The sequence below is a fragment of the Protopterus annectens genome, chromosome 9.part0, assembly GCF_019279795.1.
Source record: "Protopterus annectens isolate FY-2018-M chromosome 9.part0, PAN1.0, whole genome shotgun sequence".
NCBI classification, from domain to species: domain Eukaryota; kingdom Metazoa; phylum Chordata; order Ceratodontiformes; family Protopteridae; genus Protopterus; species Protopterus annectens.
Genome location: NC_056743.1, coordinates 1066166280 through 1066238368, shown reverse-complemented (window position 1 = coordinate 1066238368; position 72089 = coordinate 1066166280).

Below are 72089 nucleotides of genomic sequence, written 5' to 3'. Positions count from 1 at the left end.
TATATCCATAGTCAGTATGGTGCAATATTAGACAAATAATTTAGGCACTGTTCAATCTGTAGTGTGTTTTTGTATTACTTTAAATGGGGTAGTTTATTTAACTTAGGGGAGGGTATTCTTTTCATTTTTGGGTGTTTACTAAATGTCTCTGCTCTTTCTTACATGTATTGGGAGTAGTACTGTATTTGTTAGTTATCTGTATTCCTCTACTTGCATGTGCTATTTTACTTTTTTGGTAATCTTAAGAATTGAGCTAATGCATGAAATTTTGTTTAGGCTACACGTGTGTTGTTCTAAATTACAATAAAGTTTACTTTGCCTTTTGACTTGACAGGCATGCGGTTTATAAATGATGCTGTGGGCAGTAGTTAGTTGCAGGTAGTGGGGTATTTCAAGCCAGTTCAGACTTTTAAGGATCTTGCAGTGATGTGTATAGTATTGTTTACTGGCAGAAAATTAGCAGCATTTATGTTTAGTTTTAAGAGATATCTGCAAATTGGTAGGGATAGGGGCACTATATAAGAGTGAAGGAAGTAGGTAAGTAGTTGCTAGGGCAGTTTTAGCACAGGTAGTAAGAAAGTTTTTATGACTATTAAGCATGCCAAGTTTCTGATGATTTTTTTTTTTTAATGTATGATTTTGAATGTTGTTGTTTTTCTTTCGGCTTTTCCCAGTTAGGGGTCGCTACAGTGGAACTCCAGTCCACTAATGATTGGCAGTAGATTTTTACGGTGCCAAGGTGCCAGCTCAACGCTCAACCTTCAACGAAGGCACGTCCATTCATGCATGTCTTTCGAACACTACTCGAGGACATGCAGACTCCACACAGAAGGTGTTCCAGCTGAGAATCGAATGGGAGAACCTGTTGCTGTGAGGCGACAATGCTACCGCTGTACCACCGTGGCTTAATGGGGAGCTCAAATCTGAGGTAGTCAACAGTTTTCTCACCAAGCAGTTTTGTATGGGATATAATTTCTCTCTCAGTTTGTTAAGTAAGAAGATGTTGAAGCTAGATTTGTCCTTCAGATGTGCTTTGGGGAGGATTAGGAGTAGTTTTTTTTGGGGGGTGAGTAATAATTGAGCATTGTGAAGCCAGCTTTCAAAAGAAGTGAAGGCTTTTCTGTAACTTTAAGAAGTGCCAAAGGGTCAGATGAGCATATTAGTGTTGAATCATCAGCATACTGTGTAAGAACTGATTGCCTAGAAGAGGCATAGAGGTCATTAATGAAAATGTTAAAGAGAAGTGGACTAAGAATTGAGGCTTGGGGTACACCAGTGGTAATGGAGAGGTAAGGAAAGAAAGCATGTTGCCATCTAATATTTTACTGTCTGTCAGATAGGTAGTTTTTAAACCACTAAAGTGAAGGAGTGGCAGGCTAAGACAGAGCAATTGTTGAAGAGGTTTGGCATGTAAGATGGTATCAAAGGCTTTGAACAGATCCAGAAATATGGAAGAGATACATTTGCCAGACTCCCTTTTCTTGTTTTTATTATCTAAAAAGGATAATACCGCAGTTGTTGTACTATAGCCAGGGTGGAATTCATACTGAGTACTGGTTAATAGCTATTCTGAGAGAAGATGGTGAAGATATTGAGCTAGGATACATTTTTCTAGGATTTTTGAGAGTGTGGAGAGAATTCCAGTGGGACAAAACTTAAGATACGTCTGTAGAGTTTCCTCCCTTGCACAGTGGGATGATATACAATCTTTTCCAAATAGCTGGGGCATAAGATTCCTGTATAGATCTATTGATTAAGATAGCTAGTGGGTATGATATGGCTTCTGCTGCCACCTTGAGATATTCAGGTGGGAGGTTCTGGCAGCTGTGGAGCAAGGTTTAAATTTAAGTAACATTTTTTATATTTGATATTGTTACAGGTTTTAAGGTAAAGTTGTTAGCATTTGTGACTAAAGATTGTTTGAATTCATATTTTTCAGAGGTTAAGTGGTAATGGAGGGGGCAGTTCGTAATATTTTATGAGTTTGTGTAGGGGAGGGTGATGTGCTCTTGGTGAGGGCAGCAATGCTGTCTTTTAGGTGTTTATTAAATGTAATTGCTGTTTCAAGGGGGAGCAGGTTTGAGAGGGATATGGATCTTTTTTTGAGCCAGGATTGTGTAGTGTGGGAATACAGCACCAGAATTTTCTGTATCATTTTTATGATTACGTTATAGTTGGTCATAGCATTGTTTCTTAATGCTGTATATTTGTTTATTAGCTTGATTATGTATACCTGTATCACTGAAAGTTTTTTTTTATATAGCCATTCCCTGCATGTCTTGTCTATAGTACACAATGTTTTTGGTAAGGGTGGATAGCTGGGGCTGGGTGGGTGGGTGTTGGGAGGGTAGTGTGCTACTTTTACTGTTTTTATATGTAGATGGTCAAGGTTATTTAGGGTGTTTAAAAAACGGTATTAAAAGTTGTAACTGCATCATCTAATGGAACAGTTTTTAATATAGACCAGTTGAAAGACCTAAGGATACTGTTGAATAAGTCTTTGTTACATTTAGTGAGATTCTTTGTTGGTTTAAGTTGGTGGGTGTTGGGGTGACGGGTGGTAAGTCTGTGTGTGTAAGCAGGGAGATGGTCACTTAGGAAGTTGGGATAGGTTCCTCTGATAGTATATTTATAGGGATCCGAGACTAAAATCCAATCAAGAATTGTGTCCTTATTGCTTTTGTACTCTCTAGTGGGTATTGTGATTAGTTGAGTCATACCAAATAGATTTCTGCAGGATAAGGGACTGTCAGAGGTTATATTTTTCCGGTGAATATTGAAATCATACAGAATGATATTTCCATAAGTAATAGTACTAGATACCTAGGAGAGAAATTCTTCAAGTATGGGTTTGTTGTTTCCAGGGGTAAGTGTAAAGAAAAATACAGAATGTTTTTAGAGTTTAGCTTTAAACATATTATGAGTGTTTTGGTTGAGTGAAATTTGGGGATGAAGTTGAAATAGGAGGTGTGGTTATAGGAGCTGGGGTACAGTAGGGTAACTCTGTCTCCTTTTTGTGGGGTTGATCAGTCCTCAATGTTATAGCCTGGAGGTAGTATTTCTTTAGCTTTCATTTTTGGACTTAAGCCATGTTTCAGTGATGGCTAGGATATATGGGAAGTAGATTGACATCCAGGTATGTACAGCTGTAATTTTCTTACAATTTCTTTGAAGATTGAATCCTACCAGACATATTTTTTCTGGACTTGTGCTTGACAGAGTGGGAGAATGGTATGTCTGTGAATGGGAAGTGGATTGGGTGGAAAATTTCTTTGTATAAGGAGTACATGATGCATTAAAGGAGATGGTGGTTTTGAGGTTTGGGTTTAAACTAATAGGGTCAGGGTTTGGGTGAATGTCCCAACACAAGTGAATATTTGAGTTTGTAAGCAAAAACTCAGAATAATTCTTAAGGGTGGGTATTAGAGGATGTTTTGTTTTGATACAGAGATGATCACAGTGGAGAATGTTGTACTTAAGACAGAGAATAGTGGAGACATTGATGAGGACAGGAGATACATTAGAATAATTATTATAATTGTCTAGGTTAAGTAGGAGGCTGGAGGTTGGGGTTGTGGTAATATAGTTTAATGGAAGTAATAGTATGGTAAGTGGGAGGTGAGTACTAGAACACGAGAGAATAATATAAGGAGCAGCATTTTGCTTGCAAGAGTTACTGATCAGGGGACAAGTGGTAGAGGGCTAGAGTTTAGGATAAAGTCTTTTAGATGGAAAAATGGATGGAAAAGTGAAGAACTGAGGCTTTAGAAAAGGACAGTAGTTGTCTTGAATGTACAGAAAGAGATTGAGATGATTAAGATACTAGGTAATATTTTGTGGGGGAGTTTTTAACTATCTTGCCATTGAGGGGGTCGAACCTGGCAGGCTTTGGTGGGATGAATGAAAGAGAGGCTGAGATAATGAAGAGATTGGGTAATTATGTTGTGAGGGTGAAGTTTTGTACAGTCTTGATGTTGAGTGGTCAAATATGTTAGGGGGTGGGGTATGGTGCAGAATAAATGTAGAGTAAGCAAGGTGGGTGGAAATTGAGGTAGGGTAGAGGAACAGTGTGGGCTACACCTGCTGCAAATGTTTTGAGATTCCAAAAGAAACAATCAGTGGATATTACCCAGATATTGTACACAGCTATAAGGATATAAATGTCCAAAGCATAGCAGATTTAAAGAGTACAGTGCTTACCAGTGTAGTGTAATATTCTTTGCTATTTTGTTTCTTTGAGGTAAGGATGTTGAACTTTCTGTTTGAGTGCAATGAGGATGGTAGAGGGTGGGGGGAGCTTAATGTTCAAATGGCAGCTATTAAAGGGTATGGTGCTTAACAGTATAGTATAATATTGTTAGCCAGAGTTTGTTCCTTTGAGTTAAGGATGTTTGAACTTTTCCTTTGAGTATGATGGGAAAAGTAGTGAATGAGTGGAAAAAGCTGAAGGATCAAATGACAGCTATTAAGACTATATTTAGCAAATAATGACTATTATGATTATGCTATTTTTGGTAAATGCTAAGTTATACATTTATACAGAATTATTGGACAGACTTTTTATGTTATATTAGGTAGGATAATTCTGACTTTGTCCTCTGTACATGTGCACACTGTTTGCATTTAAGAAGACACACTTATACAATGTGTAAATGGTAATAGTGCCTAGACATCTATTTTAGCAGTATATGTGAACAGATAGTGTAGTCTGTCCTTGCCTTGCTTCTCTCTGGAAATTCCTGTGGTCTTGTAGCTAGTTAGCAAGTGTGTGTAGAGTTCAAACATGCAGTTATGTAGGTTTGGAACAGTAAACCCAAGGATGCATTCAGAAACAGAAGTAGTGTCAGGGCACGGTCTACAGAGATAAGAGATGAAACAGGCAAAATATTAAGATGTGATAATTAAATCAACAAACAGCTTTACTGCAATGTGACTCATCCAAGGAATTAGCTTTGTTTGGAACATGTTATCCTTTGACTTAAGTGGTTTGTATACCAGAAGCTGTACGCCAATAGGAGGTTGTATGGATTTAGATGTGTTCCTGTATTATATATAACACACTGGATGCTGAGATTAAATAGGTCCAGTACCATTAGCTACATACATTATACACATTTGTCTAGTATGAAAATAACAGTAGCTAGATACATTATCCCTTGTAAGTAATTAAAACTAAGAACAAAACTGCAAAGGCTATTTCATACTAGCATAAACAGTGAAGGCAGTACTCCATTGTACCAAGTAAAGCTTAAGCAAATACTTAAGGCAGTATACAAGAATGTTAAACACATAATAGTATAAAAAGAAACTGCAAAGGTTATTTCAAACTAAATAAACATGTAGGTAGTACATTGCTGTATCAAGCATGCCTCTCAACTGTCCAGATTTGTGTGGAATGTCCAGATTTTTGCCTCATTTTTAATCTGTTCCTCAAAAAAATTGTGGTTTTCTGGCAAATCACTAAGGATTGAAGTCACTAAATAATGACATTTGAGTTTCAGACTTCATGTCCTTTAGAAAATACATGCTGATATAAATACTATTATTATAACACATTTCTAAGTTTATAAAAGCAATATTTAGAATCTGTCCCTATTTTTTGGCCTTTGTCCCTCCCATTAATTTAGGCTTTGTACAGATTTCTTGTGCTAAGAGGTTGAGAGCTATGGTACCAAGTAAATCTACTCAAGCCCAAACACCCTAGCCCAAAAGTTCCTGGAATTCATAAACTCAAATGCCATGGAACAACTACCATCACATCCCAGAAAAGAAAAGATCTCATCATCATCTCATCACGACATGGGGGGAGCACAATCAAACACCTCCAGTATACCCCTCACTCACTGAGAGATCAATCAAAACTAATCTAAGCTGGAGGTCTCATCCCACCCCAACCTGAAATAAAAAAGACCACAGTAAACTTCTCAAAACTTCACTTCTTCACACTCTAAAGTGTGGTAATTTAAGGCCCCCGGGAGGGCGGAAACGGCTGAATCAAGCTGCTGAATCCTTACAAAACACTTTCTACTGCTACCTGCAGGACAGCAGGACCAAGCAAATAAAACAAACCAAAGCAAAAACAAAGACTCTTTGAAAAGTCGTCCAGTCCCCAAGACTAAACACTACAAACAAAAAAGGAGGAAACTACAAGATAGAGCAAAATCCTTAAAAGACAAGATACCCTATATCCTTAAAAGTAAAAAATAAATATAATCAAAAAAAAAAAGCTAGAAAATAATCAAAAAAAAAAGAAAGCAAATTTAAAGAGAAAAAGAACAAAGACAAAAAGGAGGAATTATAAGATTTAGATTGAATATGAGGAAACTAGGGAGGAAATTCCAGATATACTCAAGAACTAGTGTGAAATGATGTGAAGATTACTGATCCTACAGACATTGCCTGACTGACAGGTTCAAAACTCTGCTCTCCCCCTCCCCCCCCAATCTAAGAAATAGAGCATCTCCACCCAGCCGCAGCCCCCAAAACATCCAACTTGCCCCAGTGAGAACTGCTCCATCACAGCATCCATGGCAATGTCCCAGCATACCTGTGTCCCCCCACCTGTGCTCTCCCTGAAGATAACAGCTAATTAAACCCGTTAGCCAGGAGTCTGGTTTGACATATAGTCTACAGTCTGGCGCACTGCAACTGTGTAGGCACTGCAAAAGTTTGGTCCTTCACCACTGACGTGGTGCGCCGACCGACCCTGGAAATTACCGGAATCTGCAGAGACCAATAATCATCTATCTGACCATGCAGAGGACTATAAGATGATCCCAACATGGCTGAAAGACTTTGGTTTCATGCAGATCATTGATGGTTTTCAGAAGTCCCAGCTCATCATGACTTCTAAACTTGGTAAACTTGCCATTACAGTCACCAGGCATCCATGAAGGCCTGACCCGATACTACCTCGATACTTTATACCTCGATCTGGCGACCTATACCCACAATACATCAGAAAAAAAAACTATCAGAAGCTAGGGGCAGCATGCTTAACTCAAACATCACTGGAACCATTGCACCACAGAACTGTGTCAGAACCCACAGGGCTGCCACTCAAGGTGCCACAACTAGTTCAAAGCCTGTCACACAGGGCCAGGCCACAGGGGCAGAGTCCTGGCGGCTGGCAAATAGTACAAACAAACAAAAACAGGACAGCCTGAGATAGTGGGTCTGTAACGAGATGACTGCAGACCATAGCAAACACAGCGTCCACCAAAAACCAGGTCTATGATAGAAGTCCAGAACAAAAAACAAGCCCATGGTAACTACCTAAATGCCAAAAACAAAAATGCAAATAGTAATAAATTCGGAAAACAGGTTCACCCAAACCAAGATTTACCCCTATAAAGCAATCCACTGAAGAAGAAGTTAGTTGTTAGGAAGAGGGACCCAGACCTGATAGTTTTCTCATGTATTTAAGATCAGATATATCATTTAGAGGATCCTCACTACATTTAAAGAGTGACATCAGACAGGATTCTCATCTAGATCAAGGGAGGTCATAGTCTCCCCTACTCATCACTCATCAAGAGTTAGTCTCCCTAACAAATGCCCTCATCAGACCAATTGCTGAGACACTTGCAGCCGCAAAGGCCTATCTGAAGTCCAGGGTCAGCTCTATTCTGTCGCCATTCCATTCCTCAAGGAAAGGTTAAAGCCTACACTGAGGGCTATACCACAGTCGCTTCTATGCCTAAGCTTCACAGCAGGGAAACATATAGATATGCAGAAAACCCACATCCGAACACGGGCCACGTCATCAAAAATAGGGGACACTCAATGCCACACCTCAAAAAATCTACAACCGTCAGAGCTGTGCTCCGGATTACACTTGGAATAGATACCACGGCTGGGAATAGGAAAAGCTGGAGATATGATAGATGGAGAGTGTAAATGATCAAAGGAGGGGGCACCTCAGATATAATAGCTGAGCAGAGCACAGCAGGCTGGCGGATATACTCAGGAGATCTGGCCAACAGATGGCCTCAACAGAGCACCAGGCAATAATGGGTATAATTCCCTGGTAAATTAAAGGCACAGCAAATAAATGGGTACCTATAAGCAATTATATAAGGCAGTATGCAAGAATGTTAAACACATACTAGTTCTGTGCAAGGCTCATTGTAACCATTCAATGCTGAAATAAGCAGTCAGAAAAGAAAACACTTCAATAGAATAAACCTAACCAGCTACTTGATGCTTACAGTAAAAGTAGCAAAAGGTGCAGATAAACTATTAAACAACATTTCATAACGTACATTATACAGCTTCTCACTGTTTCAGTAACACAGCAAAGGCAATAAAAAGTAAGATAAGCAGTCAAAGCAGTAAATGCTTCAGTGACTAAACCTAGCCAACTCTTCACCGTTGTGAAGCACATACATATCCACTTTTTTAAACTGGTACATTGTTGATGTACCACATGACTGTGGTATTGCCTGTAACCACCTAAAGAGGCCCTAGGGACCAACGATGTTTCAGAGAGATGAGTACTGTGAACAGGGCAAGCATCTCTTTTATATTTATGTACTTGAACCTGTCCTTGGTGTCCTACACACCTTGCACTTTTATACCTCTTGAAACTGCTTCCCAGGCAAATTCCATGGTGTCTGTGGTGACTGACTACATTGGAGCAGGGAGGTAAAAGGGGAGAATTGGATTTAAGGATATCTGTTGTCTCTATCAAATAATTTCTCTTCTGAAAAAAAAAAACAGTACTAAGATTTGAAAAGATAAAGGGTGTTGGTGCTGGGATCAAGGAGATTTCAGATACCACGGTATATTTCTCATTTGGAGTCTTGCCAGGGGTGTCATGAGAGTTATAGATTCCATGAAACCCAAAATCCTGAGGTATTCTTCACAGTGACTGAAGTCTGAGTGGAAAACCTTAGAAACAGATCAAGATATAGATCTATTATTTTCTGTAGAAGAAAAGTTCTGTGAACTGAGGTGTCTAGCTGACATCCCAGGAACACACTTCTGTGTGGAATCAAAAAAGACTTTTGAATGTTCTCTTGGAATCTCAGCTTCTGTAAGAGATCTCACACCCAAACACTTTGAAAAGTACTCTGCAAAGATAAGCAAGTTGTCTAAATATGGAGAAAATGTGGCTACCTTCTTGCCTGCAATGAACTATAACTAGAGCTCGATACTTTGTGAACACTCTTTGTGCAGTGGATAGTGCAAAGGGTAAGGCAGAGAACTGATAATGTGATCCAGACACACAAAACCATATGAAATCTCTGAAGTCTGGATAAATAGGGATGCAATGGCAAGCATATTTTAAGTCTAGTGTTACCAGGAAACTTGAAAGGGGAAGAAGAGGTGACAGGTTGTGAAGTGGCAGATTTAGGAAAGAAAGTTCCAGAATTGGTCTCTAAGCATTTTCTTTCTTTGGCACAAAAAACTTCCTTGAATAAAAATCTCCCCCCAGGAAGGATGAACTAGTCCTATAACTCCTTGGAACAGCATGTGACGATGAACTAGAGGAAGCAAAAGAGTATGATTTGGAGGATGAGGGAAGACCCCATGGAAAGAAGGAATTTCCTCCCACTGCCATCTGCAACCTTGATGAATGATTTTCAGAAGTCATTTATCTGAAACTATCTCTTGCCAGAGAAAAACGATGATTCAGACTTTCTTGAAGAAAGAAGGGGCCAGGGTCAGACAGGGTTACAAGGTCTCTTCAACAGTCATTCAGACTTTTCCAACCACTTCTAGGACAGCAGATAGAAAACGCAAATACCACACGCAGCAAACCAGTAATCCAAAACTTTTTGTTTAATAAAATCCACAAAATTTCTCTAGCACCTCAGCTAAAAAAAAGCCTTTAACAGAGTACACTCACACATATTTCAGTTCATCCTTATATAATTCCTAAATTACTCAATCACAGTCATTTAGACTTGTTGGACTGTCCTTGGTTTTGGGAGGTTTGAGACTTCTTTATGGAACTCCCTTGACATTTTTTCTTAAATATCTGTTTACTTGTATTTTGTTGCGACTGTTTATTCTGCTTTTTACCAAAAGTGGATGAGGATATAGAAAATCCCTTTGAAAATTTGGAAAAGGAGGGCTGAAAAATCTTAAGAGATTCCCTGGATCATTTTGCCTCTTTCATCACACTTTTTGATTGCCTCTGCAGCACAGAGGCCAAATGCTAAATCTCTATTTAAGGCTGAATTTAAAATCACATCTTTAACATTATCTGGGAGATTATGAGAATGCAGTCATTCAAATCTCCTCAAAACAGTGTTAGTGGCCATAGCCCTGGAAGAAGTATCAACAAAGTCATACACACATTGTAAATAATGAGTAGTGATCGCTGCAATAGAAGAAACTAAATTATTTTAAAAAGATGTTTCTTCACAAGAAGAAACTGCAGATAAAGCTTTCCTTATACTTTGACAACTAGCCAGGACAAAAACTTTAACATGTGAGCCTGAGAATCCAAAATTTTGAATATCAGAGTTGCAGAAAATATATACTTTTTTGCATACTTTTAATACATTTACCATCCTTATCAAAAAGTGTAGGATTGATATTGACTACGTGCTTAGCAGTAGTGGGATTAACTAGAGCTATAGCTGCTGATTCAGGTTTGGGAATAGTGCATAAGTAATTAAAAGACCAAGCAGCTCTTTACATTCTGCCATTTTAAGTACAGGTGGCTGACTATCAGGAAAATTGTAGGCAGTAATATACACATTTTCTAAAACAGACAGAACAGGAGGAATGGATACAGGATCTGGAAAATCCTTCTGTAGCAACTCAAACAATTTTCTGAGGGACTGTGCAACCTTAGTGCTGTCCCACTGAAAACACTGGCACATTCTTGCAATAGTCTCAGAGGAAAAGAACCTCCATTGGCAGAATCAAACACTGAGCTCTCTTCTGGGTCTGAATCAGAAAGCTGAGCAAATAAAGTGTGTTGATCCCTGCATCTTCTTATTTAGATACAACATATTGAATCTTATTAGGAAAAAAGGTATCCCTTCTTTCTTTTACCAGAAACTACATTACAAGAAGAATCAATAACCCAAATTAAACCCTGAGTCAGACAAAGTAAACTACTCCTGTTTAAAGAAATGTGAGGAAGCATAGATACATGTTTGGTTTTCTGTTTCTTTTTTGACAGGAAAAAAGGAGCCAGCCATGATACTAATGGCAACAACAGCTTCTCCAGGGATGGGTATATCATTCTGGCAAAGCAGGGAAACCTTCCATGTTCTGTCTCCCTGGAGCGACAAGAGTGCCTCTCCCTTGCCCAGTGAAAGTAGACCAACAGCCTCAGAAGATGTGACTAACCCTGATCCTCTAGTGTCTGTAGGTGCTACACCAGAGGGATGCAGGGTGAAAGAGGAGTGGTCTGAGGTACAACATATGGCCACAGCAGAGTCACTCACCTGCAGCTGAGGCAAATTGCTAGCCTGCTGTGATGGTGAAGACTGTTTACTTAATATTTTTCTTTTTTGGCTGGATGTAAGACTGACTGGGATCAGTTGTCTGTTGCATGGTCAAGTGAAAATGATGCCTCTTTCCAGGAGAAAAAAAAACAGCAAATGCCAGTAAACACTGCTAGTCTAGAAAGTTCTTTTTTGTCAGGAAAAAACACAGTAAAAACACTTTAAAACACAATGCCAGCCCCCAAAAGTAAAATAAACACAGTTTCTCTACAAAAAAAAATGTTTTCAGTTACTTTACACCACACAAAGTGAAAGGAACACAAGTGTTCCATTTAAAACTATGTTACACTCTCAAGACAGTCCATTAAAACACAACACTCCTAGCTTTAACATAACTAAGAGAAAAGTGAAAAAAAAAAAAAAAACAGCAAAACAAATTAGAAAATGGAAGTTGTTTTTCTTCCCAAAGGTAACTTTTCCGTCCGCAAAGGAACAGCACAAGCTTACCACCGATCCTCGAAAGCCTTAAAATAGCATAGTCCTTAGTGGCAGTAAATCTCTGAAGGGCTTCAAGCCCAAACTTTTCTTTTATTCAGCTTAGCTTGAGCTGCCTGACAGCTTGGGCCCATGGAAGTTGCTCTGAAACTTTGAAAGATCGGCAGCTTTTATATTCTTGGCAGGCTATAACCCATATAGTTAAGGTTACTGCAGCAGTGATCAATATGAAGAACATCTGTTTGCTTTGATCCTAAAAAGGTTAGTTACTTTGATGTCTGTTGGTCAAATGAGCCAGAATCATGCCAATCAAATCTGTTTGGTGGCTAGTAGTGAATGGGTTAACAGGCATTCATTCAGCCATCTCATGCTCTACTTAAGCTTAAACTGAGTCCACGTCTCTTGCCATCCATCCATCCATCCATCCTCAACCCCTTTTCCCATTTTGCACATGCGGTCGGGGTGTCACTTCAGCAGTGACAATCATCTTGAGCCAAGGTTTACAATGCTGGGTGGCTAGCCCTGCCACGGTAGTTCATTTGTATCATTCACTCACATGCATACACACACCTATGGCCAGTTTAGAGTGTCCAATTCTCCTACTACATGTCTTTGGAATGTGGGAGGAATCTGGAGCACCCGGAAGAAACTCACGTGACTGCACGGAGGACATGCAGACTCTGCACAGAAGGCACCTCAGACAAGAATCGAACCGGAGAGAACCTCTTGTTGTGAGGTGACAACACCAACCACTGCATCACCACAATGCTAACCACTGCATCACCGTGGCCATTCACATCCAAATATACTTGTGATGTACATATCTAGCCCATAAATGGTCATATTTGGAAACCTTTTTCAAACTTAGTAGTTAGCAAATGAGGAAAGTGCTTCAGTATTACTTTTTAATAAAAGTGGAAAACTAGTGCAGCTGTTTTTGACTTCTCAGTTTATGCTAAATGTGATAGCAGTAATCATGCTCATATGCTGCACTATTGCATTTGTTAGTTATAAAGTCACTTTATGTTACGAAAACCATAAAATAACAATACTTTTACCATAATGCTGCAATTAAAGAACTTTATTAATTACTGGACATGTTAATTGCAGAGATCTGCTGTTATAGTCCATCTGTGACTCCTGAAAGGAGTACTGTATACACAGCTGGGATACCGACATAATTTCAGACGTGTGTCATTAAATGGTATTTTAGGGTTGCTGTGTAATCTGTATTAGATAGCTAGCAGCCTTTAGAATCATGATATTCACATCCTTACATTATAACATTACACAAATCATGTAGAAATCATCACAATGTTCCCACAGTTCTGCAATATTGATTCATTTTTTGAAATACTACATCCTGTACTTTGACTATCACCTTAATGTCAGAATTACACAATGCTCTTTAACCCCTTTTATACAATACTTTTCCAGATTCACTCTACAATTTACAGGGGTGTGGCATTGCTATTGTACCACTAAACTGCTCTGGGAAGTACTATACACCATAACATATGATATAGGACATGTTATCTGTGCCAGTCCCACTGTAATCATCATTAAAAGAGGATACAGGCTAACGGTGATAACGTTCTTGAATTCTATGACAGTGTACCTGTTGACTGATACCTTTTTATTATCTCTGCAGTTATCCAAATTAGGTATGAATGTTTTTAAATTTTGTGCAGAAGTATGGGAGATGGGATAAGTATTCTGCAGCACTGGGTTATGTTGAGTTATATTATGGTCCCTTTAAATAGTTGTGTTGATTCAAGTTTTCAGTTTTAAGGTTATGAGATCATGTACAGGGTAATGAATAAGTCCATTCAAGGAGAAAGACTTTCAAAAAGAAGTTGATCTTTGCTGGACTTAAATGCAGACAGAGTTCTATTTTGTAGCCTGTAAGCAAATAAGTGCAGTTCTACTGAGACAAGCTTTTCAAAGCAACTTAAATATCTCATACCTGTAATTCTTTTAGCAAAGCTTTTTTGGATAATTTCCAGTTGAGTTAAATGCTTGTTTAAATAAACTGTTTCTGGGGAACAGTGTATAAAAGTGACCCTACAAGGAAGAATATGAAAAAGGCAAAGTTCCTTATACTTGTTAGCTTTACTTTTAAATGCATAATGATGTAACATTTTTTTTAGTTAATGATGGTAGATGAAAATTAAGTTAATGGATTTCAGATACTGTCATATCCAGGTCCTTGCAGCCAGTTCAGTCTTTCAAAGAATGATCATTACTAAAGCATGTTTTTATTAAAATGGAATAAAACACTTTTTTGGGGGGGGGCAAAGTCACTAAAATTATTTAAGACCAAAAATTTAAGATATTAAGTGAACTAATCATTTTATCAATGTACATCTTATAGTAGAGTATTCCCCACAATTTTATAGCCACTGGTGAATTTACTTGTCTGGTGGCAATTGTAATCTTATCTGAAACATGACTTATTGGGAACATTCATATTAGTGTACTACTGCCAGAATTATAGAGATTCAGAATTTGGTTTGAAATTAAATGGTACAATTAATCATATGGTCTTGGACATTGCCGATGTGAAATTTTTACAATGTAGACACACAGCTGAGATTGTGGTCAACATTCTTACAAGAAAGTATGTATAAAGATTACAGACAGTTCAGGTTACAGGACAACTTATTACTCAGTACATATCATGTGTGTGAGTGCCAAAGGGGTATATATTATAATAATTATATAGTACTATGGTAAAAAAATTACTATCATGTATATGACAATCCACTGATAAATGTTTCCGTAACAATTAACCTTCTGACTCTGTAATGTCAGTACTGAACTCCTGTCTACAGGAATGTAGGACTGTCAGTACATTGTGCTGTAATTTCCCAATATGTTGGTAAATTTGGCTGTTGGTGTGCTGATCTCTCTAAATGTAGACTTGGCAAATTGGACATTAACAGGTAGAACTATATAGTTATATAAATAGAGTACATATTGGGATAAATAAAGCTGCATTTGTATAGTTAATATTTGGCACACAGCATAAATTAAACTGATTGCCTATGGAACACACAGCACCGTATTTTGTAAAGACAACTTCTTGCAGCTCAAATTCCAACCACATGGTTATGCTACTAGAATCCATGTTATGAGAGCAATAGCTTTCATCTATGTACACAGTGTGGCATCCATAGTACAGTTCAACAAAAGGCAGAATCTGGTGCACGACAGTCTGTAACAGTTTCTTCCCAGAGAGTCACTGATTTTTACCTTAGAAAAAAATATAAAAATCCTTCAAAAGTCGAGGTTTCTCTGCATATTTATTGACTCATTCACTATAAGATTAATATATTACTCTCTGGTAAATTGGTAACTTCTTGACATTTCTAGGGGACTAATGTGCCATCAATACATTACTTTCAGTTGAGATCATTTTGTCAGCTGGTAATACATTGAATTGTAAATTCCCTGGTTTACGCTAGATTTTTGTACATTACCCATTTCTTAACACACTAGAACACTACTTACACATTCTGTTACAGCAGGACTACATTATTCATGGAAAACTGACTTTAGTTTTTTGTAGTCAAGCTCTTATATGAACTATCTGATTAAGACAATGTACTTGCAGTGTTTTAACATACCACTTTTCTTTGAATAACATTTTGCAAAATGCTTTGTTGTTAAAATACCAGAAAGGCTTATTTCTATTTATTTAATCCATATTTGCTCATACATGCTGGTTCAAACTACCATTTGTTCACAGTTTCACTGCTCACTTCTTTGTACAGCAAGATTTTTATTACAGACTTGTGGGTGGTCCATTAGTGTACCTTGGAGAAAAAGCAAAACATGTGTTACATTGCCTGTAAGTGATTGTTCAGAGACATAGCAACCTCAATGTGAAAATAATAAAGTCAAGTGATTAGACGGTCTTGCTCCCCCAACCCAATAGAGGGTGCAGGTGAGGGCTTCATATCCTAAAAGGATACTTCCTTTTTATCACATTTGCTCATAGATTGGGCAGAAGCATTCAAAAAATATATCTGTAGTTTGCAAGCTCTTGTAATGAGAGAGGTGTGATATAAGCCTTTTGTTGTAAGGATGTGTAGATCCATCAGAAAATTGCTCTAATTCATACTCTGAATGCAGAAAATACTCAAGAAACAAAGTTCAGACACTACAGAATCCTAAAATAAAGAATACAGAGAAAAACTCAGAACTATGGTAGAAAAGGTTTAAGTGAAATATGGAAAACTTTAGGTGCAAATTAATGGTATAAAAAGGGGGCTTATGAGGTAGATTGCCCCCTGTATCACAACACTTTTGTTCCTTAGTCATTCCTATCCTATAGCTACAAAGCCACAGAAAAAAGGAAATATTTCTTGTTTTTAGAAAACCCAAACGTCATTTTCTCTGAGGTTATGCAGCCTCAAAGTAAGAAGAAGGGGGTGGAGTGTAGGGTTCCTCCTACAAAAAATACACTGGCTTTTAGTCTTTTTACTGATGTTATGCAATTTCTCCGTTGCACAGTATGGACCATACTTAATTCAGAAGTACTGGTGTGTCAATATGCTGAGCATTCAGTGTTTGGTTTGTGATATTTCCAATTGATGATTTGTCTTATGTGCTCTGTTATGAGTTTGGAATGAATCTCATTTATTTAAAACAGCTGCAGGTCCTATGTTATGTGCACTGAGATTTTCTCCTGAGCAATAACAGTGATTTCAAGACTTTCTGTCTGAGATATTTTGATTTGTGCATACATAGAGTTTGTACAACAGATACTTATACAACCTTTTTTTCTTTTCTACACAAGATATACACAAGACAGTGAGCATTTTGTTGAGCTAATTAGGGCACTCTCATTTCTGTATTAGTCATTTTCACAAACGTAGTCGCATTCATATAGTTTTGCAAGTGTGGATTTGAAGTTTACATAATTAAACTTGGTTCATAACTCTGTAGTGAATGTTTAGAGACAATTTTGTTGAAATCCTTTTCACCTGTGACTAACCCAAAGTGGCCTCTTTCCTGTATGGGGGCACCTAAATCGTATGAATAAAGTGCATATTTGCAGGATTTAATTGTAAGTTTCCAGGCTAGTGGTGGAGGAGGCAGTAACTAAGCTGCAGAGCTCATCCACACTGCTGTTTCCAGGGAGTTTGGCTTGAATCCAGTGCAATCCAAGCATAAGATAGGTACTTCTGGTAATTTTTGCACTTCTATTATTTATGACTAAGTGGTGCTATATTTTCATGTTGTTTGCTATATTTTGTTACACTGTATCATTGTTAAGTGTTTTTGCATTTTCACTGAACTCATTGCTAGTTGTTTATTAGAGTGTTTCCTGGTTTAATCCGTTCTCTGTACCTTAGCTTCTCACCTGTAGGCTTTGTCTTTGTGATTTTACATTAAAGAGACTCAAGGCTGCACTCTAATGGCAGTGACAGGTAGCCTGATCTGCTCTTTGCTGGGAATCTCTATGAAATAAGTTAAAGTATGACCCTCTCCGATTGGCATCAAACCTATTTTTGTGTGTTTATTTAGTTTTCTGGGCCTGTATAAAGTCAGCAGGTTTTAGCAGAGTTTTGTATTGGCAAAGAAACCTATAACTGACATTTTCTCTACAAAACTAACCTTATAACTGCTCCAGTTGAGCAAATAGAAACTAGTTTGTGCAATGACAGGTATTGCCCCTCGAGTTTTGTATTAGATATTCATGTTTTTTTTTCTTACTCTACATTCCTTCAGCAACCTTCTGATCAAGTGAAAAAACGTCCTTTAACCATGGAGATGAACTCTCCTGCTGTCACTGCAGCCAGCTTGGGGTAATATGGGCGTCTTAAGGCAATGTAGAAGTTGCCACATGTTTGCTGACAGCCAACTAATTCTTAAACAAACTATATTTACACAGTGTCTATTGGAGGCAAAGCTGTCATAATACCAACTGCTTAGTGATAATTATAGAACTATAGGGTGCATAAAAATATCTCTAAAGTCTAGGAAATCAAATATGCTGAAATCATTGTTTGTTAGTTACATTAGACCCAAACTTGAGTATGGACTAACAATATTGAAGCCTTATAAGAAAATGAGCATGAGTAAACTGGAAACTACAAAGGAAATATACACGAGAGGCATTCCTGGAATTAAAAATATTAAGTTATTAAAGACTAAAATATCTGAACTTGTATACTGTAACATATAGACATTTAAGAGGAGACATTATTCAGGTATATAGGGCATTTAGAGACAACTACATCTAGGAATGTTTGGGTTTATCAAAAAGTAGTAGAGAACCAATCGGACAACCTGTGTAGAAGTTTATATATGAATGAGAGGTGCACTCATTGCTTCTCCGAGACAGTAGCTGATTAATTGAATGGATTACCATATCATATTAAAGCAAGCACTAGTTTAGATCTAGTTTAGATATTTTAAGAACAATGTGGACACTTATTATGGGAATAAATGGTTTGTGATATTGGCAGTCTAGAAGGACATTATTGCCTATGTCTGAAATATTTGTGTGTATATATATATATATATATATATATATATATATATATATATATATATATAGTTGTCAGTAATGCACACACTAACCCACCACAGACAGGTATGGATCAGGCACATACATCCGCATATTTTGAGGCTCTTAAATGTAATTTTCCTAAACCCCAAAGGCCTCCCAGACATTTCACCACCAATAAATATCAGCAGCAGCCCCAAAACACTTCAGCAAAACAACGCATACAGCCATGCTGCGTGGAGCCTAATCTTCTAGGTCCATAAGGCAAGCCATCACACTACCCAATATTTTGGTCATAGAAGATTCCATTGTGAGACACACATATGTCCCACTCACCAGACTGAGTAAGGAGAAAGTCATGGTCATTTGCCTATCGGGGCCAGGATCCACCAGATCACACATGAACTGTAGGTACTGAAACACAAGTACTAGTATGACTCAATCATAGTCCATGTGGGTGTAAATGACCTGAAACATACCTGCCTGGAGTATATGAAGAGATTCACGATGAAGCTTTCATATTATGTGTCCCAGGCCAATACCATATTCATGGGTGACTTTAATTATCCCACTATTAACTGGAAATCCTATATGACACCAAATGTACATGCACAGAGATTTCTGGATTTTGTAAACACAAACTCCCAGGACCAGATAGTCAATACACCAACCACGGGTGCAACCATACTGAATCTGATCCTCACTAATATCGGAGAGTGCTGCACACCCACTACTGTAATGTCTTTCTTGGTAAGGTCAGACGACAAAATGGTCTCATTTGAAATAAAAATAAAACTTAGACCCCCAGCTAAACCTGGATATTCAGGAACTACTTTAAGGCTAACCTCTTGCTATTAAATGACAACCTGGCAAAATATCAAGCCCCCATAAACCATGAGAACATTGCTGCCTATGCAGAACTGTTCACAGAAATCCTGTTCAAGCATGTTAATAGCTGCATAGAGGCAGCTGTACCCAACAGGAAGAAGTACAGAACTAACTCAAAAAACAAGCCATCCTGGTGGAATCACAAAATCAAAAGGCTGTATAAATGAAGGAAAAAAACTCATGGCAAAAATTAGGAGGTGCACCACCCAGCAGGATAAAAGCACTGTCATCAAACTAAAAAATGCAACTCGGAGGACAAATAAAATCTACCAAAGCCAAACTTGAGGTAAGGTTGGCCTCCAAGTTCAAGTACAACCACAAAGCATTCTTTAGCTATGTCCGCAACCCGAAAGGCAATACACAGTTGTGTGCAAAGCTCATTGCAAATGGAGCCACCTATACTGAGTCAGAAGATATAGCAAACCTCCTGGCTGATAAATTCAGCTCCAACTGTACCCCTCTGTCCCCCTCAACTTTCCCTCAGGAAATGCCATCAAATATAACTCCCCTTACTATCACTAATAGAACAGGTCCTTAATGCTCTCTCTAAGACCAAGAACAGTGCATCAGTTGGGCCAGACAATATCCCAGAATGCTTTCCAATTAGCACAAAACATGACCTGTCAGGGCCTCTAGAATTTGTATTTAACCATAGCCTCCAAACAGACTTCATGCTGCATGAATGGAGAACAGCAACAGTCATCTCTCTGCACAAAGGTGGACCATCTACAGACCCTGAAAACTTCAGACCAATAAGTTTCACTAGTCTTATATGTAAAGCCATGGAAAGAATTATCATGGAGATGATCTTTAGAGATACAGTAAACCTCCAGACACTGGACCCAACCCAGTTTGGTTTTGTCAAGGGCAGATCATGGATACTCAATCTGGTGGACTTTTTTGAGAAGGTAACCAAAGCAATGGATGAGGGAAAATGGTTCACACTGCCTACCTTGACCTGGCCAAGGCATTTGACACAATACCCCACTTGGGAATTGTTGACAAACTCAAGAGGTTAGGTACAAACTGGTATGTCACCCATTGGATAGCCAACTGGCTCACAGATAGGACCCAAGAAGAAGAAGAAGGAGAAGAGTTGGAGAGTCCACCTCTACAAAGAGGCCAGCCACAAGTGGAGTCCCCCAGGGTCAGTCTTTGTATCGCTACTTTTTGGCATTTATTTCTCAGACATCATACCAATGTCAGTGGTGTCTGGCTGAATAAATTTGCATATGATTGCAAATTAGGAACTGTCATTGAATCCCACACTGACATACATGTTCTCCAGGAGGGGCTGACACAAACAACTGATGTCAGAACCATGGACTAAAACTAAATGCCAAGAAATGCATTATACTATCATTTGGAAAGTCATCCATCCCTGGTAACTATCATACTGACAACACAACCCTTAGAGATGACCCAGTAGTCAAGGACTTAGGGACACACATAGATAATGATTTAGCCTTTGACCATCACATGTCTACAGTAGTGAGGAAATCATTCTATGTTACTCAACTTATAAAGAAAGGTATGGCATCTAAGTCCAAGGCAGTCATTGTTCCACTGTATTAGGCATTCATCAGACAAGACTCTTTCCACAAAGGGCAAACGTCCAGTCTGGTGGACCCCAGCCATTAACAAACTTTACAATAAGAGGAGAAAGCTATTACATGATAGAACAAAATCCATAAAAGGGAAATCACCCCTGATCATTATTAATAAAAAAATACAAGCACTCATAAAATCAACTAAGGCCAATTTTGAGAGAAAAATTGCCATGGATTCAAAGGACAATCATAAGGCCTTTTTCAGCTATGTTAGGAACCTGGGTGGAAACTCCCAGATATGCTCAGAATTAGTCCAAAATGATACAAAAATCACTGAACCCACAGACATTGCCAACATACTGGCAGACAGGTTCAGTGCAAACTTCACCCCCCCCCCTAAAGGAGAGATAACTATCCCAGCGGAGTGTAGCCTCCCAGACAGCTCAAATGCGCAGGTGAAAGCTGCTCTCTCTAAAGCTAAAAACACAGCATCAATGGGACCAGATGGTGTCCCCGGCTGTGTGCTACACGAGCTAAATGAGGAATTAAACCGCACATAAGGCAGCTGTTTAATCTCAGCCTTACCACAGGATACGTGCCCAAGGAGTGGCGTACGGCAACTGTGGTCCCACTCCACAAAGGCGGTGCCTCTACGGACCCTGGTAATTACTGCCCCATAAGCTTAACAAGTCTAGTCTGCAAAGCTATGGAGAGGATCATAATGGAGCTCATAAACAAAGATATAGGGGACTTGCAGACATTGGACCCGACCCAGTTTGGCTTCGTCAAGGGCAGATCATGCCTTTTGAACTTGGTCGACTTCTTTGAAACAGTCACCAAGGCCATTGATGAGGGAAAGGCAGCCCATACAGCCTACCTTGACCTTGTAAAGGCTTTCAACACAATACCCCACTCAGGTATTGTAGAAAAACTTACCAGCTTAAATGTAAACCCATATGTCACAAGATGGGTTGCAAACTGGCTTAAGGACAGAACCCACAGGGTTAGAGTTGCTGGCGCTATGTCAGACTCCAAGCCGGTCACAAGTGGTGTCCCACAGGGCTCGGTCCTTGGCCCCCTATTGTTCGGCATCTACTTCTCAGAAGTACAGGCCAACATGGGAGGACTTTGGCTGACAAAGTTTGCAGATGACTGCAAACTGGGCGCCATAGTGGAAAGTGCATCGGACACGGATATCCTTCAGAAGGGACTCACGGAAACAGATAGCTGGTGCCAGAGCCATGGCCTGAAGTTAAACGCCAAAAAAATGTATAGTCATACCCTTCGGGAAAAACAAGGTAACTCCAAGCTACCATATAGGTGGCAATCCACTAAGCACAGAAGAGGTTATCAGGGACCTGGGGACCCAGGTTGACAGTGGCCTTTCTTTTGACACTCACGTTGCTAAAGTGGTTAGAAAGACCTTCTACATTGCCCACCTGATCATGAAGGGATTCACATCCAGATCTAGTGAGGTCATTGTTCCCCTGTACTCTTCACTTATCAGACCAATGATCGGGTACAATGCCCCATTCGGGATGTATCTCACCCGACATCTGCAGCAGTTGGAGAGACCCCAAAAGTTCCTCACCAAAAGGATAAAGGGACTCCAAAATCTGTCATATGCTGCCAGATTGAAGAAACTCCAGCTCTATTCAGTCGCATACCGTCTGCTCAGAGGTGACATGTGCCTGACATACAAGGCCATGTCCAACCCGGAATTAATGGACATGCTCCACCTCAAAAAATCCAAATCCAACAAAACCACTAGAGCAAGCGACTTAAACCTTAGCACGGATATAAATAGGATGTGCTAGAGGGATAGATTTATCACTCAGACTCCCTATGCTGTGGAATAAAATCCCGGTCCATGTGAGGCAGAGCACCTTGCTGGCTCTGTTCAAAAGAAATCTTGACCTGTGGATGGGAGATCGTAGGTTTACCCCGGGAATCATCTCTGTGTCACTGCTGGACAGAGGCACAACAAACTAATGGGTACAGTATTTTTTCATATAAGGGGTGGCGTAAGCCACAAACCTTTGGGCTAGGCTTATAAATGCCTTAGGGCAGATAGCCTAGTATAAACCTACGAACCTATGTCACTGAGTACAATGCCACCTTTGGTATGTACTTAACTAGTCATATCCAACAATTAGAATATCCACAGAAGTTCCTCATTAAATGAAGACAGGGTGTAAGTAAAACGTCCTGTGCAGACCACCTCATAGCCCTATCCCTGTATTCTATCTCCTACAGGCTTTTGAGAGGAGAACTATGCCTGGCATACAGGGCATTGTCAGAATCCACTCTGATGGACTTCCTGCATATCCACAAAACAACAAGCACCAGAATCACTGTTCTAAAGACTTAAACCTTACCTGTGATATAAATAGGACCTGCTTAAGAGATAGGTATGTATCCCAGAGACTACCCCATCTATGGAACAGGCTCCTCATCCATGTAAAGCAGAGTTCCTCCTTAATGCAATTCAAGTGCAACTTGGACAATTGGATGGGGAATCAGAAATTCATCCCTGGTTTGGCACATATGTCTCTAATGGATACAGTAACCTGTAAATGGTTCATCTCCCAGGCCCCTGCTTACACTTATCAAGGGTATCAGAATGTTTTTGAGATCTGGGATGCATGTTGAGGCTTAGAAAAGCCTTGTGGTCATTATTCTAGTAAAAACCTATGAACCTATGAAGCTAGCACCAAGCATCATTCTACCTTCAACGGGGATGATGCCACAATCTGAACAGAAGATGATTGGCTTTCATAATAATGGGCTTAGTCTTTAGTGTCACTCCAAGGGGTACAATATTTGTTGGCATTGAAGGATATGGTCAACAGACCACACTCCTTTTCCAGGAATGGTCTGCACCTCTCCCTTCTAAGGTTTCGAATATTGGCTAAAATATTGTCCTCCCCCATTGATCCTGTTTTGCACAATGCCAAACTAACAAACCTGCTGACATAGCAAAACCAACCCTAGAAAACCTAAAGGTCTATGTGCTCAATGCCAGGAGTCTAAACAAGAAACTCTACTCCTTCCAAGCTTTCCTTATCCTGGAGAATGCAAATATTTTTGCAGTTACTAAGACATAGTTTAAAGCTGTGCAGGGCTATAGTGGCTTTTACACATTTAAACCAACTACTGCACAGGCAGGGACTAAAGGCAGAGTTGTCTCAATTTACATAAAAAACAAACATACCTCAAAGAAGTTTAAACAGGATGATATTCCTGAGCTCCTCAACATCCAAACTACCACATGCATAGTCTCCTATCATATTCATGAAAGCTATAGGCCTCCCTGTATGACCTAGGAAACCCATAACACATGCATAGACTTACTGGAGGCACTCACCATTCAACCCAGTTCCATATTCATGGGTGACTTCAACTACCACACTATAAACTTTGAGTCATAAATGACACAGATGCCCACAGATTCCCAGATTTTGTTAATACAAACATTGTGGACCAGATAGTCCATATGCCCACTATGGGTGCAAACATACTGGATCTGGTCCTCACTAACATTGAAGAATGCTGCACTCCCATAGTCTATTTCCCTTTCTTGTAATATTGGACTATAAAGCTGTCTTATTTGAATTAAAAATAGAAACAGGAACCCCTGCTAACCATGGGATATTTAGGAACTATTCTAAGGAAATCTTCCTACTATTAAGTGATAACCTGGAAAAAATTAAAAGCCTTGCAAACTCTGAAAACACTGCTGCCTATATGGTATTGTCCACAGAAACACTGTACAGTCATGTCAATAGATGCATAGAGACAGCTATGCCTATCAGGAATAAGTGCAGAACAAACTCAAAATGCAAGCCACTCTGGTAGAATCCTAACATAAATAGGCTGTATAACAAAAGGAAGAAAGTCATGGCAAAAATTAGGTAGTGTAATACCCAGCAGGATAAAAAAAATCTCTTATCAATCTAACAAAGCAATTCAGAGGGCAAATCAAGTGTACCAAAACCAAATTTAAGGCCAGAATAGTCTCCCAGTCCAAGGACAACCATAAGAATTTCTTTAGCTGTGTCGACAACCTCAAAGGCAGTTCACAACAATGTACAGAGGTAATTGTAAACAAAGCCACACAAAGTGATCCGGAAGATAAAGCAAATCTACTGGCTTGCACATTCAGCTTCAGTTTTACCCCTCCTTCCACCATAGCTCAGGAAATTCCATCAAATATAATCCCTCGAACTATCACTAGCGAGCAGGTCCTTAATGCACTCTCAAAGGCCAGGAATAACACACTGATTGACCCTAATAATATCCCTGGATGTCTCCTAATTAGCATGAAGCATAACCTATCAGGACCACTAGATCCACTATATAATCATAGCATCCAGAGAGCCTTTGTGCCACACAAATGGAGAACTGCAGTGGTCATCCCTCTACAGAAGAGCAGATCATTTACAGACCCTGCTAACTATACACCTATAAGCATGACTAGTCTCATATACAAAGTCATGGAAAGAATTATCATGGAAATGATCAGCAGTAAGTTAAGAAATCTTCAGACACTGGATCTAACCCAGTTTGGTTTTGTTATGGGCAGATCATGTCCACTCAGTCTGGATGACTTATTTGAGAAGGTTACCAAAGAAATGGACGAGTGCAAAATGGCGCATATTACCTACCTTGACCTCGTCAGGGCATTTGATAATATTGCACTCAGGCATTGGAGAAAAACTCACAGAATTAAGTATAAATGTCTGTTCTACCCATAATACAGCTAAATGTCTCTCTTACAGGACCCAAGACGTTAGGATAGGGGAGTCCATCCCCACAAAGTGGCCAGTCACTCATGCACTCTCTCTAGGCTCTGTGCTGGGTCCACTCCTTTTTGGCATCTACTTCTCTAAATTAAGGCCAACATCAGGGGCATCGGGCCAACCAAATTTGCAGATGACTTCAAACTAAGTGAAGTCATAAAATCCTTCCAAGATATTAAGATCCTTCAAGAAGGGCTGACTCAGACAAATAACTGGTGCCATAGCCATGGTCTAAAAACTCAATAAAAAAAAATGTATAATAGTATCCTTTGTGAAGTCTGCTACCCCTGGAAACTACCTCATTGATTAAACACCCCTCAAGAGTAAATCGAGTAGTCACAAACTTGGGAATTCATGTAGACAGTAACCTGGCCTTTGACCATTATGTGTCTATAGTAGTAAGAAAATCATCAATGTTGTGCAACTTATAAGCAGGAGTATGGCATCTAGGTCTAAGGAAATCATTACACTATATTCAGCACTCATCAGTCCAATCATTGAGTGTAACTTTCATTTTCTACCTGACCAGGCACATGCAACTACTGGGACATCCGCAAAGGTTCCACACATAAAGGATACAGGGTGTAAGCATAATTCCCTATGTGGATTGTCTCAAAGTCCTATCCCTGCATTTGGTCTTCTACTGACTATTGAGGTGTGATCTATGCCTGGCTTACAAGGCATCTTTGGATCCCGCCCCGATGGACTTTCTGCATATCTCCAATACAAACAAGATCAGAGTTACCCAATCTGGAGACTTAAACTTTGCTTGAAACATAAACAGAACACATTGGAGGGGCAAGTATGTGTCTCATTGACTACCCCTTTTCTGAAACAGGCTTCCCATTCACGTGGAGCAGAGTTCTGTCCTAACCTAATTCAAGCGTAACTTGGACCAGTAGATAGGGAATCTGAAACTCATCCCTGCTCTGGCACCCATGTCTATAATAGACAGAGTCAGCCCCTGTAAATGATTGACCACCTAAGCTCTAGCCTACACATGCCTTGAAAATAATCTTAACATACCTAAACTTGTCAGATATATTTAGGATGCATGGCTAAGCTTAAAAAGGTCCCTTCTGTCATTAGCCTAGTTTACACCTATGAACCTATGAACATGAATGTGCAACCAATTACAGGAAGGCACATGCTGTGAGCGGGACCTAGATGGCTTACCTTGGAAAGACACAATTAACCTGAAAGCAAAATGAACCCTTTTATATTCTACATACAGGTGGCTGTAGGAAGAGAGTCTTATGCCTGGAATTTAGATTGCTACCATTAGAGTCTAGTATAGTTTGGGGTAAACAGACTAATTCCAGTGACTTTTCTGAACTCAGTGGCATGGAAACAAATCAAAGGCTTATTTTAACATATTAACAAAATCACAATTAAAACAAAAATGGGACATATACATTAACAGAAAAGAAGACAAACAATGATATTTCTCATTATTTTATGCAGTATACATAATACATATATTTTTCTTTTTAACAATTATCATTCATATGGCACCCAAGTGTGCCACAAAATCCAGAAGGTTTTGGAAGTATCTGCCTAGATATTTGTAAACCCTGAGCAGATGTCAGAGATATTTGTTTCTTCTTGTCAGTACTACTGGAGGTGTGATGGAAATGAGAGAGATAACTGAGAACTTTTTTGGGGGGAGTGTAATGTACTGGCAGATTTAAAAAACTCACTGCTGAGTACTTTGTCAGAAATTTTGGGAGGAGCAAATGATGGTTACTAAGGAAATTATTCTTTTTAACTGGGACACAGGATATGAATTGCTTAGACATGGTAAGATATTAAGTTTAATCCGATTGGCTTCCAAGAAAGTAATTACTATAAAACAGAAATCAAAATCCTGACCAACTCTAACTGAATTACTGACTATTGTAAAGGTGTTAAATCAAAGACTTTTAACCAAAATGTCTCACTTAAGAACTTTATCAACACACGATACTATGTGATAGTTGATGGAAAGTATAGGATTAAGCCAGAGATTTGCTTATTTTTAAGTTTGTACCCGACAGATATATATAATTGGCAGATCTTGCCACAAATGTGAAGCATTCCTGGGTCAGAAGAAGGAGATTGTATACTTTATGCACCTTCCCACAAACAGTGACCCCCACAGATAAAGAAAAAAATGCTCATCTCTTGGTAGTGTGATACAATCTATTATATTCTGATTGATTACTTCTTGGCCTATCTATATCTCCACTAAGCCAGTATGCCAACTTGTGGTCACCCTTTGGAGATTCCTCAGAGGCTTGAGCACTCACACCTCTCTTACTATCTCACTAATAGATACCTCTGGATCATCCAATTGTCTTGAGAGCACATTACGTTACTGAGTCTGCTGGTGCAGTTGTCTCAGGTCCTGCTGGTGTAGTTGTCTCATGTCCTCATGAACTGGTTAAACCTCCCACTCTATATTAGCTTCCACCTCCTGCAACTTGTCTGCCCAGCTACCTCTATCTTCCTATGTGATTTTAGCCATAGCTCATTCTTCCTCTTTTGAGATGAACAACATAAGTGAAATGACATAAACATGAATACCTGTCAAGAACAAGGTATATTACACATGTGGCAACCAAAGAAAAGCAAAAACAGTCACACACACTGCCAGGCAAGCCAAGCTCAGTAATGAAGTGTCAAATAGCAGGTATATGTTAGTGAATAATGTTGACATATGAGAGTTGTGATGTACCTTGCACACAATGTGGATATCTGCAAAACAACATTCACAAGTGCAACAAGAAGCCCAATTAGATATGTATGCATCCCCACAGCTGTGACAAAATACACAGCATAATGTATACAGCAGTCAAGCAATATAATAACAATGGTTCACTGCATCTATACCACTGTTTCACATCACTGTGGCTTCTGTCTGCTTGAACTGAATATAAAGGCAAAACACAAAAGTTGCAGATCGCACAGTATGTGCACCATCTACTATGTATGTGGCACAGCATAACATATACAAGTCTAAAAAAATGTTGTGTCATCCCACATTATCCACATGTGATAGGATTTGCTGTCTCACAGTGTCACATTTGTACCATAAAAATGAACCACAAATGCATATTTATGCATGCAGACCTGATCATGTGTTGAACCACAACACAAGAATTCCCAACACTGAAATCTATGTACCATGCAGTTACTATCCAGGTGAAATGTGATAGGACACCATGTCTGCAGTGTTAGAAGTGTCTACCTCATTAATCTGCAATGATTACATAGTAACACAGATATACTCACAACACACATATTTATGAAGTAAATCATCTCAGTAATAAGAAACAGACAACCACACAAAGAGCACACACTGCACAATACCCATGCATGATACAAATGACACCTAGTTACTTTAGGATTTAGGTGTCCATAGTGTGCCGAATCAATACAAAGACAAGGGTGTAATGGTGTCCTCTATGGTGCCTCCACATTGCAAACACTTGTAAATATTTTAAACATAGTGCTGCTGTCAAACACATTAGACAGGGTCAGGTCAGTGACAAAGAAGTGATTGCAAATCTGAATCACAATTGTTATGTTATGAGACACCAGCATACACACATTAATTACAGTCAGTACTGAGTGGCTTGTAAATCTGAATATAAATCCTTATGTTGTGCAGTGGATAGCTAAGTGGTTGTCTGGCAGAACCCATGTGGTTAGAGTTGTAGGTGTTAATTCAGAAAGTAAAAGAAAAGGTACCAGTGATGTACCACAAGGCTCATTGTTGGTCCTTCTGTTACTTGGCATCTATTTCTCAGACGTTCAGGCCAATACTTCTAGCCTATGCTTAAATAATTCTGCAGAGAACTGTAAATTGGGTGTTGTCACATGATCTTCTGCTGACTCTCAATTGCTTCAACATGGATTAGACCATGTTAACAATTTGTGAAAGGGCAATGGTCTCAAATTAAGGTAAAAATGAGGCATAGTTAATTTTTGTAAACAAAACATTTCACATACCATACAGGAAACATAGCCCTCCAATCAGACACTGTTGTAAGGGGTCTAGACACTCTTGTTGATAATTCTTTATTGTTTGACCATCTTGTCTCTACAGTAGTTCAGACAGCCATCTCACTGGGCATCAAATTTTCAAAGGCTTCTCCATTAGATCCAAAGAATTCTTAACTCCCCTTTACTCATATCTCATCAGACCCATTATTGAATATAATGCACATTTTGGCATGTATTTGTCTAAATATATCAATCAACTAGAGAGACCTCAGATAAAAAGATCAATAGGCTCAAAAATCTTACTTACTGGGACAGACTGGCAGTCCTCTCTCTGTATTCAGTCTCTTATAGACTCCTCCATGGAAATCTATGTCTATTCTTTCAATCCATGAAAGACCCAACCCTCTTTGACCTCCTATTCATTCACAGAACAAATGTTACCACAAATACTTGATTAAAGGAACTAAATTTCATCAGTAGATAAGACACAACACATTGTAGTGGTGTAACTAGAGTTTGTGCCGCCCTGGGCTGTCTTTGAATTTGCCACCCATCCCCCTCGCAAAATCTTGGTCAAATGGGCCACCCCATACACAACCCTCCCCCCACTGCAGCCATTCTAGTGTCCCATTACTTGGCTATTTCTCTCCATTTACTATAAACACTGTAATGTGCATACTGTTTTATGCTTTAGTTCTACAATGATTATTTGGATTTAATTTAAAACATCTGCTAAAAAAAGCAGTGCAGTTTCACAATGAAAACAGACTTAGCATTACAACTTCTCTACCCTTGAAACTCACATTCATTGAAACAGCATTGAAAGCCACATTCAAACAAAATGCATCTGGCCAGTGGCAGAAAAAGTTTACCTTTGGGGTGTTTTCAAATCATAGGCCCCTTGAACACATATTTAGGACCGTGCAAACATACATATGCTCTTTGATTCATCTTCTCGATTTTATTAAATTATATTCCTTGTATAATACAACAGTTGTTAGACCCTTTTTTAATTTATTGTTTTGGACATTTTTCCAGTAAGCAATGAAACAAAATGTATAAGTCAATAATGACAAAACTTCCCAATTTAGAACATTTCCATCATAAAAGTCTACTCAAACTTCTGTCATTGCAATCCACCAACATCAGTAAATATGCACAATCTCTGTAGGTGTAAGTGTCATCTAAATAATTCCACATTAAAGAGATTTGTAAACAGATCTGTAACTAATGAAGACGTTGCTGCTAACAACTTTATATTTCATTGTTTCATCTACAAATAAAGTGTCTGTTGCCCTTGAAGAATAAATTGCTTATGTTACATGTTACATTAAAAAATGATAAGCTGGTAATATTGCAATAGGGAATGGATAGCAAACTGATAACAGATTCATAGTTACTAGGCATCTCCTCCAAGGACGACTTTTTTAGGACTGCAGCAAATTAAACACGTACACCACAATACAGTATCAGCAATCCATCTACATACTGTGGGAGTAGAACCCACAGCCTTCTGCATCAAAAGTAAGTATACTACCTGTTGTGCTACTAACAATGCTTTTAAGTACTTTAGACAATAGTGATATCATTTGCTAAACAGCAGTTGCATGTTGCAAACAGACTTGGCATAAGCAGCGCTAAACTTCTCTTTCCCTGAAGCTCTCAGCTCCTTGTAACATACACTTGACACTCAACTATCTCTCTCAGCTTTGCAGCACAAGAAATCTGGAAAAATCCAAAATTTATTTGGGGGGGGGGGGGAGTTGCAAGAATAAAATGCTTTGTGTTACCATGCATTTCCTGAAAGACTGAAACATAAAATGGCTGTCATTATTTAGTGAATTCAGTACTCACTGATTTTAAGAGGAACAGACCAAAAGTATGAGCCAAAACTTCCAGACATTCTGTGAAAATCTGGACAGTTGAGAGCTAAGGACTCAACTTCTTGAATGACAAGTGGTGGTACGGGTAGAGCATTCAGGCTCTTGTACCTAACTGGGGCATTTTACACACACACACACACACACACACACACACACACACACACACACACACACACACACACACACCCCTATCACACCACCCTAGTTCAGCAAAGCAGTGAATAACATTACAGTTCCAAGAATGTTAACTGGGCACTTACAATTAAATGGGATTGACACGCACACTCTACTATATAATCACACACACACACACACACACACCCCTAGTTCAGCAAAGCAGTGAGTAACACTTAAAGGTCCGTGAATGTTAAATGGGATCACAGACACCCCTAGTTCAGGAAAGCAGTGAATAACACTTAGTTCTGTGAATGTTAACTGGGATTGACAGACACACACACACTGTGATATAATCACAAACACACACACACACACACACACACACACACACACCCTAGTTCAGCAAAGCAGTAAATAACAGTTACAGCACCGTGAATGTTAAAGGATTATTTAAAATTGTGTGCGAAAGAGGTGAATAATAACACTTGCAGTTCTGTGAACGTTAAAGGATTAAAATTGCTCGTGGGAAGAACAGGACCCCCCCAGCTATGCCACTGACACATTGGCATAATAGATTCATATCACAACACATCCCTCACCTATGGAACAAATTTCCACTAAATGTCAAGCAGAGTAGTACCTCTGTCACCTTCAAACCAGATAAATAATTTTCTCATGATTTTTCTTGTGTTATCCTCCTTGAGGTTGGAGGTAACTTTCAAATAGGGAGCAAATCTGAATATAATATTTACAAAAATAAGACATACAAGTTACTGTTTAATTTTTTGCTTTGCAAACATAATTAAACCAACCAATAAAATTGCTAGCAAAGATAGATATGTGACTGAGAATGAATAAAAGAGGAAATGCTGTACAGATGGAAAATGATGGCAGTCAAACCAATTGCTCTAAGGCAAAAGCAATGCAAATACAATAAAATGCAAAATATAAGGTACACAGCTAGGACAGAAAAATCTATGTAATGAGAATTCTATAGCTAATTTACCTAATACACCCTAATGAAATCAGAGAAATATGTCTGCAATCAATGCTTTATTTAAGTATAGTGGCATAAAAAAGAAGATGCTGAGGCAAAGGCAAAGAATAGCAGTGAAATTAAAAAAAAAACTGTTCTGGTTTATTTGAAGACCTATGATGTTCACAGATAGAATAATGCTTTATGATGTCACCGGAAGCTGTGCTAATGATCTATGGCCAAGGTACTGTGCATATATTGCTTTAGGTGAAGAATGAACAAAAGGCAGAGCATACAGAGTTAAAAAATAGAGTGAGCTTACAGAATAGATCACTCATGCAGAGTTAAAAGGAAAAGTGAGTTTACAGAATAGATCTCCAGTATAATATTGTAGTTAAACAGGGTAAAGTCAGAACTAATATGATCCTCAGGCCTTAGTAGAGGGATAAAGAAGAAACACTATCCTTTGAAGAATGTTAAGGAAGTGGTTGCTACTATGACTATGCCAAGCTCTTTTCAGTATTAAATACTAACCTGGGGTTTTTGCAAAGCAAATACTGTGAACCAAGCTCAAAGCCTTATACATTTAGTATACCCTTGGGTAGATACAGATTCTTGAAACTACCTCTTAGAATTTTGTCATCCCCAATGGTATTTCAGCATGCTTTAGCAAATACAATTAAAGGTCTGTTAGCAGTATGCTGTAGCAAATGCAATTTAAGGGCTGTTCCATGCAATTCTGATGTGGGTACTGTAGGGCAAAGACAGAACAGCCAATTAATCAAGCTGTTGAACAGACTTAACTTCCAAGATTTGAAGCTCGGCAAGGCCAAGTGTCAAACTGGTATCATATCACGGAAAGATATAATCACTTAGTGTGATAAGTGGAACAAAGCTGTTACAGTGTTTATTGTGAAAATATAACATAGATGTTGCCATTTTAAGAGTATGCATATCCCACAATGCATTGACTTTTTAAGCTACAGGCAGTTGCTGGGAAATGCCTAAAGTGTTCACATAATTTCTGTTGATTTGTCATGCTAGATTACAAATTACCTATATGACTTAACTAGTAGTAGTATATTCTGACACTTCTAAGCCAGCCAGTGCACATTAATATAACAGTAGATACCTACATGGCGTTAAAACTGGGACCTTCTCGATGAAGTAAAACTGATAAAACTCTGTACTAGTTAGAAAACCCACCAAATCATCCAGAGTGAATCTGAAAAGCTCAGTCAGTAATTTTACTGATAAAAAGATGATTTACCTCAAACACATCTTTTTATCAGATTTAAATCTTTCATCCAGGAGTAAACACATTTCTTCAATAATGATGAAATTTAGCATGGGGCAACATGTTTGCAGTGACAAGCATTGCCCCAGTGCTGATAACCAGTGACTCTGGACATTATTTTATATTATTACTGCAACCGTCTAATCTGTAAAAAAGTACTTGTTGCCACAGATAGGAACTTTCCCACTATATATCCATTAGCACCTTGGTGGAAATCCCTCAACAGCCTAAATGCACTCTTTCAAAACAACACCCACTTCAACTTATACAGCCACACCTTATGGAGACTCTGATATTAAGTCTATAATGCAAGCCACCACACAACCCAACATTCTGGTCATTGGAGACTTCATTCTGCGACATATTGATGTCCATCTCACCAGGCCAAGTAAGGAGAAAACCATAATCAGGAACTAGGATCTGCCATATTATGCACATATTCAGATTATTGGACCACAAGTACCAGTATGACTGAGTCATAGTCCATGTTGGTGTAAATGACCTGAGATGTATTGCCCTAGATTATATGAAGAGACACATCAAAGTGCTCTCGGAATATGTGTCCCAGGCTGGTACGAGCCTAGCATTCAACAGCATTCCACCTTCCCCAAGGGGATGCAACAATATGAACAAAGGTAACTGACTTTAATAATTGGCTTAATTTTTGATGTTATTCTAAAGGGGGTGCAATATTTGTCAGCATGGAAGGAGATGGGCAATAGACCACTCCTCTTTACCAGGAATGATCTGCACTTCACCCCTCTAGGCTTTCGACTATTAGTTAAAACATTGTCTTCCCTCATAGTACCTATTTTAGGCAATGCCAAACTGAAAATACTTCCAACATAGCAAAACCAAGAAAATCTAAAGATGTTACTGCTCAATGCTATGAATCCAAACAAGAAACTCTACTCACCCTAGAAAATACTGATGTCTGTGCAGTCACTGAGACATGGTTTAAAGCTGTGGAGAGCACCCTGGTAGTGCAGGGCTATAATGCCTTGCATACATTTAGACAAGCTACTACACAGGCAGGGTCTACAGGTGGAGGTGTCTGATTTAAAAATAAATATACCTCAAAACTAGTCAAACAGGATGATGCAGTTGACTTTTTCCACATTCAAATCCCCAAAGTCAAAATCCCATATCAATTCCTTGCATAGGTCCCTCTTTATGACCCAGGACACTCATAACATGTATTTCAGCTTACTGAAAACACTCACCATCCAACCCAATACCACATTCATGTGTGACTTTAATTACCCCACTATTAATTGGGAATCATAAGCGGCACCAAACATGCAGACATTGGGATTCCAGGATTTTGTAAACACAAACACCCTGAACTAGATTGTCAATATGCTAATCAGGGGAACACAAATACTGGATCTGTTCCTCTCTAATATGGGAGAGTGCTGCACACCCTCTAGTGTAATATTCTCTCTGGTAAGGTCAGATCGCAAAATGGTCTCCTTTGAAGTAAAAATAAAACCCAGAAATCCAGCTAACCCTGGAATGTTCAGGAACTACTCCAAGGCTAACTTCCTACTATTAAGTGATAGCCTAGCAAAATTTCAAGCTCCCTAAACCCTGAGAACACTGCTACCTTTGCAGAACTGTTCACAGAAACAACATATAAGCATGTTAACAGCTACATAGAGGCAACTGTACCCACCAGGAATTAGGACAAAACTAATTCAAAAAAACATGCCACCCTGGTGGAATCACAATGTCAGTATTCTGTATAGCAGAAGGAAGAACATTCTGACAAAAATTAGGAAGTGTAGCACACAGCAGGATGAAAATGCTCTCAACAAACTAAACAAACAATTTGGAGGACAAACAAAGTCTACCAAAGCTAAAGTTGAGGTAAATTTGTCCTCCCAGGCTAAGAACAAACACAAGGCATTCTTTAGCTATGTCCACAGCCTCAAAGCCAATACAAAATTGTGTGTGGAGCTCATTGTTAATCGAGCCAGCTATCCTGAGCCAGAAGATATAGCAAAGCTACATGGTAGACAAGTTCAACCCTAACTTTACTTGTCCCTCCCAACTTTCCCTCAGGAAATACCACCAAATATAACTCCACCTACTATTACTAGTGAAGTCCTCAGTGCTCTCTTTAAGGCCAAAAACACTGCATTGATGGACCCAGACAATATACCAGGCTGCCTTGTAAATAGCATAAAACATATCATCAGCCCCTCTAAACTTATTAACCTCAACCTATCTGATAACCCTCTAGCCTGGTTCTCTAGCTGTCTTTCTTGTAGGCAGCAATCTGTCAGATGGCTCTCAGCCTGCTCTCCTTATATTCCAGTCCCATCTGGTGTTCTACAAGATTCTATCTTGGGTCCCCCCCGTTTAACATTTTCACTAATGAACTATATGTATCTTATCAACAATCCTCCCTCATCCAAAGACTATCATCTCCACCTCTAGCAACATCTCTGAACTCCTCACCCTAACCCAAAACACTTTTTGATCCACTGAAAATTGGCTGTCCGATAATCTACTCATCCTAAACCCTAAAAAGACCAAACTCTTGCTCTTTCTCCCTCATTCTCTCTCTCTCATCATAAATTCACCTTTGCTATTACATCCTCCAATAACTCTATCATAAAACCCAAACCCCACACAAAGCTCCTAGGTGTCATTATTGATGATGAACTTAAATTGAACCTACACATACTCCAATGTATAAAAACTCACCAGAAACTAGGCTTGCTATATCGCAACAAATAAATCCTAGCCTCCAGTGTCAGACTCTCCCTGGCACAAGCACTCCTCCTCCCCTCCCTTCTATATGCTGCCCCAGTTCTAACAAACATTCAGGCCACAACCTTGTTCAAACTTCAACAAACATACCACAAAATAACTAGATTCATTATGAACTCTCCTTACAACTCACACCACTGCCTAACACTAAACGGTCTCCAATGGCCTGAACTCCTCCAACAACTCCTTCTATCACAATTTCAAATAATACACTCTATACTATACCAACCAACTTCTGGCCCAGCTCTCTCCTCCCTGGTATCCACCTATTCCCCATCTTAAACCCTCCACACATCAAGCCAGCAACTCCCGGATATCTACCATCCAAAGAAAAATGTGGGCAAATTTTCATATAAATGCTGCATAGCCCAAGCTTAGAACAAACTTCCTATACACATTCGCTCCACTACCAACCAACTATACTTTAAAAAAGAACTCAAATTACACCTACTAAATTCCAAGACCTGCCCCTACCGCACTCTTGTATCATATTTCCACCACTTGTGTATTAATAATACTTTCACCCTATTCTCACCTAGTAACCTTTTAGGTGTTTACCTGGTAAACACAAGCTCACAAAACTGAAGTCTTAACTTTTGATATATATTTTTATATCTCTTTGTACAAATGTTACTTGTTTATTTGTGCACGTACTTCTCATTTTTTACTATAGTGGAGTATGAATTTTTTATATATACTGTAAACTATTTTAGTGTGAATTTTGAACTGTAATTTGATTATCTGGAACGTTTCCCCTCGGGTCTCCACTGAAAATGGGCTACTAGCCCAGTTGGACCAACCCAGTTAACAAATGTCAATAAATACATAATAAATAATAACTTATCAAGGCTTCTGGAGTTACTTACCCAACCTCCAAACAGGCTTCTTCCCTCACTAATGGAGAAGAGCAACCATCATCCCTTTGCACAAAATCAGACCATCTACAGACTCTGGAAACTGTAGACCTATAGATCTCACTAGTCTCATTTGCAAATCCATGGAAGAATTATCATGGAAATGATCAATAATTACACAGGAACAGTAGCAAAGTGCTGGAAAGGAGCAACTATCCAATTCAGATCTTTTGTTAATGTAATACTGACTTTTAAAAGCCAGTATTGAATTTGCAGTAAAACCTGAGCACTGTAGTAGAGGTTCCTCACTAAAAGAAAAAAAGGGAGTAAGTTAACACATCCTATGAAGACCATATCAAAGCCATGTCCCTCTATTCTGTCTCCCACGGGCCATTGAAGGGAGAGCAATGCTTGGTATACAAGCCATCGTCAGACCTTACTCTGATGGACCTCCAACATATCTGTAAAGCAAACAGCACAAGAATTACCTGTTCTAAAGATTTAAACCTTGCATGAGACATAAATAGAACCTGCTGTAGGAACAAGTATGCATTCCAGAGACTACCCTTCTCTGAAACAGGCTCTCCCTCCATGTGAAGCAAAGTTCCTCTCTAACCCAATTTAAATGTTACTGGGACAACTGGATGGGGAACAGGAAATTCATCCCTGGTTTGTTAGCTATGTCTGTAATGGACACAGGCAGCCTGTAAATGGTTCATCTCCCAGGCCCCTGCTTGCAAATATGTAATCTCCCAAGCTCCCGCTTTCACTTACCAAGGGTACCAGAGCTTGTCAGAAATTTGGAATGGATGGCTATGCTTAAAAAGGCTTGAGTATTCATTAGCCTAGTACATACCTCTGAATCTCTGAACCTATGGATGTTTTTTTCTGTTGGAATAAAGCTTTACATGTATTAAGAAGAAACAAGCCTGAGGAAATCATTTTGAGAGAAGGTACTGGATTACTTTTTTCTACAAACTGGTCTCAGCTGAGTGATTTGCCAGGTATTTGTGTATTGCCTTCAAATTAAGTTTCCCTCTGAGCTGTGTCAAAGCTTTTATTAGCTACAAGTACATGAATAAGGCAAGAATGTATGCTTTGATATGCGACACAACACACTTTTACATATATAGATAGGACCATGATACATGCAGGGGGATATTTTTTCAAATAGTCCAAGAAAAATCTCTTGCTTATGCTTCCCCCCAAAACAACTGAAACTCTCAAATCCTGGATCTTTTATGCAAGTATTATACAAAACATTTGTAGTCTGGACCAAAAGCTAAGGTCATTGCAGAAAAAAAATAACAACAAACAACATGCACAAATATATTACTTTTCCCTATCTATTTTCATTGTCAAGTAGGATATATCATTAATGATAACAATATGTTTCAGAACTGTTTAATAAGTTCTTAGATTCTAAGAAATGCTTGTGTGGTAATCTTTAGACTTGCACCTTCACAAACACCATTTTATCTAAGTTCCCATAATTCAGTTTTATAATTCTCAACCTTTACACTCTTGTCCTGTCTCCTAAGGATACTTTCTGTTGCAAAACTATTTTGGTATTGCTTGAGACCAGCATTTTGAAGATACTTCACTACTTATGCTTGTGTTCTCCCTGCTCTGACATAATTGGTTTCCATTTTTAAGTTAGACTTAACATTAATGTATTTAACAAACCGGAAAAAAAAACGTCAAGCTAACATCCTTAATCTTATGACCTTGTTACTGCAGTTGGTCCACCTGTCTGCAGGCACATGCATATTTGTGTCTGGAATGTGCCCCCACCCTGCCCATAGAAGCCCACATCAGGAACATGCATTCCAAGAACACAGGTAATAGCAGGGCGAGTGTGGCTGAACATCTGCCAAGGCACAAAGTTAGTGCTACCCACCCCCAAGACATTTAAATCGTAAATATGTTACTTTCATGAAAGTGACAAAGAAGCTCTGTTAACAGAAAAATGTTAATGTTTGCAATAACATCCATTCCCCAGACTACTTTAAAAAAAAGATTTACAAGGAGAAATTTTTTTTCCTATGTTAGAGGATTGATCAAGTTCTTAAAGGTGCAGGACCTAATTCATAATGATTGATGCCAGCAGTAACAAAGGCAGCTTTTGCCAAATGCCAGAAACCCAGTGTATTTCTAGACCTGTTAAAGTCCTGTAGCATGTTGGTACCGTGAAGATTATAGCAAATTTAATCAGTTGAAAATTACAGGATCATATTACCAAATCCTGGATAATTCAGTCTCAGTGATACATTAGACCCCTGTCAGCAACAATTTACTAATTCCACGGATATAATTCCAGTCAAATAGCACATGTACAAACAGAAATCTGCTATCTGAAAATTTAACAAATATCCACCTGGTGATCTTAACAGGATTCCTTCCCCAAGGTAAACAATGTCCCAGCATATTATCCAGTGCCATTCTGTATCACAAACTAGCAGTGAATGAAATGCTAATGTGAGCATACAGGACACTGTATGTACATGTTGTCAGGCAACAGCTTTCACAGTTTATCTGGAGTCCGGCTGAGGCTAGGAGTGAAAGGATGGTGTGCATCAGGTGTGGGGTCCAGTGTTGGCTGGAGGGTGTTTATTAAATTCATTTACCAACCTTGTTGACCCAGTAGGTGGGCTGGTCCACAGAGATCATTTTCATCCATGACCAGGGCCAGTTAGACATTCAAAGGTTTCAAGAGATAGTTGTAATTCTTTATTTGTACAATTCAAAGAGTGTGACAATTTATTAGCAGAACAACAAATGGTGTAACTTACAGAAGATAAATATAGATGACAATGATACTGCATGAGTATGTTATGTGTACAGTTCAAAGAGGTTGACAGTTTGTTTGCAGAAGAACAATGGTGTGACACTTGTCCTATACAATTAAATGCCGATAATATACTATGAAGTAGCTTACAGTTTAAATAGAGCAGAAGATACGTTTACAGAAACAAAAACTAAAAGAGAGAAGCAACAGAAAATGCAGTTGTCTAAGTAAACTTACAACAGCAGATGTTCAAATGATGACTGCTGCAATAGCCTTAGCTGTATGGCTTATATCCTGTCAAGCTAGCTTCGGTATACCTTCAACATGCACAGACTGCCAGGCAGCTCGAGCAGAGCTGACTAAAAGACAGGTTTGGGTGCCAAACCCTTCAGAGCTTTCTTGCCAGCTGAGAGAAGGAGGAGGATCCCTGAAATGGCAATGCTAGGAAGAACAAAAAATAAATAACTACACCCTGGCATAAACAACATATCAGAAAACAAGGGGAATGGGGGGAACTGCTATTGCAGCAGTGATCATTCACACATCTACTGTTATGGTTAATTTGCTTACACATCTGTACATATGTTTGTCATATTGATCACTGCGGCAGTAGCCTTAGATATATGAGTAGATTACCATGGCTAACTACATTTGGGAGGTAGATAACATTGTCTGTAGAGGAGAGTAGGGATTAGTTTGTCTGTCTGTGTTGTACTGTATGTGCTAGAAATGGCAGTATAGGCAGGGAATTGGTTTAAATGTCAAACAGTTGAGTGGGAGACCAGGTTTAACAGTTACTGGCTGCAATTTGGATTTTTCTAGAGATAGAATGATTTTCTCTGGGTATACCCAGGGTTTTGAATCGGTTGATCTTGTTTGCAGTCACTTGCAGAGTGATGGTGTTATGCATGCAGTTTAGACCAAAAAATGATAGTATTCCATTTTGCTTATTATTATTTGTAATGTTAGAGGTTTTCTTGATTCTCTTGGGAGGACATATATGCTATCAAAGTTGACTGAGTGTTACTTTTATGACATTTTGCATATGTTGAGTAAAGGTGTCAAAGTTATACCTACGTACCTTTGTTCAGTGGTTACCTTGACGGTTACTGTGGGTCAGTGATGTTTTATATGGGACTGGATTTAAGTTTTTCTTGTATCCTAAACTGTATAGCAATTGCCTTTTTATAGTCTACTACAATATGCATGTCAGAAATCCATTTCTTTAGTAAGAGGAAATTTTGTAGCAGATAATTTGTGATGTGACATATCTGATTATAATATGATGATGTCATCTCCAAAAAGCGTTCAGTTTAGGGTTGGTATATTAAAGGGTATTCTGTTAATGAATATCGAAAAGAGTATTATACCCAAGACTGAACTATAATGTAGTCTTGCTGAAAAATGTTTTTTGTCGGATAAGTTGGGTCCACGTGTAATGGGCAAAAGCTGTTCGGTATGAAATGAACCAACATTAAGTACTGTCACTTAAAGCAAGGCTGGCTAGTGTTTTAAGTAGAAAGGTGCGATTTACAGATGGAAAAGTGTGGGGTTGGTCAATGAAGAGAGCTCCCATTAGCTGAACCTTTTTCCGTAGCCTCAAAGATAACGTTAGTTACAATGAATAGTGCTGTTTGTGTGCTGTATTTATTACAAAACCTATGCTGATAGTTAAGAGGTCATATTTGAATATATGTTCCATTAGTTGCATATACAAAAGTTTTTCCATTACCTTAGCCAGAGGACATAGAAATAAGACAGGCCTATAGTCAGGAGAGTCCTTGAGGATTTAACTGTAAGAATTGTGATTATGGTAGTATATCACCAGGAGTTAAGGAATTATTCATGTTGTAAGAGCAAGATTAACAGTGTGTTGTGATGGCTTGCAGGTTTGTTTTTCCACCCTGTGGATGAACTGTGGATGCAGTTCTGAGTGTTTTATTGACTTGTACATGCCTGCAGTTTCAGATTTCCTCAATACCTGTTTAAAGGATATAGTCTTGAAGCAGAGTGGTGGGAGATCACAAATGCAAAATAATGTGTATGCTTTAGTAGCATTTGTTGCCTGTCGGTTAGGTGAATTACAAGGAGTGGGAGCAGCGGATATAAGTGACCTCATATTATTATGGAGTTCTGTAGGAAGGTTATTCAGTTTATTTGAAGTGGGTTTGAAGTCAATTGTTATTAATTTGAGGACCATTCAGATGTGTATGGAGGTGTCTTTGCATGCCAATTGTCTATGCCTTATGTACGCTGATTTTGCTGCATTAGTGGTAATGCTTGCCTATTGACTGAGGTTGTAAAAATGTATTGTTTTTTATTAGTATTAGATGGACCCATTTTCCACAGTTTCTAGGCATTATCACATTGTTTTAAGAGTTGTTTTATGTCTGGAGTAAGCCAGGAGTATTCTATACCTTTAATTCTTACTTTTTTTTCTGGGAAAAGTTGGTCTTATAATGATGTAAGAACATTTAGCAGAATAGTGAATGCTGTAATTGTGTTGTTGTCATTGTAAGTTATATCCCAGTTTTGAAAGTTCTATGCTTATAGTCTGTTGTGACTTGTCTGTAAAGAGTTAGGGTTTTGGTGATTTGAATGATTAGAAGGACATAATGGGATTATGGTCACTGAGTGTGCTTGGTACTATTGCTGTATTCTAGCATTTTTCTGAGAAGTTTATTATGACAATGACTATTAAGGTGATATATCCTATCTGAGGTGCTATTCTGGTGGGTTCTATGATTAATTTTGTTAGGGTGTGTTTTTGAAAAAATTGCCCTAAATGTGACTTTTGTGATAGTTTAGTTTGAGATCTCCAAGAATTGTTAGTTTATTTGCTGGACATGGGGTGAAAAATCTATTTAATGGTCATAAAGATGCAGCATGGCAGAGAGGGAATGTAAATTACAGTTATATTAATCTTTAGGACATCTCTATAATTTACTTGGACCATGGCCCAATTTGGAACATTTTCATTAGGAAGAAGGCTTCTATTTTGGCGTTATTCTTTACAGAAAGAATAACCCCACTTCCTATTCTATGCCCTCGTCTGTTAAAGTAAAAGCAGTGGTAGCTTGTATATATGAGACAGTTGAGGTGTAATGTTGGTTCTTAAACCAAGATTCAGTGATATCTAGTATAGCATGATTGTGCTGTGTTACCCAAGTTTCCAGGAGTGATCATTTGTTGTTATTGCTTCTTAGGTTGGCTAAGGCTATACTGAAAGTAATATACTTTGAGTGAAGATTAACATACTTGATATGCTGTATTGTTGAGTCTGGAGCTGGGTTGAGTCTGGTATTATTCTGAGAAGGTTAGGTACAGTCCTTTTAAGAATATTAGAAACACAATACTGTTTAGTAGAAGTTTTGCATGGGTTAATACTGAAATCTCTGGCACATATTACTTTAGTAGCAACTAGCACAGATGTAGAGCATGTGGGCCAACATTCAGGTAGTATTATGTAAGATGTGTTGTGTGCTCTACTTAGTGTGGTGTTATAGGTTCATAGGTAGGTACTAGGCTATCGGCCCTAGGGCCTATACAAGCCCAGCCAAAAAGGTACCCTGGCTTTTGCCACCCAACAAAATTATTTTCCTGTGCCACTGTCGAGCAGAGCCACAGAAGTGATCCCTGGGGTGAATTTCCTATTTCCCATCCAATCAAGATTTTTCTTGAAGAGTGCTAATGAGGAGCTTTGTTTGATATAGATAGGTAGTTTATTCCAGAGTATGGGAAGTCTCTAGGACAGGAATCAATCCTTCCGGCATGATCCGTTTATTGTGGTGACAAGGTTTAGGTCCCTAGAGGGTGTAGCTCAGAGGGATTGGGTTTTCTTTAAGTGGAGCATGTCCAACAGCTCTGGGTTTGACATAGCTTTGTATGTTAGGCAGAGATCACCTTTGAGTAGGCGATATGCGATGGACTAAAGCTGGAGTTTTTTGAGACGATCTGCGTAGGACATCTGTTTGAAGCCAGTAATCCTCTTTGTGAGGTATTTCTGTGGCTTTTCCAGTTGTTGTAGATGTCTTGTGAGGTACATACCAAAAGGGGAGTTGTACTCTATAATGGGTCTAATGAGTGATGAGTAGAGGGGAACAATGACCTCTTTTTTTCTGGATGAGAAACCTTTTGTGATGAGGTGTGCCATGTAGAAAGATTTCCTGACTACTGTGACGATGTGATTATCAAAGAAGAGACTACTGTCACCTGTGTCCCAAGGTCTCTTACCACACTTTCAGTGTTAAGTATACTACCGCCTATGTTGTAGTTCATGGGTGCAGAGTTTTTACCAAAGGGGATGACAATGCACTTTTTGGCATTGAGCTTGAGTTATGTAAGATATGTTGTGTGTGCCAGTTAGTGTGGTGTTATGTAAGATGTATTGTGTGCATCAGTAAGTGTGGTGTTATGTAAGATGTGTTGTGTGTGTCAGTTAGTGTGGTGTTATGTAAGTCGGGTTGTGTGTGTCAAGTTAGTGTGACTGACTTTTATGTTTATAGCTGAATATGGTTCATTGTCTTTGGTAAAGGGGTAGTCAGAAGTTAGTAGTCATACTGCTAGAAGGGTTATAGTTGTGAAAATGTGCCTCATTACCACAAATGTTGTTGTGAAGTATATATGCTAAGATTTGTGTTTGAGGAGAGAGTTAGTTTATGAAGCAATTCTTTACATTTTCTTTGTGTTTGTTGAATAGCCTAAAATGGTAGCGATGTAGTGGTACAATGATGAAGGCATGGTTTACAGTGAATAAACTGGAGGAGGTGGGGTGGCTGGGGAATTGGGATTGGGAGAAGAGCAAAGTGTGACTCCAGTTCAACAGTCGTGGTAGACAATCAGCTTAGCACATGCGAGCAAGCCAAAGCCAATGGCCTAGAGGCCAGAAGTGGCAAGTGTAGCAATGTAAATGCTACAAGACCCAGCCGATGCCCATAAATATTAAGGGGCCTACAAAGTACCTGAATTAACATCCAAACCAAAAAGTAAAAGGCCATGCAGACAAACTATTCAGTAAATAGTACAAATTATGTGCATCAGCTGGTTTGCAGTATTTACTGAATGGTTTGCTTGTGTAACCTTTTAACTCTTTGGTTTAAGTATTGCAATACAGAGATAATTGTTTCAAACACATGCATTTATGGACAAAGCTGTATCAGCATACTACCTAAGGAGCTGTGCTGGTTTTTCCAAGGACAGTTTGCTTGCATATAGTGCCTGTTTGTGAACTACTACCTCAGGGAGGGAGTTGGGAGGGTTGGAGGACTGTCTGGTGTATGTGATCTTATTAAATGACTAAAAGATGAAGCGTGATATAGCAGAGCAGATTATTACAGTCAGACAGTTGTTTCACTGCTGGAGTTGAAAAACTGAACTACCTAGTAACAGTGCATGCTCTGCAGTACAAACATATCCTGCAGTGTTCCTAGCAAGGTTCTACACACTGCATTCTGGAGTCAGCACTGGATGGAACACTTCAGCAGATCCTGCTCTTTTGAACATAGAATGAGAAGGGAATAAAAGAAAAAGTTATACATTTTTAAAACCTATGGTCTTACAGCTCACTTCTAAGTGGAATTTGTGAGACAATGTCCTTCTCATAGGGAATTGGCTATGTCAAAGTCAAAGTAAACTTTATTGTCATTCAGAAATCACACAAGTGCAAAAACTGAACGAAATTCTGTATTTCCAGACTCAATGTACAGACAACATATAGACTATTTTCACAGACATTTACACATGTAACACCCAGCTATTACATCATGGGCATGCAGGTAGACAGACTAATGCCGCACATAATCAGAAAGACATTTTAACACTTTTTGAACTGAACACTTACTTACATGAGACTTTAGTATTGCACAGGTACTTGGTTATCCTTACACACAAAGAGACATTTAAGTATTGCACTGGGAACATTAGAGGATTGCACTATGGACCTTAGAGTATTGCACTATGGTTAATTTATGAATTTGCATGTATTGCACTGAAAGAAGAGATATTTTACTGCATTGCTACTACCCTAGATGGTCTATACGTTACAGTCCTAGTGAATATTGCACTAAGTATTAGGTGAGACTAGTAACCAGGTTCTTGTACAAATTGAGACAGTTTCTACTGACCCAGTTGAACATCATGGAGTGTAGTGGTTATTAGAGTTCAGCAGCCTGATGACATTAGGGAAGAAGCTGTTCCTGAATCTCGTAGTCCTGCAACATACGCTATGGCGACTTAACTCAGACTTATAGCACAGCCTTTCAGGGTTTTTACTCCAGACAGCAAAATATATATTGTGTAAAGATTGCATTTTACTTATGAAACCAGCAATAGTAACTACACCAATAGTGGATACCCAACACTGCATTCTACAGCTCAACACTTTTCATGGAGCTGCAGCTCCACCATATTGTCCACTAACCAAGCCTTGTTAAATTGTGTTTAACATCACATGCAGACATTTGTCTTGCTGATCAGTATGAAGCAAAAAGAATCTTTGCTGTAATTCTACAGCTAAATGTGTATAGGATGCTTACGTCTGACAAAAAACAAAGAATTAGATGGCAAAGCCAAGTGTGTCAAATCAACTAGGGACTTCTGAAAAATTTATTTTTAAAAAAAAAACATGCCATATAAGACTATGCCAAGAATGATCATGCACTGGTTGATGAAAGGTTAAGACTGTCAGTAAATGCATTTTTAATATAAAATGCTACAGCATTTAAGTGCATAGGTGCTACAAAAGAGAATGTGCTAGACACTTGAGCATGAACGAATTCATATGCACTTAAATTAAGATTAGTTTGCGTTTAGACAAGACAGTCAGACAGAATGTGACAGAAGGCTGCCTTTCCTCAAACATACCATCTGATGCTCTCTATGATACTCAGAGGTAAAAACTATGTTTTAGAGTATATATAACAAATGACAGGCAATGATGTAAAATGTCTGAATGGTCGTGGATCAGTAGATTCCAACAAATGTGTATAGGTATGGAATTCCTATCTGCAGTTCTTGCAGCAAATAAGAGGTATGCTTCGGTCAAAAGTATGTAATCAGAGTAAATTAATATATCTTCAAAATTGTCAGAAGATGTAAAGGAAGTCAGAAATGTGTTTAAAAAGAAAACACCAGGCCAAGTCTTGAAATGGTACAATTATGACATCTTTGCACAAGATGAGAATTCAGATATAACCAGTCTTGGACACCTTCATTTGAAAGAAAGAATAATTTGCTGTATGAGCATACAGCTACAATCTGTAGGAGCCAGCATTTTACCAAATAAGGCTATATACAACAGTGATGTAAAGGCCCAAACCAGGTCTTAAAAAATTGAAAACGGGGCACATTGCTAAATGATCATTTTTTTCACACAGTCTGAAAATGATACATTCTTTTTAGACAGGAAAGAAAACAATACTATCACTGTCTTGCAAAGTTCACCTAAGTGTGGACAGCAGGTGTAAAATGAGTAAAACAATGGCCTCATTTCAAATATGTTAATAGAAAGGCAACACTAAGATTAAACATAAGGTACTTCCATGATGGCTGCACACTGATCAAAAGCTTAATTTTCTGATCTCCCAGTGTGGAAAAGGAAGCTGAGAGATAGGGGCTAGTATTTCTGCCAGTGTTAATAAAATGTACTTACTGGCTAGTATAGTAAGTACACTATCTGGATGCCAGCAAAGATGAAACTTAGAGAGATTAAAAGAAAATCAAACAGAAAAAGTGAAAAGAAAACAATGACTGGGAAGAATCCTAGAGTTGTTCAGCAAAAAGCCATTCAGGTTCCAGCTTTGGTACAGGGGATAGCTTCCAATAATTTCTGAGAAAAAATAAATCAAATGTGCTCAGAGCTCATTAAAATAAATTAAACACTAAAGTAGTATACCAACCCAAATAACAAAAGGTGGGAAATGGGAGAATCTTTAAACAGCTCATCAGATGAACTGATAACACTGCAAAAATCAGATGAAATAAATAAAAACACTGGCTGAGTATAAGACTGCTCAAGAAGAGCTGTTTTAAAACGGTACCATTAGAAAACACACCACACAGAGAAAACCTGAGATTTTCTGCTGTACCAGAGAAACTGGAAGGAACAGGTTGTATTAATTTTATGAAAGCACAAATAAGCAACTGGACTGGTATTGAAAAGCAGGAGTTGTTTATTGAAAGGGCACAGTTTGTGTATGTTCCAAATTTGGCTATGAGAAAAAAGCCAAGACCTGTATTAGTAAAGCTGCAATCATACCAACAAAAATAGTTGATTCTGCCAAAACTGCGGCAAAAGGGCAGAGTATTAAAAACTGGAGAGAGTAGAGTGTTTCTAGAAAATGATTACTCATTGTACACCAGGCAGAAGAGAAGCAAATTTATCACATAAATCAGGGAATGTTGAGAGACAGGTATAAAATTCAAGCTGCTGTATCCAGTTGTCTTCAGAATATTTTTTTCCTGAGGATCCAAGTCACTTTTTAATGTAGAACAGACTAATGAGGAAATGCAAAAGTTTAAGCAACAAAAAATAAGCCCTTGATTAAAAAGGGACTCTGCTGCTCATTCTGATAATAGAGCTCATAGAAAGACTTTCCCAGTGAAACCTTTTCCAATGTTCCAAAGGAAAATGCTTGAGAAAAAGAAAAAAAAAACACAAGAGGTGACTAAAAGAATTGGAAGGACTTTGGACTTGAACTGGAGTCTGGGGCTTGGAGATGGAGATGAATAAGACGACGACCAGCAACACTGCAATTAGTGAATATACTTGAGATTATAAAGCATCAATCACATTTGTGAATTATGACTTTACAATAAAAAGTGGCTGAGAAAGATTCATCTCTTGTATACTTTGTTAAACTTGTGGTGAGACTGAAAAGCATATACCCCACTTCATGTCATTAATGATGAAAGGACACTAGAAAGAAAGAAAAGAAGGTAACTAAGTAAAACAATTTTTGTTTTTAAAAGTATTTGTATAAAACATTTCCTGACAGACATCTCATGATATATAGTAAAGCATTTTCAGGGATTGTTGTAGACATGCTGTAGGTGGATTGAATACTCTAAATTGGCCCTAGGCATGAGTGTGTGCATGTGTGTCCCTTCCATGGAAGGTTGGGTGCCAGGCTGGCAACTCAACACCATAAAATTCCTTTGCCAATCATGAGCAGACAGGTGATCTGCTGTGGCGACCCCTAACCGGGAAAAGCCGAAAGAAGAAGAAGAAGAAGATGAAGTTGTATGTGATAAAGCTATCAAAGTATACAAGTACTTTTTGTTTAAATAATTGGTGTTACAATGTGAAAAGAGAAGAATGACTGGACAAAAGCACATTCAAATTCAGTTTTGGGCTGTTGGAATGCTGGATGGGGTGTAAATATGCACTGATTATATAAAACAGTATATGTAGAGTTGAGATGCTTTCTGTTACTTTTGCATAGGTGAATGTTTGGATTAATGGTGAGACTCCAGTCTACCTGTCCTTTCCTTACCCCTCACTATCACAGAATACTCCATAACAGGTATCTCACAACAAAAAAGTTCTACCTAATTATACCCTTTAAAAACTCAAAAGCATGTCCACTCCCACAAACACTCCTACTGTTACACGGGGACATTCACCCCAACCCTGGCCCTGATAATCCCCTCGACCACTCCCTCACTAACCAAACTACTAACCTCTTTAGTACACCTTTCTCTTCTAACTCACATACAATAGCACACCTAAACATTCGTAGCATTAACAACAAAATCACACAACTGCATGCTTTAATTGACCTCTACGCATTTGATATCCTCTGTCTTACTGAAACCTGGCTTAAACCAGGGACCAAAGACAATGAAATTACCCCACCTGGATATAGCATTTTAAGGCAGGATCATCTAAAAAAAAAGGGTGGAGGAGTTGCCTTACTCTATGAATCTGAACTGCAGGTGTCCTCAATCGACTCCCTGCCTCCCTTCCCTGCAAATGCTGAAATACTCTGCAGCAAATTCTAAATAAATAAAAGCAAAGCCATCTATATAATATGTTGCTATATCCCCCCTGGCAACAACTTAAATACACTTGAAAACATTCTTAGCTGGCTCTCCTGTAACTTTCCTCAGGAAACCATAATACTAGGAGACTTTAATATTGATTGGAACTCCTGCATAACACCAAAACCCATCTATCGCCTCAACCTCTTCAATTTTCAACAAACCATAAACTCCCCAACTAGAATTAACAAAACTACCAATAAACAAGCCATCCTGGACTGGATATTAGTCAACAATAATCACCTCTTATATAAAACTGGAACACTCCCAGACAAAATCAGCGACCATCTCCTCACCTACATCACTAAACAAAAAAATAACAATCTCAAACAGGCTAGCTATCGTACTAATGTAGCAAAAAACTTTAACCTTCCTTCTTTCCGTAATGAACTCAAAGAATACAACTGGTCAGCTCTAAAATACCTCCCCCTAGATGAAGCTGTTACCCTATTCAACAACACATTTCTCCATATCCTTGACCATCACGCCCCCTCTCGCTTAATTAGAATAGGATCCAAAGCAGCCTCTTGGCTTTCTAAAGAAACCAAGCAAACCATGCTATTAAGGAACAAACTATGGTAAAAATGGAGAACTACAAAAAACCCAACTGACCATCAAAACTTCAAACACCTTAGAAATACGACAAAAAAACTCACCTATCTTGATAAAAAAATTATTACCTTCAATATCAGCAAAATCAAAATCTTAGTCCTAAAATATTCTGGTCAGGAATCAACAAACTGCTCCATCCAGGGAATACCAAAACACCTACTCCAACTAACCTAGCTCAGACCCCTCCCAACATAATTTCCAATACATTCAACAACTTCTTCTCCGAAACAGTCACCTCACTAGCAAACACCATGGCTCCCCCCACTTCCCTTCAAAAGACCTCTCCTCAAATAAATACCCCCACACTAAAATTTAAGACAGTATCCACTACCTACATACGTAAATTACTCTCAAAACTTAAACCATGCACTCCATCAGCCGACCAACTACCAGCCGAATATCTACAACTAGCAGCAGCAGAACTAGCATACCCAGTTTCCATCTTAATTAACAGAACAATAACCAAATCTACTAATCCTTCCCTCTGGAAGGTCTCCCACATCATTCCTCTGCATAAAGGAGGAAACACTAATGAGCTTACGAATTTCCGTCCCATATCCCTTCTATCGCCTCTATCTAAAATTATGGAACGTTGTATACACCAACAACTTTTAAATAATCTCTTACATAATAGCCTACTAGCAGACTCCCAACATGGCTTTAGACCTTTCCATAGCACTTCTACTGCTCTTCTCTCCTTCACAGACAATATCAACAAAAATCGCAATAACAACCTTTTCTCCTCTGCTTTATTTCTCGACCTCTCTAAAGCCTTTGATATGGTGAACCATCAACTTCTGCTAGACACTTTGAATCTCTCTCACTTGACTCTATGGCATTGCACTGGTTTGACTCTTACCTGATGGATAGAAAACAAGCTGTGCTTTGGGCCAGCCATCTATCTTCTCAGCTCCCAGTCACTATCGGTGTCCCTCAAGGATCCATCCTAGGTCCCCTTCTTTTCTCTATATTTATCAATAACCTATCTATTTCACTCCCAACATCCACATGTATTCAGTATGCAGATGATTCAACTCTCATCTGCTCTGCTGGATCTCCAGCTGAACTCCATTCTTCCACCCAAAAAGTCTTTACAGCAGCAGAAAAATGGTCCCAACATATCTGTCTCCTCCTCAATCCCAAAAAAAACAAATTATTACTTTTCTCACCTACCCTTAAGTCTACCCCCTTCTCCTTCTCTATTGTGTCTGATAATGGCACTATCATTACACCTGATTATTCAACTAAACTGCTAGGCTTTACAATAGATAATCAACTGAACTTTGATTCCCACATTGACCTAACCTTCAAAGCTGTAAATAAAAATATAGGTGCCCTCTATAGACTTAAGCCCTTTCTTACACCAACTAGCAGGGTGTCTAGCCCAAACTCATCTCATCTCTACATTACTGTATGTCTCCCCATCCTTTATCAACCTTTCAAAATCAAACCTTCAGAAACTTGCCACAACCTACCATAACATTGGCAGATTTGTCAAAGGTTCCCCATTTCGTACCCATCATTGTGATAATCTCAAAAAACTCGGCTGGCTTGAACTTCAAAATCTAATTCTCCTCCACCAGTTAGTTATCACCTATAAAATTCTCCATTACCCTAATAATACACCAATACTTAATAACCTTGTCACCCCTTACAAGAATCTTACTTCCCTCCGCTCAGCAAACAAACTGCTAGTCACTACTCTCAAATCACACAATAAAGCTGGTGACTCCTTGTTTACAAATGTTGTTGGCTCTTACTGGAATAAACTTCCCATAGAACTGACCTCCCTAGGCTCATCAAAACTTTTCAGGAAACAACTAAGGTACCATTTCAAATCCAACTGGCTATGCCCTTGCTCTAATCCTGACTGACTTTAGTACCCAACTCTCTTTACAACTCTCTCCATTACTTTCTCTACTTGTCTCTACTACTTGTATCACTCCTCCTCTGTAGCTCACCTTATATCCACTTAGATATTACTTTTCCTATAACATCTCTTCTCTTTACTCAATACACCTCTGGATCCTGTCATCAACCCTCTCACTTAAACCTACACTTTGCTCCCTGCTGTGCAATTCTGTTTCTTAGAACTGGTGCCCTGGCACAAATGTATTATCATAACTGTCAATACTATATAGTATAGACCTTTGTATGTGCTACCTCTTTCTTTCTTTTCAAAATTACTACTCCTGCTTTTCCTAATAATATTGGATTAGGAATTGTACACAGTATTTAGTATTTTAAGTATTATACATTTTCTGTAAAAATGATGTAATTTAAGAACTGCACATTTCTGTAAAAATTCTTCTGTATTGTTAATATCCTACATTCAATTAGTTCTTTGATCCTTATAAGTTGTATCTTATAGTAATGTATTTTATGTAATGTACCAGTATATAGTGGAGCTTTTCTCCTCGGGCCTCTGCTGAAAATGGACATGTATCCAGCCAGACTAGCCCGGTCAACAAATGTAAAATAAAATAAAATAAATAAATAAATAATGCCCTTGGTTTAATTCAATAACAATAATCCACGAAAGAGGTGCTGTAGAGACGAACCAGCCACGAAGCTATTCCAAATAGAGTAGTTTATTCCAAACAGACAACCAAAACATTAACGCTCTTCGTAAATCACACTGTGCGTTTTCGTCCCGGTAATTAAGACTTAGTAATAGAATTGGATTTGTCCTTTTGAATGAACAGAGTTTGTTTTAATAGGTTAATTAGTTTATAATTTAGTATAAAAGGTAAATTGGACTGTTAAAAGTGTATCTGATGAAGTCCTAATTACTGGGACGAAAACGCACTGTGATTTACGAAGAGCGTTAATGTTTTGGTTGTCTGTTTGGAATAAACTACTCTATTTGGAATAGCTTCGTGGCTGGTTCGTCTCTACAGCACCTCTTTCGTGGATTATTGGTTTTTGTTTGAGTTGCTACACTTGCTTTATTTGGTTATTTAATTCAATAACAAGTTTCTTGTGTATGCGTGTGTGCTTTAAAAATACACTTTAAATGTAATGAAAAGTTTTCCTTTAGCAAATAAATGTTCAATGTGAATTGAGAAGTCTGCAGTTGGAGCAGCTGAACATTTTCTTCTTATTTTTCCATGCAGACATGCTAAGTCCAGGCAATATATTTCAAGAACTCTGGACAGTTTTCCTGAGAGAAATGTAAAATCAAAAGGTACAAGGGTAATCAGCTTCGTAAAAAATAAAGTTTGGAATTATTGAAAGTGAATAACAGATAGCAGCTTTCTTGGTACTTAAATACTTCAATGCATTTACTATATTATAATATAATTCATTTTTATTTAAAGACAGGTAGTGTACTTTTTCATAAGGGTAAAAGTTAATATTTTCTGAAAACATACAAGCTATTTTCACATCTGGGAGGGGAATAAAAATAAGACGAACAGATAGAAATTAGAGTAAGTAAGAACACATGATGTAACATATGCTTTAGCATGGATACCTTAATTTTAAGTTAAGCAATGCCTGTGGGTGCAGCCGTCAATTTGGGATAATTGTTCCTATTAGTGGGGTTTAACTTCATTATCTGAATATGTACACAGTTGTGTGTGTTTGTTTTAAGATAATAGGTTCTGGGGGTGTTCTGGGAGTGGTGTTTGTTTTTGTTTTTGAGAGTTTTCCTTAAAATAAAAAGTCTTGTAAAATGTGACATAGGTTCAAATGGATGTGTCAAGAAACAACTGTAAAAAGGATCAACCTGACAAACATTAGTGGGTGCATATAACACAAATGCTGGATTTTTAAAAAAAGCTATAATGTATAATAGGTGGGAATAATAACTTCTTATCATAAAGACTACTCTGTCCATGCTGTTTTGGAACGTGAATGGTCACACGGGTATAGACAAAAAGATAAGAGCATTGAATTATATTTACAATTTTCAGAATGCAATTAGGAACGCTATAGGAGACACATTTGGAAAGAAGAGAGCATGTGAATTTGATAAAGAAAGCATTTCTGGATGGGTATTCAGCAGAACATCAGGGACAAAGGAAAAGGGGAGTACTTACAGTAATTGCTAGAGAAGCTCCAACAGTGATAGAAGAGGAGAAAAATATAATTGTAGATTTGGCATAGTAAGGTCTACTGCCACCAGGAGAAGATTACATTGGCATGTATTTATATTCTAACTAAAACTGCTATTATGGAGCTTAAGAAAATTTGGAGTGAAATAATCACCTTTCAACAAGGAATATTTCTTATAGGAGGGGACTGGAACTTGATTTGCAACAGTCAGGGTGTATCTGATGGATCTAGAAAAGAAAATATAACAAAAGAGGTAGATTTGTGGAAAAATGTATAAAAATATTTGGTATGAAAGATGTGAATTCAGTATCAGAAACTTGGAGAGAATTTACATATTATTACCCATGGTACAAAAGTGGACTAGACTAGACAGAAATTATATTTCACAGGAACATGGTCATTTAATTGAAAGCTTTGACACTTCCAATAACTACTTGATATCATTCACCAATAACAACTAAAGTAGAAATGCAGGGTAATAAAGTAAACATTAAACACTGGCCCCTGTCCTCCTATGTGTTAAAAAAGAGGAATTTAATGAATGAATAGTGAAAGAGTTATTAGGAAGCATAGAATTTTCTTCAGTTATAGTTAGTAAGTGGGATAAAATGAAAGTGGGGTTTAAAACAATGTAGAAATTAAAGAACAAGTGATATGATCAAGAAGTAACAAGAATTATTTAGAGTGAATGACCGAGTGTAAAGTATTTTAGAATAAGGAGAATCACACAGAAAAAAAGAACACAACTGCACAACTACAGAGTCCTAAAGAGAAAATAAGGGAATATATGGATAATATGCATGAGTTTAGAAAGATTACTGTTAAGCAACTGTTTTTGATAATATTTTCTGAGCACAAAAACTTTTAGCACAATGACTAAGTCAACTGGATGTAGAAAGAGTTGTTGCCAAACATAGGGAGCCTATAGCAGAAATTCTGTAGAGGTATTAGAGATATTTAGGAAATGTGATGAAAATGTTTATAAAGTACAGAAATGTTAAAATCAAGGAAGAGCACAAATGGAAATATTTATGGAAGACCACTTTGCTAAGGTTAGAGGCATATGAAATTTATCAAGTAACAGTTAAGACAGGAGGAGATGAGATAAAAAGGGTGATGTATAATCAATCTGCTGGAGAGTCTCCAGGAATAGATGGTACTGCTGTGGAAGTTTGGAAGCCAAAAGAAAAGAAAGTGATAAGATCTGAAAGGTTTTATTTAACTGTACTTTAAAAAGAAGGGAAGCAGCAACATGCTGGAAGAAAGGTGTGGTGGCTATAATATCCAAAGACAATAAACAGCCATCAATCCCAGTTTCATATATGCACTTTCAATATTAAACTATGACTGTAAAGTATTTATGTCTATAGTAGCTAAAAGAATGGCAAAGGTTTTGCCAAAACTGACATATGTGGCTCAATGTGGTTTTTGTGGAGGGGAGATAAATATTTGGCAACATTAATACAAAAATGATGATCCAAAGGGAAGCAGAATATAAGAAAATACCACTGCTGTTGGTGGGTCTCACAGAGAAAGCATTCAGCAGAGTAAGCTGAGATTTTATGAGTAGGGCAATGGAAGCATTTGCATTCTGTTATACAATAATATGATTACTTAGGAGGATATTTGGGGGACTTGAGGCAAAAATTAAAGTGGGAGGGTTCCTCTCTGATAAGTTGTGTCTGAATAGTTGAATGAGGTAGGTGACCCCTCTGTTTATTATTTGCATTATATTTAGAGCCATTGGCAAAGAAAATAAATGAATCAGACATTCAAGGATATAATTGGTATGATAATTAAGAAAAGTTGGCTTTATTTACAGATGATATTATTTTTGTACCTGATAAAACCAGAAAAGGACATATTAGTATTGTGAAACATTTTGAGACAGTTTCAAGTCTTTTTAGGATATAATAAAGATAGAACAAATACTATAGCTGTAAACTATGTACCCACACATGAATTAATTCAGAAATATCCATATTTATGGGAACACTACAAACTGAAGTATTTAGGAGTATGGATTAAAAAGGATTCTATTATGGCAGCTAACAGTATGTAGAAATAAACTAAAAGCAAAGCTAATACAAAAACTGAGAAACTGGAAGCTCTTCTTTATGAATATGGATAGCAAGATGTAATGTGATCCTATCTCGCCTACATTCTGTACAGATGGGTTCGGAGCCGATCCTCGGCTCTGACTCGGCATGCTATACCATAGCACAAAGTCTCTTATTGGCTGAGCCTCCTCATATCCCAGGATGCCCCACTACTGCTTCCCCAGATCTCGTTTGCCGCTTCTACAAGCATAGACGTGGTCTCGGACTTGGCTGAGCTAAGTGCCTCTAGTATTTAAATTTCTGTCAGAAATTTTGTCTAAATTATCCAAAAGCTGTTTTAACAGCTACTTCTTGTGGTGCGACTGTTTTTTTTCTCAAAGTTTGTGGTGAATTTTTGTTTGTCAACGGTAAAGGATCCCGCTTTTAGTTAGAGGGGCCTTTGCCTAGCCCACGCGCTTTAGTTAGGGCTGCCTATCAGCTACTTATTGTGCGTGTTCTATTTGTTTGAACTTGTGGTAAATTGTATTTTTCTTCGTGGCAAGTGTTCCCGTTTTACTTAGAGGGACCATTGCCTTTAGTCTACCTGTTTCCTTTTTTGTCTGTATTGAAGTTTCTCTTTCTCTAAAGTTTACTGGGAGTAGATAGCCATGTCAAAAGAACATAGGCCATCTGGATTCAAAAAATGTTCAAAATGCTCTTACAAAATGTCCATTACGGACGACCATTTGCTTTGTGTGTACTGTTTGGGGCCGAAGCACTTACAGGAATCCTGTAGCGTTTGTCACGCTTTTTCTACTCGCGTGCTCCAAGAGAGGAAAAACAAGTTGATTTTGAAAGGGCTTATTACTCCTTTTGAGGAAGCCCTATCTTCTTCTTCTTCCCCGTCGAGGAAGAAAAAATCTTCGGCTCCGACCAGCCCGTCAGATCAGACAGCAAAAAAGTCTAGGCAGGCTTCTCCGTCGGCTCCATGGACTTCGGAGCCGAGGGTGGAACGGTCTGCCTCGATGTCTCCGGCCTCGACTCCTCCGTCTTCGGAGCAGAGAGCTCGGGCGTCGAGAGGTGAGTCACCTTCATCGGCTCCATTGCCTTCGGAGCCAATGAAGGTTGCCCGCTCTGACTCTTCCCCTTTGGTGCCGAAGTCCACATTGGCTCCGAGGGAAATTGCAGTAGTGGTGAACCTCCCTCGGCGCCGATACTTCGAGTCCATTCGGAGCCAGTCCCCCAGTCTTTCTGAGCCGGCGGAGAAGTCAACTCGGACCCGATCGGCCTCTTCTCGGTCGTCGAGGATGTCCAATTTGGATGTAGACAGGGTGCTTCAAAGGCTTTTTCAGTCTCCGGTCTTTCAAAAGTTGGTCTCGGCTCCGGCCCAATCGGCTCCGGAGCCGATTTCCCACCCTGCCATCTTTGTTCCTCCTCCAACAGCTTCAGCATCGTTTGAGTCTGTGTTGGTGGATCCAGTGGAAGTTACAGGGTCGGCTCCGACCCTAACTCCAACCCCGCCCTTCAGGTCGGTGTTCGGTACATGGACCTCCTCCGTCGGCCCTGGGGGTGACGCTTCAGGACCGATCCTTTCGGTTCCTAGCCTCCCTCTCAGTGCGTCGGCGGCGGGAGTTCCGTCTGCTGTTGTGGCCTTGGGGGTTGAACCTTCCCAGGACTCTGGGGGTCCCGCTTTCATGGCCATGAGGAGTGCCTTGGCCAAATCTTCTCTGGCCACTTCTACCTTCTCACCACCACCTTCCCTTGGCACCACCACCTTCCCTTCTTCCTGGAGGTCCCTCCAAAGCGTCTTCGGAGGAACCTCCTAGGAAAAAACAGTGCAAGAGGAAGCACGTCGACTCCCCTGATGAGTCTCTCACCTCGGATACCAACCTCGATGATGCGGAGGGTTCCCCCAAGTCATCCTCTGATGATGTATCCTTTGCGGACATCTTAGAAATCCTAAAGCAATGAGGCGACTGGCAGTCCAAACCCCCTTCTGCTGAGGAGTCTGTGTTCCTCAAGGCCTTCGGGGCTCAACCCTCCTCCTCCTGGGTGTCTCCGCCCTTCGATGAGCTCCTGGATTTGATCTCGCGAAGGGCTTGGGAACATCCAGATTCTGTTGAACCGATGCCAGCTCGACCCAATAAATTTCTTCGGCACCCCCGGATAAGGACTTTCTTACCAAAGGTGTGGCTGTAGATGCCTTGGTGGTGGCATCTGCTACCCAACAAGATGTGGCAGAGGCTTCAATGTCCGTCCATCCTCCTAATAAGGAGTCTAGGAGCATGGATCGGTACGGAAAGCGCACCCTTGCTTCAGCAACCTTTACATTTAGGTCTCTGAATTACCTGACGCATTTTACGAGACTGCAGAGGGATCTGGTCAAGGAGCTTTCAGATACCCTCTCTGGTAACTTACCTGAGCAGTTTTCCCAGACGGTTAACTCCCAGTTGGCTACCCTATCCTCCCTATCCAACTCGTCCATGAGGCTCATTTCGTATGCAGCCGAGGGAGCGAGCAGAGCGGCGGGCACAGGTGTTGCTCAATGGAGACAAGCCTGGCTACGTCTGTGTCATTTTGCGGAGGCCTTTAAGTCTTCCTTTGCCGATGCCCCCTTCGATGGGTCCTCCCTTTTTGGACCCAAGGTAAAGGACACTTTGACTCGCTGCGAGCAGGAGGGCAAGACTTTAACTGCCGTAGGGGCCGGTTTTTCCACTCCCTTCAGACCTTATCCCAAGGCTCAAAGAGGGGGGAAAATGTGGTTCCATAAGTCTCAAAAGTCTTACTCCTCACAGCAGAGCGATTCCCCTTCCAGAGGCAGAGGAAGGGGAAATTTTTCAGGGAGACGCCGTCCCAGAGGCGGCGGAGGCCCCCGCAACACTGGAGACCGTGAGTCCTTTCATGGCTCCTCCTCCTTCCAGAATCCCTGAACGAGTGCCCGACTGTGCAGCTCCGGAGCCAGTCGGGGGTCATTTTTCGAGGCATCTAAAGGCCTGGGAAAGTATCACCCAGGACCAATGGGTGCTCCGAATCATCGCCGGAGGTTACACAATTCCCTTTTCTCAATCCCCCCCACAGTCCCAAAGAATCCTGGACCTGCCACCCAGTCAACGGGATATGGCAGCCATCGAAATTTCAAAGCTGCTTCAAAAAGGAGTCATCCAACCTGCCCCCGCAGATCAGACCGGATCAGGGACTTACTAGAGATTCTTTTTGGTACCAAAAAAGACCGGGGACTTGAGACCCATTTTGGATCTCAGAAAATTAAACCGATCAGTGAAAAAGTCCAAATTCCAGATGGTCACCTTGCAAACCATTCTCCCGCTTCTGGAGAAAGGTGTTTGGATGTGCTCCATAGATCTCAAGGATGCCTATTATCACATTCTGATAAATCAGGCATCAAGGAGTCACTTGCGCTTCAGCCTAGGGGACAGTCATTTCCAGTTCTGTGCACTGCCATTTGGTCTCACCACAGCCACCAGGGTGTTCACCAAATGTTTGGCAGTGGTGACTGCTCACCTGAGGAGTCTAGGATTCCAGGTGTTTCCATACTTAGACGACTGGCTCCTAACTGCCACCTCAAGGCATCTACTCTTAAGAACTCTAGCAGCCACTATCTCCCTAGGCAGCTCCTTAGGCATTACCTTCAATTGGACAAAATCCGTATTGCTGCCATCACAGCGTATTCTGTTTATTGGTGCAGAAATAGACTCAAGGCAGATGCGTGTCTATCTTCCTGTGGAAAGGATAGCAAAATTGCAGTCTCAGGTGCGGGCGTTACTTCTCAGATGTCGAGCTCCAGCCAGAATGGTTCTGCAGCTGTTGGGTTCGATGTCAGCCACCATTCTTCTCGTTCCATTTGCAAGGTTACATATGAGGATACTTCAGTGGCTCCTCTTAGCCCAATGGTCTTATCAAGACCTTCCCCTCAGTCACCACATATTGGTAACAGAGACGTGCAAACAGGATCTTCGTTGGTGGCTTCATTCCTCCAACCTGGATCAGGGGCGACCCTTCGTCCCCCCATCCCCCTCAGCCATGTTGACTACGGACGCCTCCCAGACAGGGTGGGGGGGACATTATCTGGACAGGTCGGTCCAAGGCATGTGGCACTCTGATGAGAATCTTCTCCACATCAATATCCTGGAAATGAGGGCGGTGCTTCTAACGTTGCAAGCACTACACGACCACCTCCCCCAGGGGACGATTGCCATTCAGTCCGACAACATGTCAGTAGTCTGGTACTTGAACAAGCAAGGAGGGACCAGATCCTACCCCCTTTGCAGAGAGGCCATGAAGGTATGGGATTGGGCGATTACTACCAAATGCTTCCTAGTGGCAACACACATTCCGGGAACATCCAATGTGATAGCCGACAGACTGAGCAGGACTATTCTCTCCCCACACGAATGGTCATTGAACCACAAGATGGGAACACAGATTTTCATGAGATGGGGAATCCCATGTTGTGATCTTTTTGCAACTCCTCTCAATGCAAAATGCCAGCAGTTCTTCTCTCTCATTCCAGTTCCGGGGGAGACCCCAAGGATGCTCTAGTCCAAGCCTGGCCTCTGGATCTGCTATACGCCTTCCCTCCAGTGCCCCTTATTCCCAAGGTGGTTCAGAAGGCGATTCGTTTGGGAAGCAAAATGATTCTTATCGCCCCATACTGGCCTCGTCAAGTATGGTTCCCCTTTCTTCGCAAGTATGCATTGGACGGTCCCTGGTTCTTGGACCAAGTTCCGGACCTTCTGATACATCAGTCAGGACAGTTCCATCAGTCCCTCCATTCATTGAAGCTAGCAGCTTGGCTACTCCTCTTCCAACCATAGTCAGGAGCCATTCTTTTGACCCTGAGGTTATGCATATTCTGTCATCGGCCCACAAGTCTTCTACCAAAAAGATGTATAGCAGTAAGTGGAAGAGGTTTGCTATTTGGGCTCAACTCAGAGGATTAGACCCTATGACAGCTTCTGTGTCAGAGGTTCTGAAATTTTTAACCTCCCTGTTCAACCAGGGTTGTTTGGTGTCCACCATCAAAGTTCAATTGGCGGCTATTTCCAATTTTCATGAGGACGTCGGACCACCTTTAATGAGCAATAAGTTGTGCAAAGCCTTTATCAAAGGAGCTTGGCTTCTTAGGCCACCTATATCGCATCCTGCACCGCCATGGGACCTTAACGTAGTGTTAGGAGCATTAACAGCACCCCCCTTTGAGCTGGCTGCTACCTGTGACTTGAAATTTCTTTCTTGGAAGACTGCCCTTCTAGTTGCTATCACATCAGCTAGGCGAGTTTCAGAACTTCAAGCCTTATGCATCAATCCACCATACCCGATATTTCACAAGGATAGGGTTTCTCTTAGACCAAATCCATCCTTTATACCAAAGGTTTGTTCTAAATTTTGCTTGCAACAATCCCTGGAACTACCAGTTTTTTTCCCTAAGTATACAGACAGGGCTGAATATACATTTCACACCTTAGATGTGCACAGACAATTACGTTTCTATTTGGATAGGACACAACAAGCACGAAAATCAGATCAACTTTTTGTGTCTTTTTCAGATAATAAATTGGGCAAAGCCGTCACGAAAGTCACTATTGCCAAGTGGATCAGAGACTGTATCAGTCATATTTATCGCATTTCAAATAAAGAGCTTACTATTCCTGTGAAAGCTCATTCTACCAGGGCTATGTCCACTTCGGCGGCTTTTCATTCCAAGCTCTCTATTAGTGACATCTGTGTAGCTGCTATGTGGTCTTCCCTTCATACCTTTATTTCTCACTACAAATTGGATGTGGCATCCAGGGGCCAAGCTTCCTTCTGTTCCACAGTTTTCCGGACTGTTTTCCAATGAGCCACCCAGGAATTAGGTGCTAGGGACGCTGTCCCATCTGTACAGAATGTAGGCGAGATAGGATCACATTACATCTTTTAGTTATGTACTTACCATAACTTTAGATGTATGGGATCCATCTCGCCTACATTCCTAATAACCCACCCTCCTTCCCCCTGCCTTGGAGGCCAGAAGAGACCGAACGATCCGAATACAACTGTTTTTTTCCTCTCTTGAAACACCTGGCAATCTTATAACAACAGTCTATGTGTATGTGCATGTGTGCGGACAAACAAGATCTGGGGAAGCAGTAGTGGGGCATCCTGGGATATGAGGAGGCTCAGCCAATAAGAGACTTCGTGCTATGGTATAGCGTGCCGAGTCGGAGCCGAGGATCGGCTCCGAACCCATCTGTACAGAATGTAGGCGAGATGGATCCCATACATCTAAAGTTATGGTAAGTACATAACTAAAAGATATAAGCCATGGAAATGTTTTTAGTCCCTTTAGTTTTATATACAGGTCAGGCATATTTCTGTCAACCAGAGAGGTTTTGGACCATAATTAATAAAGTGTTGAAGGATTTTTTCTGGGAGGGGAAAAGGGCAACAGTTAAGTGGGATAGGATGATCCCTCCAATAGAATAAGGTGGTTTACGATTACCTGATTTGAATGGATATTTTAAAGTAACACAGTTAAGGCTCATATACATAAAAGAAGAAGGCTTGGATGGTTCAGTGGTGCAGCAGTAGCATTGTCGCCTCACAGCAAGAGGTTCTCCGGTTCGATTATCGGCTGGGGTGCCTTCTGTGTGGAGTCTGCATGTCCTGTCTGTGTTCATGTGGGTTTCCTCCATGTGCTCCGGTTTCCTCCCATGTTACAAAGACATGCATTTGGAGCCTTTCTCCCCAGGCCTCCTCAAAAAATTGGCTTTGTTCCAAGTCAGACTTTTAATAAAATAAATAAATAAATAGAAAAAAAAATTCAAAGTAGAAAGGGATGATGATAAAGCAGGAGGGAAATTCAAGAAATAAAGAGATCCTTAAAGACAATAACAGCCATACAGAGTACTTACAAAAATCACATAAACTGACAGGCAAAAAAGAGCTATACAGACGATACAGTAAATAAGAAAATAAATTATCTATTGTTACTATTATGCAAGAATCCCAGAATTTCCAGACAAAAGGTATGCTGCAAGATTAAGAGAGAAATTAGAGGAAAGAAAATTAACTTCCACAAGAAAAACTGTCAAAAGCTTAAAATAAAATGTTGTGTTCATTAATACAACAGATATATGAAAAAGCACTCTATAGACTGAGAAACTTTGTGCCATTTGGAAAAAGAAGCGGCTGAGGAAGTGCGAAAATCTAAAGAACATGTTTAGAGATGTTTGACGGTATAAAAAATAAATATGGACATGGGAAGAAGGAGAGATCTCATATGATGCAATATTTATGCAAACGAGAAAGCCAGATTAATCAACACAAAAAAGGCAGTCCCAAAGATATTCAAAGAGAAATACAGGAAAGCATCCAGACATGGAAAATTTTACAATAAAAAAATAAGATCACAAAGAGGAAATGTAGAATAGAAGATTCATCAAGAAAAGTTAAAAAAAAATATAAGCTGAAGTTATGGAATATTTGCAAAGTGAAAGATTTAGTGTAGACTGTCTAACATAACATGTAAAGCAAGTAAATATATCAACTTAGGTCCATATGTAGTAGTAGATGGTTATCATCGTACGATCCCGAGCCCAGGTTACTTTAACTGTAATACTAAAATGGCAGTATATATGGCTACTTGTTTGTCCTGCTCAGCTTTCTATGTGGGTAAAACCACAAGAAAACTAAAAGAAAAAGTTTTAGAACATGTCAGGGACATTAAAAAGAAAATGAAAGTGCACTATATGAACATTCTGTGAAATGTACCAGTTTCAGTAAGTTTTTGTTTTTTATTGTTGATAAGGTGATTGACTACGGAAGGGGTGGTAACTTACATTTACACTTGGAAAAAATAGAATTGGAATGGCAACTAAGAACCAATGCTATAACACTTCATGGAATTAATGAGAATGTGTCATTGAGCTCGGTTTTAAAACTAAAAGCATTACAGATCTGACTACACTGTTCTAAGTTACAATTGAGACATCTATTTGATATTTATTTTGTATTTTTGTATGTTCACATAGGGTTTGCTTTGGAATATAAATGTAATGCGTTTTATTTTGCTAGTTATTTATATTTTATACTATTGGAAGACAACTCTGAGGGAGTGTGTTTTTAGAATATTTTTAGAGTATTTTAGGTTAATTACAACTTGTTACTTAAACCTATTAACTAATTAACTTTTGAGCATGACATTGTTTCCTGTATATAAACAAGTTTTTATTGTAGTCTGGTACTGTGATGATGCCCTGAGGTTACAGGGTGAAAGCACTTAGTCGTTTCAATAAAACAGTTCCTTTTATTTCTCTGTTTGGTTACATCCAGCGTTAGTAGTGCTTTTTATTTTAATATTTTTTGAGTTGCACGTCTTTGCTCTTTTGAGCAAGTCTTTTTATTTATCCAAAGAATTTTTCCTCAGGTAGATGGCAAATGTTGGAGGTGTTGTGGGAAAGAAAGAGATAACTGAGAACATATGTTTTATGAGTGTAATAAGTTGGCAGATTTAAAAATTTCCTACAGAGTACTCTTTCAGGAAAGTCTAAACCACCTGTATTTGAAGTACTGGATATTGTAAAAGATATAAAAGAACTAGAAATGGGATCTTCAAAAAATCACAGTGTTATCATTAAGACACATCTGGAGACAGCTCACTCCAGGGCAGAGGGGGAGGTAACTCAAAAGGACATCACATTAGGGGCAGATGTGGACCACATAACCAGGGTTTTTGCATTCCCTTTACCAAGAAACCCTACCAGTGCTCTTAAGGAGTTACCTGCCTGACACACTGTGGAGGCAGCTGGGGGCACTTATCCTTACTGAAAAAAAAGATAGGTAGTCATAAAAGGCTTTATTGAATGAACTGATGCCTTGAATTTAAAAATTCTGCAAAGGTTAAAAATACATACAGTAATTGGCAATAGAAACAGTGCCATGAAGGCATAGTGTTATGTCAGCCATCTGATCCTCCTCCCGAAAAAGATTTGCAGGAGTGACGGCAATGATCAGCAGTAAAATGCTCCACAGAATAGTTGCACATTTTGATAGAGTGTGTCCATCGTAAGGATAGCAATGCTGTAGCCAAGATTTCTTCACTTCAAAGTGAGCTGCACAATCCTAAGCTGATGAGTGTGGAAAATGCTATAGTCCACAGGAAACAAACACATTAAAAAGAGGCAAAGATGATTTTGCTAAAGATAATATTTTCAAGTGGGAGTGTGGAATGTATTTCAATAAAAAGATGAGTCACCAAGGCTGGAGAAAGCCCAAGGGGAACACTACAAGTGTCTTTTGTTTCAATGGCCACTGATTCATCATATACAGCAGCTGACCACTTAACACTTTCTGATGAGACATCTGGTCCATCTGATAACGTTTCTTCACAGTCTGAAGCTTCCTCATATGATAAATTGAAGGAATTAAACATAGTGGTTCAGAAGCAAAAAAGTATCAACAGTTGGCATCAGACACAAGCCTTAAAGTAGCTGCAGAAGTAATTCATGGATTATTACATCCAGGACATTTATTTGTTTCTACAGATTAATTTTTTTCTGATGTTACTGTTTGTACATGTATAAGTGCTTTATTAGTACTGCAAGTAATTAATCTTTTGGACATTAGCGTATCTAATGTCCATTTGAATGTGTTGTCAAAAGATTTGAAGTTTATACCTACTGTCTTACCTAAAAGATGGAGTATAATAACTGACCTATAATACGTTATTAGAAAACCAAATTATGTTATCAATTTGGTACTAAATATGATAAAATGCAACATGATATACCCACACATGTTTCGGCTATTGATAGTTCTTCTTCATGTTCTATTTCTTTAGCTTCTCTAGCAGATAGCTCCTTTCATACTGTGTGTGAGAAATAGTTCTGGTGGATAGTAATATTCCTGGATTCAATCATTTCTACCTTTTATTCAATAGTTACAAATAGTTATATAGCTGTTTTTGAGACTTTGGTTATGAAAGATATAATTGTACTGTTATCTAGTTATAAGTGTTTTAATTACAGCTTTACTAAGGATGAATACATTATAGGGTTGGGAGGGTGGCCTAATGGTTAAGGTGTTTGCCTTACAAATACAAGGAGCAGGGTTTGAGTCTCACAAGTATAATTGGCTAGGCTTAAAATGTCTCACAAGGGCAGTTAGCTTAGTACTATGAACCTAATCTATGAACCTATGAACATCCGAGTGACGCCTCCAGGTGCATCTGCAGTTAACTCCTACTGACTCCTCTAGGCATCAAATATTGCTTGTTTATATTTGCGTCAGTAATTCCAAAACTATGCTACGTACAAGGTTTTAAAAGGTTTCATCTTAAAGCCTACACAATGGCAAACTAACTACATTAATATTCGACTTCTGTCTAGTGCAGGTAAAGAGATATTAACTGTTGTATTTAAGAAATTAATTTATATAGATATAATTTTCACATTTTTCTAAATATTTCAACAACAAAGTAACACAGGCAGAACTCCTTAGCCTCATATAAAACCCTCAACTAGATGAATAAAATCCTGCTGACAGTATGTGTGTAATTTGAGTGGTTGCTGAGATATTTTAAGTCGTTTACAAAATATTACAACTGCAGTAGTTACTGTGTTTACTGTGACTTATAAAATTTGGTTTTAGACCTAGAACCTAAAGAATACTACCACTGTAAAATAACTTGTGCTGAAGAGTTTGCCATTTATACTTCTTTCATAACCCCTATGGTTCCAGTGATATGAACATTTGTTTGAAATGTGAGGACATAATTTAGTTCTGTCAATAGGCTTAGGCTCTGCCTATTGGAAGTTAAAGTGCAAACTTCCTGAGCCCCATTGGAGTAAATGAGTTAAGGGAGTTAGTACATCAAACTCAACGAAATAAAATTGTTACCTAAGAAGCAGATAAAGGGGGTGATGTGGTATTATTAGGTGCTGATTTTTATAAAAGAGCTCATTTATCTGTGCTTATGACAGATACATATTTAAAGGTTGGCCACAGATCCTACTGATGAGTTTTTTCAAGACTATAAAATATTGATTACTAGATATTATAATTTATGGATTCTTTCATATGAACAACATAAGGTATTACAACAAGAATTCTCAAAGAATGTAAGACAAGATTTGTGCTACAGTACCCCTTGCAATGAATATTTTTGGAACATCCCACTGGGGAATATATATGTTGCTATGCTACTGTTTTGGGGTCAGTAAGAGAGGTGGGGACCATCTCTGTCTCTCTCTCTCCCTCTGTGTCATAGATTTGGATGACCTATTATAGCTCTAGTCAGTAGGAGTGTTGCTGCCCAAATAGTTGCTGTCTGTTATAATCTGACAGTTGATACTTGGGCCTCTGGCTGCTCTTATTCATTTCCTTGTTGCATTCTGATCTCTTCAATCTACATGTAGCCCTAACAGTAATGCCATCAACATGCATGGATAGGTTCATAGGTGTGCGTGTGTGTGTGTGTGTGTGTGTGTGTGTGTGTAGATATATATATATATATATATATATATATATATATATTTTTTATTTTATTTTTATTTTACATTTGTTGACCGGGATAGTCCGACTGGATGCATGTCCATTTTCAGCGGAGGCCCGGGGAGAAAAGCTCCAAGGGTAAGCAGATACAGCATTACATAATGCCACCATTACATTACATAATGCCACCATTACATATTACAAACAGACTATTTACAGAGATTACATAAGTAAGCAAGTTAAACAAGTTCCACAGGTTACAGTTAGTCCTGAGCACAAGTCAGGATTAAATTAAATTACACAGTAAACTGGTTAACAGATTTTTACACATTCGAGTTAGCCAAGCTTGATACATTGACATAGCCATTTAAGTGACAAATGTTGTTTGAGTCTAGTTTTGAATTGACCTAAGGTGGAAAGTAAGGTAATATCAGCTGGAAGAGAGTTCCAGGATCTACTTCCAGAGTTTTCAAAGAGAGAATCACCGGCTGTGTTATTAATTTTGCTAGTCTGAATTAGTAGTTTGTTAGAGGATCGAAGCGGTCTAGGATTGTTATAGGGGGTGATAATATTTTTAAGTGCAGGAGTATTGTCCGGATTATAGAGGATTTTATAGGCCATAATCAGTTGGTTATACTGGATTAGGCTAGGTAGTTCAAGCCAACCAAGCTGATTTAGATTGATGCAATGATGTGTCCTAAAAGGCAGCCCAGTGGCAAACCTGGCAATGTGGTTGTAGCAAATTGAGAGTTTGTTAAGGACAGTCTTGTTCAAATTCGAGTAGAGGGATGCATACAGAAGGGTTGAAAGAAGGTGAGAGCGAGCTATGGCAATTTTAGCTGGAGGGGTTAGGAAGGCTTTTATTCTGTAAAGTGACCCTAGTTTTTTATTGATGGTTTTGACAGTTTGGTTAACATGTAGGTCAAATTTGAGATTATTGTCTATGATGACACCTAATAGTTTTGTAGATGGGTCAGGGGAGATTATTGTGCCATCATTTGATTTTATGGTAAAGGTGAAAGCGGTAGACCTATGTGTTGTTGTAAATAACAGCATTTTAGTTTTTTTGGGATTTAGGATCAGACGATGTTCAGAAAGCCAGTTTTCTATTGTATTAAAGGTGGTCTGGGTAGCTGACCATAACTCTAATTGAGATGTGGCTGAGCAAATCAGAGTAGAGTCATCAGCATATTGGATACAGCTGACTTTTAGGATGACAGTATAAAGGTCGTTAATGAAGATGGAGAACAGCAAGGGCCCTAGTATAGAGCCTTGTGGTACTCCAAGGGTGTTAGGTAGAAGGTTAGAGAGTGTGTTCTGCCAGACGACAGCCTGCTGTCGACCATTCAGGTAGGATTGAAACCATTGGAGGGCTCCAGTATCTAGACAGAATGTTTGCAGGGTGTGGATTAAAAGTTGGTGATCAACCATATCAAATGCCTTGGAAAGATCCAAAAAGAGGGCTGAGGATATATAATTATTGTTGCGATTATGGTTTATGGTGTTAGTAAAGGCTAGGAGGGCTGAAGTAGTGCTGTGATGAGGACGGAAGCCATGCTGAGTGTCTGCCATAAGGCGATTTTGGATTATGTGGTGCATGAGTTGTCTGAATACATTTTTCCATAATCTTTGCAAGTGGAGAGAGTATAGCTATTGGCTTATAATTGGAGAGTTCAGTAGAGCTGCTTCCTTTGTGAAGTGGGATTACATAGGATATTTTCCAGATGGTGGGAATTTTAGCTTCTACTATGGTTCGATTGATTAGTATTGAGACGGGGTAAGCAATAGCATCAGCTGATTTTTGTAGGTACTCGGAAGGGAGTTGATCAGCAGAAAGTGTAGTGGGTTTTAATTTTTTGATCAAGGTACAGATAAGTGAAGTGGCGACTGGTTGGAAGCTGAATGCAAGTAGGTTTCTAGGGGGTGCTACTTTCAGGACCAGGGGAGCTACGAGGTAGTTGGCTAGCTAGGGCTTGAATTGTCTCAGTAAAGAATTGGTTAAAACTATCAGAAACATCTTCAGGGGTTTTAGCAATAGTAGCAGCAGGGATTGGGGTTGAAGTTTGTCCAGGATGTAGTAGATTATTTAAACCTGCCCAAAACTTCTGAGGGTTATTTTGATTTACTGTCTGTAAATTACAGTAGTATTGTTTTTGTCTTGTAAAATTGATTTTTGGTTTCGCTCCTCGATTGCCTGTATTTAATGTGATCTTGAGGGTCTTTAGAAGAACGCCATAAAACCCATGCTTTGTTTCTAAGGGTAATTTTGAGTTTAGACTCTATAGAAAGCCATGGTGCAGTTTTTGCCTTGGTTCTCTTTGAACGAACAGGTGCATGCAAATCAAGGATCTCAAGGAATTTGTTGTTAAAGTATGCTACTGCTTCCTCTAAGGGGAGGTGTTTTAGAATAGACCAATTACATGAGTTTAGTTCTTGTTGGAATTTGGCAGGGTCAAAGTTTTTATTGTTTCTAACCTTTCTGAGTAAGGGTTGTTGGGAATTAATGGTTTTGTGCTTAATTACATATGTGAGAAGGTGATCGCTTAGGCCATTAAGGAGGGTACCAGAGGTGTACAGTTGGGGGTGACTGTTTATGAGTACCCAGAGAGAATAAGGTACCTGAGAGTGAATGCATCTCTCTATATATATATGTGTATATATAGATATATAGGCATAGATAGATACATAGATATAGATATATTTTATTATTTATTCTTATTTATTTATTTACATTTGTTGACCGTGAGTGTCTAACTGGACGTAGGTCCATTTTCAGCGGAGGCCCGGGGAGAAAAGCTCCACAGTTAAAATATACAGACAGTAGTTACATTGGATTTACACAGCAATTAACAATTTGATCAACATAGCAATTAACAATTACAAACATAGTTACAGATGAAGAGCATAGTACATCAGTAGACAACTAGAATCTTTATCATCTGCAAAGTACATAACAGACATTAATAATTGGTACAATAAGAAGTTCCTGCTGTAAAATAAGTAGTTAAGCTTATGAGCATCCGAGCTTGGTATAATCAAGGTAGTTAGTGGGGTGGAAAGAAAGGTAGTGGGTGGATGGGGTCGGTAATATTAGAAGGGGAGTTGCAAGGGCGTAGCCAGCATGTTTTTAGGTGCGCTATTAGTAAAGTTTTGAAGTGGGTGTATGATGGTACGGAGGTAATTATGGGTGGGAGGGAGTTCCATAATTTGGCTATGGTGCAAGAGAATAGTGCTTCTCCAGCAGAGTTCTTGGCTTTAGTGACCTGTAAGTGATTTTTGTTGCTGGATCTTAGTGGTCTGGTGGTGCGATAGGGTTGAAATAGATTCTGGAGGGATGTGACTTTTAGTGGATGGCTTACTAGTTTGTGGGCAAGTGTGAGTTGATACCATTGAAGGAGGTGAGGGAGTTCAAGCCAGCCCAGTTCAGCAAGTGAGAGACAGTGGTGACTACGGTAGGATGCCCCTGTGGTGAATTTGGCGATTTTGTTGTAGCAGGTCTCTAGCT